Source organism: Anoplopoma fimbria, chromosome 13 (genome assembly GCF_027596085.1).
Source record: "Anoplopoma fimbria isolate UVic2021 breed Golden Eagle Sablefish chromosome 13, Afim_UVic_2022, whole genome shotgun sequence".
In the NCBI taxonomy this organism is placed as follows: Eukaryota; Metazoa; Chordata; class Actinopteri; order Perciformes; family Anoplopomatidae; genus Anoplopoma; species Anoplopoma fimbria.
The window spans coordinates 22396464-22457411 of record NC_072461.1 but is presented as its reverse complement, the minus strand read 5'-3'; the positions used below and the strand labels follow the sequence as shown (position 1 = coordinate 22457411).

At 42.0% G+C, this 60948-nt stretch overlaps 1 protein-coding gene across 1 annotated transcript; it reads right to left on the bottom strand.

Annotated features, from left to right (window-relative positions):
* Positions 1-1250: 1250 nt before the first annotated feature.
* Positions 1251-45657, bottom strand: LOC129100772 (neurogenic locus notch homolog protein 1-like). The gene is given in 35 exon segments (XM_054610240.1): positions 1251-4115; positions 4264-4361; positions 4490-4637; positions 5165-5319; positions 5322-5462; positions 6858-7023; positions 7273-7363; positions 7703-7916; positions 9753-9901; positions 10008-10442; positions 10781-11352; positions 12146-12258; positions 12956-13213; positions 14062-14194; positions 14943-15127; positions 15255-15408; positions 16040-16241; positions 16789-17017; positions 17149-17301; positions 17910-18029; positions 18759-18872; positions 18971-19116; positions 19280-19472; positions 21390-21500; positions 21598-21831; positions 21999-22112; positions 25838-25951; positions 26701-26886; positions 27192-27347; positions 28337-28570; positions 28699-28821; positions 30599-30937; positions 31698-31960; positions 44723-44804; positions 45550-45657. Coding segments are annotated over 35 exon segments (7557 nt in total). The 5' UTR covers positions 45608-45657; the 3' UTR covers positions 1251-2741.
* Positions 45658-60948: the final 15291 nt, after the last annotated feature.

Sequence of the window (60948 nt, the reverse complement as noted above, 5' to 3'; positions counted from 1 at the left end):
TTTTTATTGCTCATTTGCTTATTTATAATACTTATTTTGATCGTGTTTTTTTTGTTTTATTTTATTTACTATGTCTCTTGTTTGCACTATCCTCTATGCTGCTGTAATCCTGTAAATTTCCCCGCTGCGGGACTAATAAAGGATTATTTTACAGTACCAGTCAAAAGTGTGGACACACCTTCTCATTCAACTACTTTGAAGAATCTAAAATATAAAACATATTCTGGTTTGTTGAGCATTTGTTTGTTTACCACATAATTCCATATGTGTTCCTTCATAGTTTGGATGTCTTCAATATTAATCTACAATGTAGAAGAAAAATAAAAAAATAAAGAAAAACCATTGAGAAGGTGTGTCCAAACTTTTGACTGGTACTGTATCTTATCTTATCTTATCTTAAAACCTGCAAATGCCACAATGCTCCAGACCTCCAGGAAGCCCAGACCTCCAGGGGCCCCACAAGTTCCAGGCTCACTGTGTGGCAACGGATTTATGCAAATTTAGTTGGCAATATGCACCACAAAGGAATAATATAAACTGCCACAATAAGGACAATTATCAATTAATATGACAAGTAAATTTCCCAATAATATCTTGTTTGGTCTGAGTAACTGAGACGACGGACCCAGAGATTCTTTCTTACCTTTTTGAGGCCATATGTTGAAAAGTAGACCCCTTTATCAAAATACAATTCACACACCTTCATTATGTCAGATTTGAGCTGGGGTCAAATGCGGGGTCAGTTAGTATTCTGTCTTAGAAAAGTACAAAGCACAGAAACAATTAGGAACTGGGGATTACCTTATGCCCTGGGTCCCCCGGTAAATGAATCCAGCTAACGCAATAAGTCATGCAAAGATCGCTTTGTCTAGTTTAGATTTGACCTGTTTCCATGATAAACAGGAGCTGCAGAAACAGCTCAGCTGGACCTTTCATCTGGGTCAGTCAGTTGTGATAATTATTACCACCACTAGAGGGAGACACAGTAAGAAAAATATTTGGCACCTTCAGCAAATTTAGAAAGATAAATAAAGTGCTGCAGTTTATTAAGAGAAAGGTCACTATTATTATTTTATTTTTTTCAAAAAGCTATTAATTGCTGCCCAAAACTATCAGAGGCTCATTTTTATACTGTGGTCATTGTACTAGATATATCATTATTCAGCTCACCTCTTTTTTCAGTGTGTATAGACGATATTGATCTTTAGAGATCTTGTAAAGTAATTTATAAAAAGCATAGACAGTGTTCATAAGCTCAAGACACACAAGTGCCATTTATTATACCAAGAAACATTTTTACAGAAAAAAAAAATGAAAATGGGAAATACATTTCTTGCAGATTATAACTGTATAAGAGGAAGGAAACATATTGCAGATATTACAATTCACTACAACCTAATGTTTTTTTTAAATCATAACATTTTGCAATCTACAGGAAGTGTGTCTCACAAAGTACTAATGCGGACACAGATGAGAACTTAGCCAACAGTTTTTTTTTCCATTTAACCAAAGTGTAAAGAAAACATTTTATAATATGCACAAATGGTTGCCTCAGTTGATTTGTATGTGTTACAGAACAATGAATAAATATGATTTTATAAAACCTCAATATTTAAGTTTTTTTGCTTTTTATGAGAAAAATGTCTCCTAATAATATATCGTATCTATTTGTATATAGTTCAAATTTTATTTATGCATAAGGGACAGTAAAATATAAAATATATATTCTGTTCTGTTTGACATTTTAGAGGCTGTTGACTGGTGCGGGACCTATCAAAAATTGCATGCTTAAGACATCAGATTTCTTAAACAAAATCCTGCTTACAAGGGAAATGCATAACATATTTACAGAAGGAAGAACACAGCCATAGGCTCAAACTAATAGGAGGGAGAGGGGAAATGAAGTTTCCTTTTCCCTCTGGACAACAACATACGCTGTGGCCAACGGGCCAGTTCTCAAACACCAACAGATACTCAAGCCTGTCTTAACCGCCAATCTCCAAGATGGCTGTATACTGTACAACATATCACATCTCCACCACATCTCTACATATGAATGCAGTCAAATCTAGTGACACAACATTACGTCGTTCCGTTGATTCAAGAAATGTACACAACTGTAGAGTGTAACTAAGAATCACATGATATTTAAAAAAGGGGAAACTGTGAAAACATAAACGGCCTTTGCATGAAATACAGGACATGTGTTCTGTTAACATTCACAACTTGTTTTATCATCGAAATAACACTGAAACTTAAAATGTGCTATTTAAAATGCCCTATAATCACAAGAGTTTTTTTTATAAACAAGATTATACAACAAAAAAAAAAGTAACAAAATATAAACAAAGATTGAGAAATCATATGGAAAAAAAGGCAAAGAATAGAAAGTCCTTAAGGAAATAAATACCCAGTGTGTATGCTGCGGCTTCACTGCAGAAAAGAAATGCTAAAAGAAAAAGAGTCTCTCTAAAGGACTTTCTCCGTCCTCCGTTTGACCCAGCACCATGGATCCCCGAAATTTCTGTAAGCAGGCAATGTGTATAAATAAGGCATTAATAAATAAAAAGAATGGATGAAACGCAGATATTGCTGTTAGTATAAAAAGCATATAAAAAAATGTCCTATTTAATCTTGTTGACAGCTTTGCCCTTTTTCTTTTCTTTTTCTTTCCACAAAGAGTGCCTTTTTTTTATAAAAAAATATACAGCAGCTCGTCTGGGCGTAAACATACAAGCTTTTTATTTGAACTGTTCAGGTAGATGTGCAATCTGAGCCTGCATGCTTGTCGGCGGACTTGAAATGCCCTCTGACCAGTCGGACATGTTGGAATGAGGGGACGAACTGGACCACTGATCGGGGGAGCCGGGGGAGGGGGTCAGAAAGGGGTGGTCGGGCACTTGGACCTGATGGTTTGGGGTGTTGTCCATGGGGCCTGAATAGCTGTGCTGGGAGGGCGGGGTGAGGAACTGGGTGCTGGGCATTGACTGGCTGATGGAGGAGGACATGATCTGGGTCTCCTGCGGCAGGATGGTGTGGATGGGCATGGTGGAGTTGCCGCTGCCCTGCTGGAGCTCCGGGGAACTGAGCTCCCCGCTGATGAAGCTCTGGCTGTTGGTCGCGTTCGAGTTCTGGTGCTGCAGCTGGATGCTCTGCTGCTGCTGCTGCTGCTGCTGCTGCTGTTGGAGCTGCTGCAGGTTCTGCATCTGCTGCATCTGCTGAGCCTGCTGCTGCTGCTGCAGGATGTGGGGCTGCGGACCCAGCCTGGTGCTCTGGATCCCCTGGTAGGTCATCATCTGAGACAGGCCGGCGGCGGGGTGGCCGTTGTGGAGGGCCGTCATCATCCCGTGCTGCAGGCCTCCCTGACCACCGGGAGCTCCTCTCATGGGGTTGAACTGGCCCGGTTGGCTCATGTTGCCGTGCATCCTGGACAGCCAATCGCACTGGCCGTTGATGGCGCCCTGGCCACCGGAGCCAGACACGGGCAGATGGGTGAGACGGGGAGGCAGCGGGTCGAACTGCATCCGAGCCAGCTCCTGCTTGTTCGGCATCACCATATGGCCCACGGACAGGTGTGGATCGGACATACCCTGCAGGTGGTTCAGGGACACAGATGGCGACTGCTGGAACGGTGAGGTCATCATGGGCGGCGAGGCCACATCGGAGACGTAGCCGTGCGGGGACTCCAGCGAGTCGACTGGTGACAGCACACCGGAGCCGTCCAGGAGGCTCCCGGGCTTCCCGTCCTGCGAGTTCTTCTTCTTCACCTTCATGTCTTTGCCGTCCTTGCAGCCGATGCCCTTGGCGCTGGGCTTGCGGGCCTTTTTGCCCTGGCCATGAGGCTGGTGCTGCTTCATGCCGCCCAGGTAGCCGTTGGGCGAGCAGAGAGGAGGCGACAAGGTGGTGCCGAGCGACCCTCCATGCATGTGAGGACTCCGTACCAGGTTGTAGTCGTCCATCAGCCGCACGATGTCGTGATGCATCCTCTCCTGCGCGATGTCTCTGGGTAGCCGGTCCATGTGGTCGGTTATTTCTCTGTTGGCGTAGTGGTCCAGTAAGACCTTGGCAGTCTCGTAGCTTCCTTCCCTGGCAGCCAAGAATAGAGGGGTTTCCTCCTGAAGCAGACACACAGGAGACATCCCGTTAAGAAAATCACAGATGGTAGGAGGAATTTCTTTTTTTATCTCGGAAGGATGATTCACTGTTGTTTTAGAGAGTTAAGAGCAGGAAGAGACAGAAACATATGGCCTTTTCATTTTTTACCTTGTTGTTTTGCATGTCCTTGTTGGCGCTGTTCTTGAGAAGCACGATTACAGCCTCCACGTTATTCACTGCTGCGGCCCAATGTAGGGCTGATTTACCTTTAGAAACAAACACAGGGTTATTAGATTTCTTTTCATGCATTTGAGGGTCTCATTTGACTGCTTTCAACACTAACTTTGGATTGTTTTAAGGGTCATAAAAGTGGCATAAAACTAAGAAAACTTACCGAAATCATCGATTGCATTGACGTCAGCGTGGCAGTTTATGAGCTCCTCCACCATGCCCTCCACCGCCAGCCTGGCAGCCAAGATCAGGGGTGTGGTGCCATCATGCATGCGGGCATCCAAGTCTGTTGCGCGGTTCCTAATCAGAATCTATAGAGACATAAGACATGTTTTAGAGCTAAATATGAAACCATTAATCAAAATGTTATACTTCAAATATTCTAATAAAATGTACAATTTAGCCTGTGAGTAATTCTAAGTTATTTGAACCACTCGTACGACTGGTCTACATCAGTAAAATTATGATTTAACAGCTTTATTTTTTAGGGCTGAAACTATTGAATGGGTGTGAACTGACCAATTTATCAGTTAGTCCAGAAAATGTCAGAAAATAGTTCAATCATAATTTCCCTAGAGCCCAGGACGAAATCTTCAAATTGCTTGTTTTGTCTGACTTCCAAATATATTTAATTAACAGAAATATAAAACAAATCAAGCAAATCCTCACATTTGGAACCTCAAAACATCTAACAATTGTCACACTTTTGCTTGATAAATGACTTAAACATTACGAATGACCGATAAATGGATTCATTTATTTTTATTTTTATTAATAATATGTTAATTCTACCACCTAGAAAGTCATTAGGAAACTAATTTGGCATATGAGAGCTCACCTGGAACACCCCCTGTGCATCAGCAGCCACAGCAGCATGCAGCGGCGTCCTGCCCATGTTGTCCTGGACGTTGGCATCGGCGCTGGCCTCCAGCAGGCGCTTGGCGGCGTCGGAGCGAGCGTAGCGGGCGGCCAGGTGGAGGGCGGTCTCCCCGTGCGGTCGGTCTGGTTGTGCAGGTTAGCGCCCTGGTAGATGAAGTCGTTGATCACGTTGGCAGAGGCGTCCTCCTCCTCCTCGCTGTTGCCCGTTTCTAAACCTCCCCCGCTGCAGGACGCGATCATCAGAGGTGTGAATCCATCTGGACAGAGAGAGGGAGGAGGCAGAGGGGGGGGGGGGATGTTAGAAGAAGAGACTTGTGGGTAACAGACTGCACGGTCAGCACAGCACAGCACAGCACAGCACAGCACAGCACCGGTAACTGCTGCAGGAGCCGCGTACTTCAAAGCAGCAGGCAGATCAAAACAAGGCAACAAAACAAATCGAATGTGGATTTGACACTTTTGCCTGAGTTGAATCATCACAGCTCCCCGCTTTCGATAACGGATTCTGATCAAGGCCCCGGCACAGGAGGGGCTTCAGAAGGAAAGCGAAGCTGGGGGGATAGAGGCCGGGGCTCGCTAAAGCTGGGCTGCTGCAGAAAACGAAGCATTAATATCTAAGTGTGAGAGGCAGCTCAGTCAGTCGACTTGAATAGGTTTTCTCCTCTTCAAAAGGAGAGCGAGCCCCAGATCTGGCAGATTTGGTCGATTCAAGTGCATCGAACCACGACGGGGCAAGAAAAAGTGTGCTCTCAAGTTGTTAACCCTGTTACTTTGATTTTTTTCTACAGGGAATTTGGCACTTATTACAAAATTGGGCTTTTGCATTTGAATCCTTTATTGTTTTTTGTAATTTAGAATAGAAAAAAAAACAGAGGCCCATAACTGGTCAAATGATTAATCTGATCAGGAATCAGTGTTTTCCCCCAGGCTCCTGGCTTCCAGCCGGCTGCTTTGAAGAAGATCCTGTACCCTGAGGATACGGGGCTTTAGCTACTCCTACATGCGCGATTACACACACACACACACACACACACACACAAAAATGCACACACTAGAAATGTCGATCAATCCAGACACACACACACACACACACACACACACACACACACACACACACACACACACACACACACACACACACACACACACACACACACACACACACCACTAGAAATGTTCATTCAAAAAGTTATGAATCTTTCCTGACAAATCCTTTTTTAAGCTCGTGGCCCTTTAAAACAACGCAATCTAACCGTTCCTTGGCCATAAGTTGACAGCTGTTCTATCAACGTATAGTTTTTCTTTTTCAAATGGTTTAATTTTAAATATTTTTAGAGGTCTGAACACCACAAAAGAAAAAAGGTCAGAAATAATAGAACAAGTTTTGTGTAACAGAAATCAATTATTTTTAATTCTTATACCTTTAAAAACTGATTCCATTCATATTTTCCCTCACCATTTAAGCTATGCTGACATGCTAACTGATAAGATTTGATCTTTAATAAAATCATGGAATATGAAACGAGTCATCCAAAATGAAAATGAACCAAAATCAGGTCCAGATCCACTGATTCTGTCCACATGCGTTGGAACACAGAACTCTCTACGATTTCCTTATTAGTAAGTGAATCAGTGAGTGCTCAGTCACCCACCTGGTCCCCGGACATTGACATCCATGCAGTCATTCTCAATCTCGCCCTGAGGCGGTGTGGGAGCAATGGAGGGGATGCGCAGGTCAGCGGCGTCCAGGTGCTGCTGCGTCCACTGGCGGTGGTCCGTCTGGTCGCCCACCTCCAGGATAGCCTGCTCGTCAAACTGCTAAAACGGGCACATCAAGAGGTTAGGCAACAGAAATTAAACATGTTTAAATGATAAAATCACAAAAAAGAAACATTTAAACTTAATTTTAATTCAGAAGAAAAAAGTATTTAAAAGCAATCACAATTAAATTAGTTTTAATTTAGTTTGAACTAAATTAATATTTGTAAGAAATTGTTTCTAAAGTTATAAACATATAAAAAAAATCCTTCAAAGCTCAGTTGGTGTGTAATATTTCCGTTTCCTTACCCTGAAGCGTTTTGCATCCGAGGGCTCGTCCTCTCCCCATTCATTCTGGGCGTCATCCATGAGTGAAATGTCTGAGGTGTTTTTCAGTGGCCTGTGATGAAGCAGAAAACCCAGTAAAAATCCACGTACTCTGCTGCTTCCATCTCATCCGAGACACTCACCATTAATGGTGCAGCAATGCCGAAAAAACAAAAGCATTGATTAAACCCATACCCCACCCCTCTGCCCTTACAAGTCAATTAATGCGCACCTTAACCTGCTATATCATTATCATTAATGATCCAATGCAAAATCCCCCTTTCCCAAAATTTGTCTGATGACCAGTTAGATCCATTCTGACCATCAGAACCAGCCCTTCACCTGACCCGCAAAAAGAAACCGGTTCCCCCGATGACGGAGAGCGCCATTGGTGAATAAAACGGAAACTTACTTTAATCCCACGGAATCCTCTCCGACAGGCTCACGTCTCTTCTTCTTGCTGGTCTCTGTGGTCTTGAAGCCCTCGGGGAGCCAGAGGCGCCCGTGCTCATGGCGGCGCTTTCGGGCAGCCACCATCCCCACTCCGAGGAAGGCCAGCATCCCTATGCCGCCCAGCACCAAGTAGATCGGGTAGAGCTCCTGTGAATTCTGGGGTTCCACTCCGCCTGGTGGGAAAGGGTACAGCATGGTCAAGACGGGCCGAGGAAAAACGGACGTGGACCAGGATCCGCCTCGAGTGTTTTTCGAGCAGAGGCTGGTCCGGCTCTTCTTCGCCCCCGCGGTTCCCAGTCCAGAACACACGGCAACCAGCAGCAAGCGCCGGAAAGTGACTGACGATCCTCACCGTTTGTAAAGCTAGCTTCTACTATCTATTCAGTAATAATCAGAATTGCTAACCACTTTTCATCAAAAAAAAAAAGGATGGGGCGTGATAAAAGAAAGGAAAAAAAGGAAAAAAAAGGGAAAAAAACGAACACCACCACCTCCTCTCTCCCTTTTCAACCCAGGGTACCAAGAGACAACTTTACCATTTCTTCTTTAAGAGAAAAAAAGGAGGGGGATTAATGAACTTCAAATTACTGCACGCGCTTTAAGCTGTAAAGACGAAGGATTTATTAGGATTTTCGAGATAACAAAGACTCCCAACTTCTAGCACACTCCCGATCAATTTTTCCCCTTCTCTTTTTTTTTTCCACTAACGATTTTGAAATGATAAACTCCCCCAACCTAAACCCTTGGAGATGCATTAAGTCCTGGTATTACATTCAGCGAGGTGAAGGTTGCAGCAGCCCCTCACACTGCGGGGATGAAGTGTGTGTGTGTGTGTGTGTGTGTGTGTGTGTGTGTGTGTGTGTGTGTGTGTGTGTGTGTGTGTGTGTGTGTGTGTGTGTGTGTACGTGCATGTGAGAGTGTGTGTTATCCGTGGACGTATATGTGTACATGTCTGTGAAGGGAAGTGAGACAGACAGAGTGTTATATTGTGTGAGTAGGGGGTTGGATGAGTTGATTTGCAGCAATTAACCATTTTGGAGCCTGAAGCCAGCGGATTTACACACAGAGAGGAGGATTGATTGTTTAGTCCATGAGATTCACAATTGCATTTGTTCACCGCTGCATAACAAATACACAATCAAAGAGCGGTAGGGTTAGGACCCGACCAGAGGGCGCGGCGGATACTTTGGTTTTGAGTGTGCGTGGAAGAGCACGTGTCTTATCCGCTCGTGCAGGAGCATGTATGTGTGTGGACATTAGAGGAAGATAAGATAAGATAAGATAATCCTTTATTAGTCCCGCAGCGGGGAAATTTGCAGGAATACCTTACCAGTGGATTAAGTTTATCTTTTCGTTACAAATAAGCATAATTATGTGAACCTTTTAGTTGTGTTTAACATTTGTGGCTGTATTTGTCCTAACATCTCTAGCAACTTTAGGTTTCCACTGATATGAAATCAATTACCAGTTTATACCAGAACTTATTTGAGTTTTTCAGCTGTCCAGGTGAGAAAATCTAATTTGTATCAAAGTTACATTATTGTTGTGTCGTAATGAGGCGGGTGATATTCAATACTTATTTTGTTGTCCACAAAACCAACAATAATAGTCCATCTCTCAATAGTAATCCATCAAAACACAGAAGTAAATATCTGTAAAAATTGTCTTTATCTGGGACTAGTTTCAGGGGTGGATTAATACACATTTGGTGCTCTTGTGATGTGAACTTGACTCAAAATGAACGGTGCCCAGGCTCATCATGATGAAGGATCATGTGGCTCATTGATGTGTTTTTAACATTGATTAGCAGATTACCACATAATGACTTGATGTCCACTATAATGCAACTCGAGCGATTTTCACAAAGCTGCTAATGGCTTTTAATACCGAAAGAAACGAAAAGGATCCTTCGTTTTTCGAGGTAAAACATGCAAACACGCCGGTACGGTCCACTAACTCCGGTTAAATGTGTATATTTAAATGTGCAGACTTGTATGCGATGTACTTACTAAAAACTGCTTCAATGGTGTAGGGGACGTCCAGTTTGCCGCTGGAGGCCAGAGCCCCGAGGAAAGCTGCAGCATCATTGGTGCTCTGGAAACACTCAGTGGACTGCTGGAAGCACTGGCGGTTGTCCACCTCCAAGTGGACGACGGAACTGTAGAGAGAAGAGACGGCACATACAGAGGTCAACTATCAAACCTATTTCTTTCACTAAATCAGAAAAAGTTAATAAATAAATCAAATTAAATATTATTGCCCACCCTTTGATCTGCAAGTGATCCAGTTCCCTCTTCACTTTCCTGCTGCCGCCTGCCACATCATACAGGCTCCTCTTCACCACATCCACAACCTTCCCGGGAACCTCGGACCACGAATCCACCGAGCGCTTGACGTTGTACTTCTTCAGCTCGTGTTCGTTCCCGTAGTACGGGTACACCATCATCTTGCCCATGGTGTTCTTCCTGAATACCACGTTGGTACGGAGGACGCGGCTCAGCTCGCGCAGGAAGCCGAAGGAGTTGTTGAGGAGCTGCTCCGGGGTGATGTGGACCACCAGGACCAGCTGGCCCAGGGCGAGCTTCTCGGGCATGTTGTTGGCACAGTCCAAGCCGTCCCACTCGCACTCGGCATTGTTGCAGCCCTGGTCGCAGTGGCCGTCGGCGTAGTGGTCCTTGCAGTACTGGTCATACAGAGGACTGAAGGAAAAAGGTTAAGTTAGAGGTTTGGTAATGTCATTTGATTAGATTAATTAAACATTTTAACTTAATCTAGTTCTAAAAAAGTTAAAATAGTTAAAATATTTTTTTTTTCTGTCTGTAAATATAATATTTCAGTTATTGTTGTTTTTTCTACTGTTTTTTTTATTGCTTATTTATAATACTTTTATTTATTTTTTATCTTGTCTTCTTCTACTATGTCTCTTGTGTGCACTTTACTCTACGCTGCTGTAAGCCTGCAAATTTCCCCGCTGTGGGACTAATAAAGGATTATCTTATCTTATCTCTTATCTTAATTTAGAGGTACAAACACTCACTTGCACTGTCCCTCCAGATTCTGGCAGTCAAACCCATCGTAGAGACATCCGGCGTTGTCACACTGCGAGTCGCACTTGCCGTCGTTGAAGTACCGCCAGCACTGCAGCGAGGCCGAGCAGTTCTTCCACGGGTCGTCGAAGTTGAGCGAGCAGTCCCCGTTGTCCCAGCCGCACGCGTGGTTGTTACAGAGCACGTCGCAGTACTTGTTGTGCTTCGCCTCCTCGCACAGCGGGATTTTGCAGGTGACGTCCACCTCGGACGGCGGCGGGATGTTGTGGCCGAAGCCTCCCTGGAAGCTGTAGTCCAGGATTTGGCAGCGGAGGCCGTTGAAGTTGATCGGGCAGACGCAGTGGTAGAACGGCGCCTCGGACGTGTATTCGCAGGTGCCGCCGTTGTAGCAGGGGTTGGAGTTACAGGGGCTGTCGGTGGGATACTGGCACTCGGGCCCGGTGAACGACGGGGTGCACACACACTTGGGACTCTTGTTGCCGGAGATGCAGGTGCCTCCGTTGCGGCAGTGGAGGCTGCCGCAGGCCTGGGCGTCATATTCACACGTGGAGCCAGTGAAGCCCTGTACAAGAAAAAAAGAAACATTTGAATAAGGATTAACAATTTTATTTGAGCAAATACCTCATTTTCATCCATATAAAATCTTGGAATTTATCTGCGTTCCTTCTGACTATTTAAAACATTAATTAATGGAGGTAGGACAAGAAAGTGTGTGTCAGTGTTTACTTTTATTGATCAGGGGACATAAATTACATTACATTACATTACATTACAGTCATTTAGCAGAATAAATCTATTCACATGCTTGCATTGAGGGGACAAAAATCAGGTCTCGACAAAATGAACCTCTTCTTATAGGATACATTCTCTTAGAGTAAGAGAGGGTCAGACTACAGTAGCATTGTAGTTTGTGGTGCAGAGGCAGAAGTATAACAATATTAATAAATGATAAAAAATAATATAAAACAGCTCTAAAGATAAAACATCTTAAAATAAAAATGTAATATAATAATAAAATATCTAAAAGATGGAAGTAAGGCCTTATGGAATAAAGAAAGATTATAGCCTCTCATCCTTCTTATATTTAAAGGATAAGGTTAGATTAAAAGAGAAGAGGTCTACATAGTTAGATTTAGATATGTAGCAGTTACAGTTCAGCTTTGAATAGTCCCTCCGAGGAATGATTTAATACAATGTTCTTACAAGTGACAAAGCTCTGTGTGTGTGTGCAGGAGTGTGTGTGTGTGTGTGTGTGTGTGTGTGTGTGTGTGTGTGTGTGTGTGTGTGTGTGTGTGTGTGTGTGTGTGTGTGTGTGTGTGTGTGTGTGTGCAGGAGTGTGTACTGTAGTTACTCACAGGAGGACATTTGCAGATGAAGCCATGTGGCGTGTTACTTGCTACAGCACAGGTTCCTCCATTGCGACACGGTTTCCCCTTACATCCATCAAACACTGTGTCACAGCGTTGACCTGAGGAGGAGTCAGAGACAGAGAATGTTAAATATATAGTAAAAAATATAGTAATATTATCTTTAAAAAATATCCTGACATTTGATTTCCACTCTCATTTCAGTTTAGGGCAGCAATTTATGTTCTTTTTTTTGTTAATTATCAATGATTTTATTGAATATTTTCTTAGTAAATCACTTAAATGTGAGAAAATGGTAAAATTTTTCCAAAAGTTGATTTGTCCAGTTCAAAACCAAAATAATTAGTCACATTAGTCAAAAACAAACAAAAAAAACAGCCAAATTTTCATATTTCCCTAGTGTATGTTAATATTTTTGGTTTGAAAAATGACTCGATGTAAGCAATAAGTTGATTATTAAAAAAATGTTGCAGTCATTCCTAATAGTTTCAGCTTTATTTAAGTTCAAGTTAAGTTCATCTTCATAAACCCATAAATTCAACCTCTGCAGACTGAAGAAAAAGCTACATTTTATGTTTTTTAATGGACAAAAGCTCATTTCAAAGATAACTCCCTCAAACAAAAAAGTAATCAAAAACTGATATTAATCCCACCATAACAATTTAAGTAAGTCTAACTCTAATGTAGGGAATAAAACACAAGAACTCTGGGTATCTAAACAAAAACATCTCATATTGTCAAATTTCTCCCTCATTCTTTAAACGACTGACGAGTTACCCCCCCTGACCGGCTGTCTACCTGTGTATCCGGTGCGACAGTCGCAGCGGTAGTTGTTGGTGAGCTGGATGCAGCTGTGCGTGCCCCGCGGGTCACATGGGTTGGAGAGACACTCGTTGATGTCGCCCTCGCAGCGCTCCCCTACGTATCCTGCAGAGCAGATGCAGTGGTAGCCTCCCACTCGATCCACACACTTCCCTTTGTTGAAGCACTTGGGCTCTTTGGTGACCGGGTCGGTGAACGGGTTGCAGTCGTCGATGTTGATCTCACAGTGCACACCTGAGGAGGGGTACGGCAGGGGAAGAGGGACAAGTAATGTCAGCTTATAGTAGTTTAGTTAAAAGGGAAATTGTACTCCTCGATGTTATTTTCATATTAAATAAACATGAAAAGAGAACTTTTAAGATTAAGCAGAGGGATCTATACATAACTGATCCATAGCCACAGAAACAGTGTGGGAAAAACTGCTTCATAATGCCCTAAAAAATGCTAAATGTCTCATGGCTGCAATGAATTATGGCTTTATGGAGGGTAAAGGAAAGTAAAATTCATATAGAAATGAATGTAAAAAATATGTAAAAGAACAAAATAAAAAGTTTGGTTATTTTAGTGTCCAGAAAGGAAACAGAAAAAAATAAACTGAATTTCAATGGTGTCTCACTTGCGTAATATAACATGCTTTAATCAGAAGCAGGAAGTGGCATTCATTATTATTTATTTTAAATATTGATTGAAAAATATCTATATATATTTTTTTATAAATGAATTAATCTGAAAAATATCTATTTTAAGGTGACTTTTCCCCTTAACTTTGTGTCAATTTATTTTATTTCTTCCTCTGTCTCCAACAACGTGTCGGCTTTTTTCGGGGCTACACCCAACTCCGCTGGCACTTTGGCCTGACCTACAACACACCCTCCCCTTCATGTGTGAGAGAAAAAAAAATCAATGCCGTATTTGACAAGTAGAGGGAAGGGTGGAGGCAGGACGGGAGGAGGAGTTTTGCAGACAAGCCCCGGCTGCTGTTAAGCCCTAATTAATGAAGCGTGGAGACGAGGAGGGAGAGGAGGGAGAGGATGGAGAGGCGGAGCGGTGTGGAGGAGTGTGTGTGCGTGGGGTCCGCTGACCTTGGCTTCCCCTGGGACAGGAGCATTTGTAGGTATTGATCAGGTCAATGCAGGTGCCCCCGTTCTGGCACGGTTGGGAGAAACATTCATTGATCTCGTCCGAGCAGTTGGTCCCAACGTATCCTGGCATGCACTGAGAGAGAAGAAGAAGAAGAAGAAGAAGAAGAAGAAGAAGAAGAAGAAGAAGAAGAAGAAGAAGAAGAAGAAGAAGAAGAAGAAGAAGAAGAAGAAGAAACCGAGGAGGAGGAAGAAGAGGAAATCAGAGGGAGAAGAGAGGAGAAAGTTTAATCAATGTCCGACATGAAATAGATGTTTTTTTGTTTACCTGGCTGTTTTTCTGGCCTCCATCCTGCCAAGGCCAGCAGATCCTTTATTCCAGAGGAGATTAACATAACCAAGCTGATTGTCTGCTATTTATAACCTGGCCTCTTCATTAGGACTGCCTAGTGTTATGTTCAGATGAAAGGATTCCTGCTGTACACCCGGGCATTTTAACAAATTCATGATAGAAAATCGAGGTTTGAGATTTAGACTGAAAAGTAAACAAGATGTGCAAATTTAAGTTTAATAAGTTATTGATGAGACTTTTGAAATGCCATGTGGAGTGACATTTAAGATGCAATTTGCAATTCAAATCAACACTAAATGAAAAGACACTGCATGAAAAAATGTGGAAACACAAAATAATGTTTAATTAACTCTCTGTAAGTTACTATAGAAAGGTAAAAGAATATATTTTGAAGTTCTATTTAGACCTGATGCATTCTATTAAGAATAACATTAAAAAAAAAGATTGCAATGACATGATTTCTGAATTCATACTTCAGTAGCATTATACATTAAAATTGAACTAGATGCATAGCTTTCTTTAGTGCTGTTACCTTGCAGGTGTATCCGCCTAAAAAGTCCGTACAGGTGGCTCCGTTTTGACAGGGGTTCGGGGTGCACTCGTCCACCTGCTCCTCACAGTAACTTCCGGTATATCCGACCTGGCAGTGGCAGTAGTGAACGTTTCCTGCGTCCAGACACTGACCCGAGTTACGACACAGATGGGCGACGTCGACTCCTAACGCAGAGAGGACGGACGAGACGGTGGGCTTTTCATTTTCACCATCAAACCAATCCACACTGTATTTATGATGATGATTTTTAATAAAACACCTTTGGCCAAACCCTGGTAGCTCTTATCTTACCTCTCTGTTTGGCCGCCACCTCACAGGAGACACTCGGGACGTCGCAGTAGAGTCCCGTCCAGCCAGTCTCACACTCGCAGCTGTAGGTGGTTCCCCGCTGCCAGCAGGTCCCCCGGTTCTTACAGGGTGACGAGTCGCACCAGCGGACCAGGTTCTGAAAGGTGCAAAAAAAAACAGTCTCTAATCAGTAATTTACTTTCACAAATTTACATATGCCAAAAAGTGATTTGGAGGTCAAAAGAAGGGTAAAAGTCTAGGATTATACAGTATGCTAGTGTAAAGCTACAGAAAGGTAAAAACTGCTGTGCGTTAAGTACAAAAGAAATCTAAATAACATTCACTTTTAAACCTAATTTTTCCCAGTTTTTTAACTTGACATCTTTTGACCTGCAAATCGCAAAATCTAACTTTACTGGAATACTTTATAAAACTTGTTAAGAGAAGTGGCTGAAGTAAAACATTGACGGACAGTTCACACCAATATCAAAAGTACAAATTCTTCCTCTTACTTCAAGTTCTATTTATCAATCTAGATTTAGTCATTGGTAGAACTATAATATGGTTCAAATACATTTTTTTGTGCTTTGAGAACCACAATACAAGTGCCATGTAGTTCCCGCTGTATTTGAGAGAAGGCAGACTTCTCTATGGCCTATATTTCGAAAACTAGGCAACTCACACCAAAACCATCTCGACTGATAAACAGCCCTCCAGGTTAGACTAAAAATATGTATTAGATGTTAGGGGGGGATCTCTCCCTTTAAAGCGCGTCTCCTTCCTCCTACCTGACAGTTGAGGCCGCTGTATCCGTGTGGGCAGGTGCACTTGTAGGTGCCGTAGCTGTCCTGGCAGGTGCCGCCGTTCAGGCAGGGTTTGGAGTCACACTCGTTGATGTCATGCTGGCAGTAGCTGCCGGTGAAGCCCGGCGGACATAAACACGTGAAGGTGTTGATGCCGTCCATACAGGAGCCGCCATTGAAGCAGGAGCTGCAGAAAAACAAAGATTAAGAATGTTGTAAATAAGTTAAGTTGTCTGCAGCTTTTCAGGAGGAAGAGAGAAACTCAATACAGCTCTGATTAACTGAAACTGCAGGCTTTTTCACATCAGATTTGTCTTCAGAAACTTGACTAAGCACATATGTGTTTTTTCCAGATACTTCATATCAAATCTCCCAACTAGGTTGATGATGCTGAGGAAAACCAGTCTTGGCATTCTAACAAACAGCCCTACAGTTACAAGCTCATTAAAGTGCAGTCTACTTATCCTCCTGTTTATGGGACAGCTGCAACATAAGAGATACTGAAGCCAGCTGGTCTGCGTCAATACTCCACCAGAGGGGGCAGTAGTGGACAGTGAAATGGGGTTTACATTAAAGAGTGGATGAAAGCGAACCTGTTGATCTGAGCAGATGCCCTTACTCACCAATCTGTGTAAGTGCACACAATCTTACTCTGAATATAAAATCTGTGGGGTTAGAACACGATACTCTGTGATACTTTGTGGTACTTATATGACACTCTGTGAGCCGTGTACCTCTCAGTGCAGTCGGGGGTGTTATTTTCACAGTGGATCCCGCTGAAGCCGGCCGGGCAGGTACAGGTGTAGCTGTTGACGCAGTCGGTGCAGTTGGCTCCGTTCTTGCACGGGTTGCTCTCGCACTCGTTGATGTCCTCCTCGCACTTTGTGCCCCGAAAGCCGGCCAGGCAGGTGCACAGGAAGCCGTTCACCTCGTCCTTGCAGAGGCCTCCATTGCTGCAGGGGTCTGTGGGAGGAAGGGGGTGAGGGAAATGCTCAGTGAAAGTGTTTTTTTAGGTCATTGCTTTTGGTTTACAATGAGGTTCAAGTGTATCAATTAAGCAACAGAAGTAAAAGGAGAGAGATTGGAGTACGCACTGGGCTTGCAGTCGTCGATGTTGCTTTCACAGTTGCGTCCACTGAAGCCCGGTTTGCAGGCACAGCGGTAGCTGCCCAAAGTGTTCTGGCAGGCTGCTCCATTGCGACAGGGATTCTTCACACACTCTTTGATGTCCACCTCACATGTTTGTCCTTGGAGGGGTGGGAAAGAGGAAGACAAAGCAAATGTCACCTTTTCTTTGAATGGTGGCACAAACCAAGTGGGTCAAAAAGGATCAGATAAGACAACAATAGGTTGATTGCAAGGAGGGAGAATAAGTATGTTTGAATATATATATTAATCATTCATTTATTATTCTATATTTTTTAGTTTTTTTAATAAAGTATTTTATTCTACAGTATACTTTTAGGTTTTTTATTTGTTAGTTTACTTTTCTGGAGCTAGGAATAAACAAATTTCACTTCATCTTGTACTGTGTATTTTTTGATTTGATATAAATACGCAAGAGAAAAGTACAAATCCTCTGTACAGCAGTTTCATTTACACAGGTGCTGGACAATCCCAGACAAATTGTGAAAGTATACAAAAAGAGAAAAGGGTGTGTCAGGCACACCAAAACACACTGAAAATGTTATTCATATGATTTGGCATTTTTTCAGGCCAAGAAAAAAATGAAAGAGAGAGAGTTGAGCTTTGTACTCTAAATTGGGCTTTTTCTCTGTTGGGATAATGTAGTAGGACTGTAATATCTACAGTACAGTTCCTGTAGCACACACAGATATGCAGAAATAATGTTTACCTTGCCATCCTTCAGGACAGACGCAGGAGAAGCTCTGATAGTCCTCCGACTCCTGACACACTCCCCCATGCTTGCAGGGTTTGGAGCTGCAGGGAGCCATCAAGGTTTCACAGTTCTCTCCTGTAACACACAAAGAAAAAGAACACACATACACACCTTTAACTAAAATGAATTACATTTAAAATGTGTTCAACATTAACTCTCACTGTGTGATATCACGTAGGAGTCATGAACTTGGAAATAACCCAACCCAAATGGACACAGAATCATCTTTCAATCAGTGCTATCACTAGATTTTAGCCAGGTTCTGTCAGTGCTAGAGGCCTACAGAGACATTTCCCTATCTGTTTCCATAACACATGGCTCGTACAGGAAGCCGGCTCCAGTTTCCGGCAATTGTGAAGCCATTTGCTGTTCTGTGAGACAGGAAGCAGGCAAACAGGAAATGTGTCAAGCGCCCCGTTCCCACCCCGGCACAAGCAAAGGCCTTTTATTATTCAAAGACCTGTGGATTTTTCCAAAAAGACGACTCAACAAGTACAAGAAATATTTGCCCTCGGCCCTTCCATCATTATCTGTTTTGTCAAATAATAAGACACTTGACATAAAAATATTTTCCAGCGCTCTTATCAGGGATGCTTGGATTTGAGCCAGAGGTTTCGGTGTCTTTGAGCCATGAGGAAGTCTTGCTGTTGAACTTTACTCAACAGTTATTTCATCCAATGCACATTTCTTCCTCTCTGCCCCAATAACTTACAGTAAACCGGCTGTGGAAACTGTCCCCGCCACCCGAAGGAAGGAAATACCAGAAGACCAACACATGAAATATTTTCAATAATATTTTCATACCCGTGTAAGGCAGGACGCAGTTGCACTTGTAGCCCGCGACGTCGTCAATGCACGTCCCCTGGTTGAGGCAGGGGTTGGAGGCACACTCGTTGATGTTGGTCTGGCAGTTTGGTCCTGGGGTTAGAGCGGAAAATGTATTACACACAATTCAGTTTAACAACGACAAACACGCACTATGAATGCCAAAACATCTCATCCACACCAGTACTGACCAGTGAAGCCCATTCGACAGGTGCAGACGTATCCGCTGGTCATGTCCTTGCAGGTGCCTCCGTTCATACATGGGTTGGACTCACACTCGTTGTTGTTGATGTCACAGTTTTTACCGCTCCAGCCCGAATCACACAGACAGTTATAGCTGAAATGGAGAAAATGAAGTGGGAAAATCTTAGTGATGAATCTCCAAATGTAGATACATTCAGAGCAAATGTGATGTGCCTGGTAGTTCCATACTTGAAAGAAGTTTTTTTTAAAGTGCTTTTCGTTTTGTTTTTGCAGTGGTTTTTCCATGTTTGTCTCACCCGTTGATCTTGTCCTCGCAGTGACCGTGGACGCAGGGGTTGCTGAGGCACTCGTTGACCTGGGAGAAGCAGGTGGGGTCCTGGTAGCCGTCTGGACACATGCAGGTGAAGCCGTTGATGCCGTCGATACAGGTGCCGCCATTGTGGCAAGGGTTGATGGCGCACTCGTCGATGTTTATGTTACACATGGTGCCTAAAAAAAGAAGAGGATACCTTTTTGATATTTTCTTTTCTGGAGGAATCGAACAGCAACAGTTCTCCATTTTGGTGAAGTGCACTTAAAAAAGCTTTCTTGCTGAGAGTTGGATAAGAAGATTGATACGGCTCTGATGTCTGTACGCTAAATACGTACCTCGAGCCGGCGGTCGATTAGCTTAGCTTAGCATAATGACTGAAAACAGGGGGAAACAGTTGGCCTCGCTCTGTCCAAAGGTTAAAAAAAACACCTACCAACACTCTTAAAGCTCCCCAAGCAACATCTTTTTTTGTTTAATTCTTACAAAGACAAAAGTGTTAAAACAACAAGATACTGCTTTTACAGAAGGACATGTTTGGGGAATATTTCTTGGCCGGGTGCAGTAGGGAAGTCATTGGTACTGGCCAACAAATAGTCCCACACAAAACCCTCCATGAACGAAACAGTTTAATTTTTTTATCAAGTCAAGCTTCCTGTTTCACCCTGTTTCTAGTCTTTATGCTAAGCTAAGCTGAGCTAACTGTCTCCTGGCCGTAGCATCATATTTAATAGACATATATGACAGTAGTATTCAGGGCTCTAGATTGGGATGAGTGTGTACGTAGCAGCGGAGAACTTCATGAATCAATCCATTAAGCTAAGTTAAGCTGTTCCAAAAATGAAGTGGTCTAAAGCTGATTATTTTGAAAGTCAAAAAGAGGAGAGAGAGGAGGAAGGTCGGTGTGCTGGGAGAGAATACGAGAGGTTCTGGCTCAAATCATGTGGTGGTGCGACCAACTAAGAAAAACTAGTTAGACAAGTTCTCACAGTGCTGGGAATTGTTCCGCTCATACAACTTTTGGCAAGAAAGCCAACAAAGGTTAACCACAAAACGTCCAACTATTTCCCTTAAATCATCATAAATGACGTAACCTCATTACATAATGTGTTTATTGGTTTCAACAGCTTCATTTTGCACTTTATGTGGAGTATTATTTTAAATACACAACGCTTACTCACATATCATCATAAAAAGCCGCTTCACAATGAAGTCTATATCTCAGCGCTGCGAATGTATCAACTTCCAGAAACATGAGGGGGTTTTAAGTCCCCCTTTGTCGGCCACTTGAAGCGTTGACGCCATTCAGCCTGGTGCCACGCATAACATAAAGGCAGCCCATTTAGCTTTAAAGCAGGGACCGGCTTCCAAGCTTTTAAAAGCTCAACTTTCAGGAATCTTTCAGGGAATCTTTTCTCCTGCTCAAATCCCAGGTGACTGTGTGTGTGTGTGTGTGTGTGTGTGTGTGTGTGTGTGTGTGTGTGTGTGTGTGTGTGTGTGTGTGTGTGTGTGTGTGTGTGTGTGTGTGTGTGTGTGTGTGTGTCCTCCTCTTTGTATGTGAGGGCAGCTTGCAGTGTCCTAACAGCAGCCGGTTGGGGACAGGGTGTAGCTGGAAAGTGACACCGGCCGAGTGAGAGTGCTCGCCATCTGTCACCCTCCCCGTCAAGACCCCTCACTCCTCCGTCCATACGTTCCACGTTTCAGCACCTTGAACACTCATTTTGTCTCCCTGTCACCTGAGACAGCTGCCACGTTTAACCTGTCTTAAGTAAACTTCACTGTCGCAGAGAGCCACTCAGAAAATTGAAGTTTTGCAATGATGCAATAGGTAGAAAGAGAGTCACCTGCACCTCACTAACAATAAACTTGTACATCTTATAAGAATAAGCAGTAAAATAGCTAACTTGGCTCCCAAATGTGCATAATTTTTCAATTTCCAACCTACCACTCCCTTTTTAGGGAGGCAATAAATGTTCCCACTCTTTAATTTGGGCTTTTTTAGAGAGGAGGTTGAGCTGAATCCTCTGCCATATAGCAGCCACATGTTTCAAGACTGAGCAATAACATGACCAACTCTCTGAAAAACTGTTTCTTACCCGTGTAGCCGGGTTCGCAGGCGCACTCGTAGCCATTGATCTTGTCGATGCAGGTCCCATAGTCGCAGGGGTTGCTCTTGCAGTCGTCGATGTTGATTTCGCAGTTGATTCCTGTCAGAATCAAAAAAAAAATTAGCTCTCAGTCTCCTCAAAATTGAAAAAAGGAAAGTACTGTTTGTGTCTCTGTTTGTATGTGAGTGGCGGGTACCGGTGGTTCCCTTCGGGCAGCTGCAGGTGTAGGCGTTCTCCCGGTCCTGGCAGGTGCCTCCGTTCCTGCACGGCTGGCTCAGACACTCGTTGATGTTGGTTTCACACAGCCGGCCGGTGTATCCGGGGTTGCAGTGGCAGCTGAAGGAGGCCAGGCCATCGATGCAGGTGCCGTAGTGGCACGGGTTGGAGTAACACTCGTCGATGTCCGTCTCACAGTGCCTCCCAGAGTAACCTGGAAAAAATACATTCTTTTCAGCTTTTGTCATGTTGTTGTTTTTTTAACAGGGTGTTTTTTACTGGTTTGCTCTATTTCTACAACTTCAAAATTTCCATTCCCTTTTTTGAGGGCCGTATAAGTTTCTACTGCTCTAATTTCAGCTTTTGTTAGAACTTGTATACCTTCAGTGCACTCGCAGGTGTACTTGTTGGGTCCGTCTGTGCACTTGGCGCCATTTTTGCACGGCGTGCTTGCACACTCATCGATGTCTATCTGGCAAAGGTTCCCAGAAAAGCCTGGAAAAACAACAAGATGATGTTACTGTGTGCACGTGGGCATTAGGGAGAGTGTGTGTATGTGTGTGTGTGTGTGTGTGTGTGTGTGTGTGTGTGTGTGTGTGTGTGTGTGTGTGCTTTCAGACATTGCTACTGTGTTCTCACCACTCACAAAACCGGTCCCACTCATAATCCTGAGCCCATGCTATAAGAGCTCTCAACGAATCAGACATCTGCATGTTAATTAACAACTGCGCAACACTACAAACTCTCTATTTTCCCCTTTCACTTCTTTTCAGCGCGACTCCAAGAAGGGGGACGGGAGGACGGGAGAACGGGGGAACCGATTTGTTCAAAGCCTGGGGGGAGGGAGGGAGGGAGGGAAAGAAATGAGGGAAGAATGAAAGTTGCGAGGCCTCCTGACCGAGGGGTTTGAGAGACAAAGGAGGGCCTGTCTGCTCAACGCAACGCCAAACTGAGCCCGTTGCCTCTTTTGTCCCCCCAAAAACTTTTCCATCACAATGTGCATTCTCCTGTCTTGCTTTCGCCCCCTTCTCCTCCCCCAACACTCCCTGCGCCTCTAAAAAAGAACCAGCTTGACCTTTGACCCGCCACTATTCAAACTCCTTCTCATTCAAAATCAACCAGCAGGCTTTTTTTTTTTATCCCTTTTCTTTTTCCTGGAGTTATTCTCATCACAGATATTTTCTTCTTCCAAGTCTCCCCTCCGTCACATGATGGTACAGTCCGAGGAAGAGTAGGATGTTGTCTGATGAAGAGATAAAGTTTGAACCCCCCCTCCTCCTCCGCCCCACCATGGCGGGAACACACAGGTGGTTAGAGAAAAAAAAAAAAAAAAAAAGACAGACTCAGTTGCGGTTAATCCGGTGAGGAAATATTTGTGTGGCTGGCGGCGAGCTGATTTCTCCCAGAGGACCTGGCTGGAACCATTCAGTGAGGTCGGCAGCGTAGACACAGTGGAGACGTGCTCACATGTGTGTTTTGAGTTACAAATATATGAAAATTGTCATCTGCTCAGAAAATGAATAAGCTGCTAAAAAAACAATACAAATGTTGCACTAATGGGTTTATTAATGGATACAATTTTTTTTTTCTTATTCTAATGCTTTTTAGATCACTTTTAAGTTATTAATAACAGTAACTTTTGGGTTGCCAGGTTGTGGAAAAACTATTAATAATTACCAACATTTATAGCAGCAGAGAAGATGAACACCAGCCACAATCTAATTAAGCTTTAAAGGGTTTATAAGTTACTACTAATTAATAGTAAATAAATAATTCACTCATGCTTTATTGAGGTCCAAACCATCAAATAAGACAAACAACCCCACAACCCTAATGGCTTAAAACTAATCTATGAAGCGTTGGTAGAACATGTGTTGAACACTATTCAAGACATTACAACGCATAAGCTTTTTTTTTTATTTCACAAGAATTTGTCAAATCTTTCACTTCCTCTGAGACCCGTTTATTTTCTACCCAAAGTGTTTGGGAGTACGTGTTAATATGTATATCTATAAGCAGGTGTTAAATTGGGCCAGGGCTGTTGTTAAGTTGTGAAAGAAGTTCTGCTTATACTCGATACTACTTATTACTAACAACTAATATTTTTAACAATATCATTATAAAAATATTAAAAAATGTCAATGATTATTACATTTTGTTTGAATGTAAAGACGGGCCAGAGTGTGTAAAAAAGCATCAGAATAGAGCTTGTTCATCAAACTTTTCTTCCCCTAACAAACACCTCACCCCTGTTAATAAGCGTTCAGTTACTTTTCATAATGGGCGACTGTACTCTTGTAAGTTCTACCAATCATTTATCTGTCAGTATTTATTTTTTCATTTGCTGGTATTTATCTGTGGCATTCAGTAGATCTCACTATGAAGTCGAGACATAAATAAGATTGTTGGCGCTACACAGCCCTAGAAATGAAATGCTAGCCACACAAACACTACTCATTCAACAGTAACCAAAACAGCCAATATCATAAAGAAGAAGCTTCAATAAAAAAAAAGTGAACTGTTCAGCTGTTTGCAGGCCGAGAGGAGAAAAACAACACCAGTCTCTTCTGTGAAGCGATGCTGCCAGTAAACCAGCAGCAGTGTTACAAATTGAGGGATTTTAATGCCAAGGTGTGATGCAAAAGTTACGTTTCTTCACAGTTCAGTTACAGTCCCCTGTGAAAGAATTTCTTCAGATGCACACATATGCGTCCACACACAAAGGCTAGAGCAGGAATGTAAGCATGCACACACACACACACACACACACACACACACACACACACACACACACACACACACACACACACACACACACACACACACACACACACACACACACACACACACACACACACACACACACACACACACACACACACACACACACACACACACACACACACACACACCATGCACCTCAGCAGCCAAAGAGGGTTTTATCCCCAGACTGCTGGAATCAGACATTTCAATGGCTCTCAGCGGGGTTTCCATGGCTATTCCATGTACAGAAATAATAAGAGGGGACCCTCGCCTCAGGCCTGGCCTCGCAACGGGGACAAATTTACATCTCAAGCAGGGCGGTTAAGACCCCTTCCCCTTCTCTACCCCTCCCTTCCTGCTTCAGCATAACGGTCTGTGCCTCTCAGCCCCCCCCCCTCCTCCTACCTCCTCCATCTACCCTCCCAAAACAACGATTTCACCGCCACCACTTTATGCTGCTTCCTCACATAACCCTCGCTCACTGTCACACACACAGTTTTCTTCGGCGTTAAGCTCCTGTGTTCACTCTTGTACCCCCTCTATCAATTCTAAAGCTTCCCTTGTTGGGGTGTCTCTCTTTCTTCCTTTCTTTTTCCTCTCAACAGGAGGAATCCCGCCTCACTCCACCCAGGCCGCCTTTGATCCACCCGACTCAGAGCTTTTCTCTATTTTCCTTCCAGAAAAACAACGAATTGAAAAAGAAAAAGAAAAAAAATCACTTCCACCTCAATGATCCCAATGAAAGAATGCAAAACAAAAAAAAACAGGAGTTTGAATTTGAGGATCATTCCTCTGCTTTCTTCTCGCCTCTCGATCCGAGATTCAATGGTTGCATTCCTTCACCCATGAACAAAACATCAATACCTCCTCTTCCAAATAGTGTAACTCCAATGGCATTTCTGGTACAAAAAAAAAAAAAGAGCCTAAGCAACACAACTAGCTGCCCTCAAAATAGACCAAACGACTACCTCATTCGCCATCACAACAGTGAAAATGTCAATTTATAGTACCAGCTCTGCCTGCTATTATTAGCTCTCAATGTTTTCTCAAGTCACAATCCAAAGCTTGTTTAGAGGCACAAGTTTCTCCTCACTCATCAGACTTTGTGAAAAGGGATAAAAAACTTGTTTTAAAAAGTTCAAACTTCCTTAAAGCCTTTCCCTATAGATCCCCCCCCTGCCCCCTTTTTTTCTTCTTCTTCTCCTCGACTGCTGCGTTCGTTCTGGGCTACCCGGGTCTGCGAAAGCCTGCCTCAGGGCTGGGATTAGTGCCCGTCCAGAAAGGTGTTTGTGTGTGTGTGTGTGTGTGTGTGTGTGTGTGTGTGTGTGTGTGTGTGTGTGTGAGTGAAGTGAAAGAGAGAGACAGAGTAACGTAGAGAGAGAGAGAGAGAGAGATCGACCTCTGTGCCCCCTGGCCCCATGGACCCCCCCCCCCGTGCAGCAGCGCGGCAGCCTCACCTGTGGGGCATTGGCAGAGGAAGGCGTTGGTCTTGTCGATACAGTTGCCGTTGTTCAGGCAGGGGCTGTGGGCGCACTCGTCCGTATCGATCTCGCAGAACTCCCCCTTGTAACCTGGCCAATTAGCAAGGGAGGACCAGGAGGGAGATGGATCGGTTAGACACAGAGAGGCATTTTCACACTGCTGTTATATATAGATATATATGTATCTATATATATACTGCTGTAACAGCTTTAAATCAAACAGTAGGACTGCAATTCTTTTCTCAATTAATCATAGTCAAAAATGTATGTTAAGTTTTAAGTGATGTCATGGAATTGTTTGTTTTGGCCGACCCAGAGTCCAACACCTAAAGACCCAAAGTCTCCCAAAAGACAAAGAAAAGCAGCTTATTCCTCATCGACTGTGAAAATAGTTGCCGTTTATTAACTAATCAATTAATCAACTAATTGTTTCAGCTATTTATCCAAGATAAATTTATCAATCATTTAGTTGATATGGTGTCAGAAAATTGTAAGAGCCCAAAGTGACACCTTCAAATGGTTCATTTATTTGACCAACAGTTCAAAAACCCCAAATATTTTCAATAATAATTGATATAAAACAGAAAAAAATCCACTTTTCTCTTTATGAATGGACTAAACGATTGTGAGACTTGTTTGTAAGCTTTGATTTACTGCAACTAGTCAACATGAATCCTAACAAATAGTTTAAGGAAGTCAAAACGTAACACTATATTACAAATTCTAGTCAAAATCAAGTGATCATGCCTCAGGACAACGTGAAGGGCTTTAAAATGTGTTAATGTCATTTGAAGAGCCAGTCCAGTACCTGAGCATCAGTATTTTCTGTGATAACTTACCTGGCATGCAGATGCAGTGGAAGTCTCCTATCTGGTCCAGGCAGGTGGCCTCATTCATACACGGGTTGGACATGCACTCGTTGATGTCCAGCTCGCAGCGCGGCCCCACGTAACCCCGCTGGCACTTACACTGGAACGAACCCTTGGTGTTTATGCACTTCCCTGCGTGCTCACACGGGTTGGAACCTGTTGGAAAATAATGAATACTTTTTAGCTTAACTGGAACATGCCGTCATCATGTATGTACATGACCGACGAGGAGCAATTTGACTGTAAAGACACGACAGTGAGATGATTTAGGAGGTTTAGTGTTGTTTGACGAAGCCAAACCAAAGCCACGACTGTGTGTGGAAAGAACGAGCTCGTACTGTTTTTTTGACAGTAGTTTAGTTGACCAGCTACCTGAGATAGCAACAGTTGAAAGTAAGTATTTCTAGGCCGAAACTAGACAACAGACATAGAGTTTGAAGGTCAGGTAGTGTGACATTTACCCAGCGAGCACTCGTCAACATCCTGATCGCAGGAGGCTCCGACGTATCCTGATGGGCAGGTACAGAAGTGATTCCCGCTGACGGGGTTGGTGTCACAGTTGGAGCCTTTCTGACAAGGGTTGCTGATGCAGGCGTCGTCCAGCTGGCAGAGCAGTCCTGGTGCACAACACAGAAGATGGACTTAACATCCTCAAGTACAGTAATAAGTATTCAAATGATGTACTACTATAAGTACACATGGCAAAAGGTATTTACTCTGAAACAGCACATCATTTAAGTCAATATTCAATTTCTTTTGGCAAAGAAAAAGGATGTTAAAAAGACATCCCTCCAGTAAAACATTAAAAACTTCAAATAGCAAGTTAACTGAACACCAAAATGAAGAAATGATATAACGTTTCATCTGTTAGCTGCAGAAAAAAACCCTCATGTGTACTAACAGGAGCAGTTTAGGATGTCAAAACCACAAGAAAAACCAAACATCAGCATCTTTGAATGTGACTTTCTCTAGACAGAGCACTGGAGTCGACTTTCCAGCCCTTTGTTTTAACTTGTTCCTTCCCGTATCGTTCACAATGCCCAAGAAAGACAGCTAAACTAAAGGACTTCAAATCGAGATGACTGAAAAAGGCCTTTTTAACCTTTTGAAATCAAATCCCCAGTCATATTGTGCACCTATTTTACCAAATATGCTGAAAAATTACAAAAAAAGATTTTCTTTGTATTTTTACATCAAAATTCAATCATCTTTTCGTACTGTGTCTGCTTACGTGAGCTAGAACCACCCATTTCAACCAATAATATCATGACATCCCTCTCTCAATCAATCTGTGACTTTAAGTGTAGGAAGGTGTGTGTGGATCGAGCCACTGTAGCTCCGTATCGTGCTACATTCTAAACCCGCCCACTTTTTAGCAGTCCAATCAGCTGAGAAGGATTTGATTTAAATCCCATTTGTAACTGTTCACCATTCAGACATCAGGTTTCAATGGGAAATATGTCACAGTACAGAAGCTAAAAAGAGGCTCTCACTTCTGTTTCACTCGGACTTTAAGCTTATAAGACTGTTGCATTTTCATATAAAACCACTTCCTGTTGAGCATTAAGAGACAGTTTCCTATGATTCAAAATAAACGAGTAGTTACCTGTGCGTCCGTGGGGGCATTCGCAGTAGAAAGAAGCCACGCGGTCGTGACAGGTGGAGCCTTGGTGGCACGCAGCACTGGCACAATCATCAATGTTCTCGCTGCAGTCGTCGCCGGTCCAGCCGTTCACGCACACGCACTGGTAGCTGCCGAAGGTGTTGTGGCACGTGCCGCCATTTTGGCAGGCGTTGGGCATCAGCTGGCACTCGTCAACGTCCTCTGTGCAGAGCTGACCTGCGGGAGGAGCAGCGGTCGGAGGATTAAAGGAGGTTTGCTACCCTAAATCACTCTTCTTCTGCGCCTACCGGCTTGATTAAAGTGATTTGACTTAAGTTTCTGCACTGGATCATCGCTTTACAAACCTGTAAACTCTGGTTTACACTGGCAGTTATAAGTGTTGACTCCATCTACACATGTCCCTCCATTGTGGCACTCGTGACCTGGGCAATCATCGATGTTGCTTTGGCAGTTTTTTCCTGTAAAACCTGAAATACAAAGAGTGAAATGTGAGTAAAAGACTCATACTGTCTTCAGATTTTTCAATTTCTAATGTTTCCTCAATCTCCCATCTACAACAGGGAGTGAAACTAACTCTACAGTTAAATGTGGTCAACTGCCTTTTTCCTCCCAAAGGGAGAAGACAGATGTATCCTCTTGAGGTCTGTGGTAACCTCGCTGTGTAATAACATCTATACTGCTATACAGTTACACAAGAGGCAACCGCTGGACTGAACATGTGGCATGGTGGACAAAATAAATCAAAACCAGTACAAGTCATCACTTCCACTGCCAGAAGTCTTTATAAAAAGCTTCACAATGTTTCCTAAACAATTAACGGGCTACTTCTGAATCAAACCGCTAATAAATTATTATCTGAAAATGTATTTAAAAGTTGTGCATCATTTGATTAGAAAACTGATATTTCAGAGAAATAAAATCAGTGCTTGTTGCTTTCAGCTACAGTACCTTGAATATGTTCAAGAGGACGTGACAAGATTTAATAATTCCTTCATGTAACTCCATAACATCATTCGTTGCTGCTACACACTGAAGATGGCATTAGTGTTTGTTTGAATGAATAAAATGAAAATGGGTTCTGTCAGCCTTTGTCGCGTTATTATTTCGTAAAATAAGGAAAAACAATAAATGGGAGCGGGATGGGATGGGAATCATCAACAACAATAGGTCAGTTTTTATAAATAAATATGCTGTTATTTTATGAATAAACACGACAACAGGTTTTGGTTTTTTTCTTGTGGGAGTGGGATGGAACAGGAGTAAAAATCCATTCCCTTGTCACCCTCCAATGGGAGTCTTCATTTGCATGCACAAGATAAAACGAGGACATACTCAGAAAAATATGTCTCCATGATGCTGGTTGTGTACTACTCCAAAGTTCACCTTTAAGGAGGATGTTGAGTTTATATTATGTTGTTTTAAAGGGTAAGAAAATAATAGAAAAGGATTTCTAAGAAGGATGTTTCAAGGAACAGCTTTTTATGGACTCAGTGGTCAACGGACAAAAACAAGGCGACTTTAGAGATGGAGGGCACGACTAAAGTCCAAGCGAGCTTTGCTCCACTCTGCTACGTAAAGAGGATGTTGTCCTTTGACCATTTCCTTATGATAAGCCCCCAGGTCTTCCTGCTCTGCCTTGTTCACACACTGGACACACCAAAGCACAAACACACACATATGTATGAAAACACACACACACACACACACAACCAGGAACAGCCCTTCCTTCTATGACATCATCCATGATAGCAGCAACTAGCAGGCAGTAAGATTTCAATTCAACTCAAGAGGATCACGTCATCTTACAAATGACGAATCTGATCGATATTCCAACCTCAAGACTTTTCTTCTTCATAACAATAAACCACGTAAAGGCCAGGAAACACCTGAAGGTGGAACTGAGGAAGTCATCCACCTATCTCGACCAAATATTTGGGTCTAAAAGCTTGATGACGTAGCAACAACTTGCAGGGCTAGTTGGCCAACGACTGTGGCAGATGAGCTAACTGCTAACACGCTACACACATGCTGTACCTTTTAATTAATGTTAAATATTTTTTAAGCATTTTATACTCTGACAGAGGAGGTTAAATCAAAGTGGATGGTACAATGGTGCTGGGAACATCAGCATTTAATTAATAAAGATTTAAATAGTGGTGTGACCAGGCCTTAAAGTGATGAAACCAGATCATCACATCAATAAGCACCACCTACTTATCCATGAATGAAGTGCCCCCCCCTTACCTGGCACACAGGAGCACTCATAGCTGGTCTCTCCCTTCTGGATGCAGGTGCCTCCGTTATGGCAGGGCGACGGGATGCAGGGCAGGTAGCGGCTCTCGCATTGCTTGCCCGTGTACTCCTGCGGGCACTGGCACCGGTAGCCGCCGACCTCGTTGATGCACGCCCCGCCATTCTTGCAAGGGGACTGGCTCACTTCGCACTCGTTGACGTCCTGCTTGCAGGTCTTTCCGGAGAAGAAGGGCGTGCAGGAGCAGATGAAGTTGGACTCAATGGCGGAGCACTGGCCGCCGTTGGCGCACGGGTTTGAGGCACAGGGGTCGGCTTGTTGGCACAGTTTACCTGAGGGCACAGAGAAAGGATGTTCGAGGGCCTTTTTTTTCTCAGGGTTTCTTCCGATTTAGGAGGAGACGCCTCAGGTAAAAACACAATGTGTCATGCCAAATTACATTTTTTTGTGCAACATTGCTTCTGAAACTTCTTCTTCTTCTTCTTCTTCTTCTTCGACTACTGAAAAGAAAACTTCTAAACTTTGTTTTTGAAGAGGGGTTGGTTCATGTATCATTCATAGCCTGATTTATGTAATATTTTATTCCTAATAAATGGGGAAAATCGATACAAAGAGATATCCAAAATCCCCTCTCTAAAAACCTTTAAGTCTAATAAGTCAACAAAATGAAACAAGAATTTTGAACCAGGTTTAATCCACTGTTCAGATTTTTTGTTCTGGAGATTTGTGTATATTTGCATATATTTGATGATATAATGCCTGATTTGCATATTGAAACATGCATTTTCAGCAAGCTTGCAATACAAAAAATGATTGCAAATGTAAGTAAACAACTGGGGAGGTTTCATGCCGATATCTATTAGTTGGGGTGTCTTACTTTCAAAAGAATGAAGTTCCACAAATGACTGATATTCCCAATGATATAATAATTCATATGAAAAAAACAAGACAAGAGACAAATCTGTAGGTTTATCTGTTTTTTTTCTATTTTCCTATCCTGCTTATCATCTTGCAACCCCTCAGATATAGCTTACGATCAACTCCCAAGTTTAAAACCCACTGCATCACTGTCATAGTATCGTTGCGTGTTACCTGACCATCCAGGTGGGCAGCGGCACTTGTACGTCCTGAGGCTCTCCAGCTCGCAGGTGCCTCCGTTGCGACACGGCGAGCTGATGCAGGCATTGTTGACGGGCGTCAGGCAGCGGCGGTCGGTGAAGCCCAGTCTGCAGGTGCAGTTGAAGTCCACCGTGTTCCCCTTGGGCACGGCGCGACACGTGCCGCCGTTCATGCATGGCGTGTTGGTGCAGGGGTCATGGAACTGGCAACTGCTCCCTGTGTATCCGTCCCGGCAACTGAGAAAACACAGATAGAGAGGTCAGAAACATTGTTTGTGCAGCCTTTGACAGGTGAGGAGTGAGAAAGATGCATCTATTAAGGAGATACATGACTTCTGCAGACTGTGACATGCATCTTTATCTCATTTATGACCCTTTTTACAGATTTTCTTTTCTTAGATGTGAGATTTGAAGAATTTTCCGTTTCTTTTAGGAGTTTTTCCTTTACAAAACGAAAAATTTCTAATAACCAAACATACTTTGCAGCTATTTGATCCAACAAAAAAACTGGGATAAAATAAGCTCAGCTCGCCATTTAAAACACCTTCAAACTTTTCACAAAGACAACACAAAAGCATCTATGAATGACATTTCCTTTCTTATTTTGGTGAAATTAATTAAATTATGGCTGATTCAAAATTCTGACCATTGGGCCCCATTTAAGTCATTATTTATCAAACAAAAGATCATAAAGAACCACCATTATATAATGAATACAAACCATTTCTTAATTATCTAATAAAAACCTCTGTCTCTGCAAGATATATTGGTGTACTAATAAATGTCCATTCCTTCTTCATTTAAAATTTGCATTACAAAGAGTGGAATTAGTCAAAGGGAATTCCCAAACACTATTTTCATCCATCCAATCTTTGGATCTCAGCACGGATGGAAGAGTTCACAGGGGTAAGACAACACTAGCAGGGGTCAGCCCTTCTTCTTTGCTACAGTGCTTATAAATCAGCTGCTCGGGTAACAAACAGGACCAACAATCCATTCCTCTTAAACGACGGTGCTGTCCATGCTGTTTTTACAACACGGCAACACGGCCATGAGAAGCTACCCTTTAAACGGGACATTCGTCTTTCTGCTGTCGCCCCCCCGCCAACAATGTGTTTCAGGCTGTAAAACGGAGAGGTCTGAACCGAGGGGGGGGCCTCCTGTGATGTTTCTCACAGGTCGAGTCATAAACGCAGCTTGGACCCCAGTGGACAAGTTCCAGAGAGAGAGAGAGAGAGAGAGAGAGAGAGAGAGAGAGAGAGAGAGAGAGACCCTGCAGATCACTGGGATCACTGGGATTCACACATTAACAATTACAATGAGAGGAGCTGAAGGGAGTCCCCTGAGGATATGCACGGCTCAACAAAGAGGGGGCCACACACACAGAGCATGCACACACTCATACCTACACAGTGTGCATACTTGTACACACACACACACACACACACACACACACACACACACACACACACACACACACACACACACACACACACACACACACACACACACACACACCTCCTACATTCCCAAATGCATGCATGAAATGATCCTGCAAACAATTATAATATCTGATTAATCTCTTTGTTTCATTTATTGTGTGAAAATGCCAAACATTTCCTTGTTCCAGCTCCTTTATATGAAGATATCCTCTCTTGTTTTATTAATCACTGAAGCCAGGTTTCTGTTAAAGGCAAGGTTGGTAATCGTAAAAACATTTGGGATATTTTTGTTGGAAATCATTACATCCTGAGATTAATGAATGAATCCAAAGCTCTGTTAAAAAGGGACAAAGATATTTTATCTGTGGCTGTTGTAGCGCTGTAATAAGCCTGTCCAATAATTTAATTCGATACCTGTCAGTCCACCTGCCTGACCATACAGCTGTGAGTACTAACAATAGCCAAGTTCGTTGTTTCCGTTCATTATGATATGTTAATGTTCATGTTTTTTTTTTGTTGGTTAATTTTTTTAATCTAGTACGCTTTCTAGTTTCTCAAGATTACCTACCCTAGCTTTAATATTAAATGTTTCCCTAGCACAGGCAGTCCTACAATGACTTTGCCTCAATTCAATCAGCAATACCACTGTGGGTTTTAAATCTGTGAATACCTGATAAACAGAAAAGTTCAACATTTTGCGAAAAACGATTAATCCCTCTGTGAGAGATTTCTCATGTCTACAATAAATATGAAGCTACTGGCAGCAGCCAGTTAGCTTAGCTTATGAGGTTCAATACCCGGCTCTTTTTGCAGCTCTTTTTGACTCCAAAAACAACCACATTAGACCCTACCTACTGCCACAGCCCCATTTTCATCAACTTCAGGGATTCAATACTGTTGTCAACAACACTGGGTGGCCAGGGAGGCTCGGTCATTACAAAACTAAAGCGTCTACTCAATAGCACCGACGACGAGAACAAAAAAACAAAAAAATCTGCAGTTGGAATTCTTGCTTCTAATCTGTCCGCTCCGAAAATCAGGAGACAAGAAAATCAGCCATCGTGGCACCATTCAGCAGCTCTCGGGGCTGAAATGTGCTCGCTTTGACCCTTTTGTCAGCACTCATTCATCCTGAGGACAAGGCGGCATCTATGCCACGGTGTTTGAGCTGCTAGCCAACATTACGGACACTTCAAAGCACCTTGCCCCCACCTCAACGCTCGATATTCTTCCCTCCCCAGAGAGAATTTGCTTCAGCATGAGACAAGAGGTTGGGAAGAGGATGAAAAGGAGGAGACAGTGGCGCTACCTGAGAGATTTGTGGAATATAAATTCCTGCACAGAGGAAAAAAAATAAATCACACAGGGAATGTCTAGAAATCTCGACAAACAACTGGTCACTTTCAATACGTTGTGTTTTATTCCCACGCATAAAACATCCTGCCGACATGAAAGCGGCCTTCCCACAACGGCAAAACCCGCCATCACTCTCAAATACCTGAACAGAGACAGCCAGTCTGTTAGCCCCGAGGGGCTGGCAGGACCACGTCCCCAAACATTCCCAGGGGGTCCAGTATGTATGTATGTGTATGTGTGTGTGTGTGTGTGTGTGTGTGTGTGTGTGTGTGTGTGTGTGTGTGTGTGTGTGTGTGTGTGTGCCGTGGGTTTGGGGACAGGGTTTGCAGGGACGGGCCTGTGTTTAGACAGGGTCTCCCTCTGGGGGGATTAGACAGCCTTAGGACTGTGGTAAGGAAAAGAAAACATCACATGCTAGGCTGCCCGCTGCACAAACAGCAGTAGTGAGTGGTGGCATGTCTGCGCGTAGAGAGCGGAGAGTCGTACCTTAGCTCAGTGTCATTTGGACTGTGATCACTCTAACGTTAAGGTTTAAGCTCTGGCGTCAGAAGCTGAAAGTTGAATCTGTTGCATGCTCATAATAAAGAAATTGTAAATTATTAAGTCATTGGTTGAGTCATTATATAGCCTCTAGTATTGGACCCTTAATGCAGAAAAGGTTCCCCAAAAACACTTTAACAGCAGTATAAAGATCCAGTAAGTCTCTGAAAGAAAAAGAAGACGTACTCTTGATCTGATTAATTATTGTAATTTACATAATTAATCAATCATTTACAAATCTTTATTACGCTTCCTGTGTTTTCCCTTTATTACCCCCATAGGTATGCACTTTACTACTTTTTGCACTTCTGTTTAGCTGCTAAACTGCATTCTGTTGTCTCATAACTTGTACTCTGTGCAATAACAATACGTTTTATTCTAATCGACTCTGGTTGGTTGTTTTGAATTGCCTTTCAGAGCTGCGATTGTTTAAGACATTTGGCTCAAAGCTGTCACATATTGTCTTTTACAAACAATCAATCCTGATTAAATGAGATGTCTATTTTAAAACGCAAAAGCTTTTGACTTATTACTGTAGTTGCAGTAATAGTGAAACCGTTCTATTGTTCTTACGAATTTAAACTTCAACAACAGAAACTAGAGTTACTGTAACTCTGGATACTCTGTTTCACTTTCTGATTTAATCTGTTGAGACAGACGTATCTGTACATGAAAAATAAAAATTCCTCTACATAATTTCTGAGCGTCCGTATCGAGGACAGTAGGAGTGTGTGTGTGTGTGTGTGTGTGTGTGTGTGTGTGTGTGTGTGTGTGTGTGTGTGTGTGTGTGTGTGTGTGTGTGTGTGTGGAGGAGGGGGGTCAGTGGCGAGAAGCAGCAGATCTGGCTGCTAGAGGGCCAGTCCAGTTCAGTCCCAGCGGTGGCGGGTGCTGAGGTCGTGAGGCGCCACACGAGCTCGCTGGAGAAAGGCCGCAGGGAGCAGGTGCGCATGTTAATGAGGAGACGGCAGCTGCTGCTCCCGGGCCATTCACCCCCACCCCCACCCTTCCTCCTCCTTCTCCCCCTACACCTCCCATATCCCACCGCTCTGCCTCCTTCCTCTGCATGGCACCCCATCCTACTACTGTCTTCAAGCCCAGACGGACCCAGGGGCCACGCAGTGCAAAGAAATGAGCTTATCAACTTAAGAATTAGTCTAAAATACTCACTATGAGGTTTGTTTTTTTAATACTATTGAATTAGTGTGTGGTTTCCATTTCAAAACGAATCCAAATGATATAAAAGCAAACATATGTCGGGTTGGACATTTTTTACAGTGTTGGAATCTGAATGGCCCCCCCCTCCCCTTTTCTCCCCTCACTACTTAGCAGAGAAATAAAGAGCGACCGAGGAAGAGAGGATAGAGGGAGAAAGAGAGAGAGAGAGAGAGCGAAGGATGAGTGGGCCCATTGTTTTTCCTCCCCATTCAGAGTTGACCACAGGCCGGGTTTATTCAGCTACACCTCCTCTTTCCTCTCCTTTCCCTCCTCTCTGTCTCCAAAAAAAAAAAAAAAAAAAAAAAAAAAAAAATCTTTCTCTTAATCGTCTTTCATTATAAATGGCTCATCCCTGCATTTTTTTCTCATTACTGGTTTCACTTCCTCTGTTCAAAGTCGTACGGTCGCTGGCATCCGCTCGCTCCCCTCTGTGCACCCCCCTCCTTTTTCTTTGCATTTGTAAGTAACCACATTAGGATTTATAAGTCTCAACTGACTGCTCACTCACCCCCCCCTTCAAACTTGCATCCAAGTTCACCCCCGATCTACTCTGCAACGTTTTAGCGGTCTGCGATGTTTTGAGGCCAAGCGTAAGGCAAAAGAAAAGCTTTAAAAATCCAAAACACACACACAAGCAGCAGGACAAACAAAAGGAGTCTGAGAGAAAGGAAGCTGGAACTGGTTTGGTTGGGTTTTCCAGAGGAGGAGAAAAGCATAAAGGGGGTTGCTAGTTCAGAAGGAATTGTGGTGTTTACTCTAAAGAGTCTCCTGTGCTGATTCTTAACCCCGAGGCTCGCTGGCAGTCTCACTTTCTGTGGCTCCTTGCAACAAAAACAAAAAACTTGAAATCTGGCATCTTCCCCTTTTTGCAAAACAGCCAGGCGTCTCACACCGAGGCCCGAAAGACAAACAGATCGAGACGCAAGGAGCCTTAAACTGGTTGCACGTGGACGCACTGTGCAAACACACTCCGGCTGAGGTGATAGGCATAAGTCAACTGTAGCACACGCTAGGCGAAGAATGCTAACAGTTTGCTCTTTAACTTGGCATGAGCCCGTCAAATACACGCTCGGCACAAAACAGCGAGCCTAACTGTCTCAATGAGAGCACACACTTAGAAATAGGTGGAGGCTGGGGAGGGGGGGGGGGGGGGAGTAAAAGAAAAGATATCCAACGACTCTTTTATGGAGTCTTGGCTGTATTCAAAACAAACAGAGAAAAGCAGCTGCTCCAACAAGAGAAATCTGCCGCCCTGGTGAGCGGGATAATCTCAACAGCAGCAGGTAAACTGGGCTGCTGGAAAGGTAAATAAAGAAGACATGAAAAGAGGGGCACAAATCAGAAGCTGAGCAAATATCAGGTGCTGGGGAGGTATCGTATAACTGCAGGACAGCAGTGGAATTATCTCAGGGGTAAGGCCGATACTGTTATTATCTTTTCTGTCATCCCCGCCCGGTAGCCCTCATTGTTCTCCTCCGCTCTCACTTCTTTGGGGGGCCGTCTCTTCTTCTGTTGCCGCCGCAGTAGCCCGTGGCAACAGGTCGGCGACACTGATGGGATGCATAATAACAGGGGCCGGGCGGCGGCTCGAGCCTGCAGCAGATGTTGTGGTGACATCTGACCCTTGGCCAGGCGTCACTCTGAAGGGGGCTTTTCCCTCTCCGCCGGGCCAATCTGCCATCTGCCATCTTTCCGAGGTCACACACAGACGAGGACGGAGGCTTTGAACGCGTCATATGCGGGGCTACACACATGTGCACTGTAAACAAATAAAAACCTGGAGAGAGCGGGGCAGATTTTGGCAGCTGTACAGACCCCAAATCTGTATCCATTTTAAGAAGCTTAGTGAATTAGGTTGTGCATTTATACATTTATTGTGCCTTGTAAAGCTCTGTGGGAGACCGAACCAGGGTCAGGTTCCATTTCTGTAAATGACATAATTAAGAGTATTTTAGGATTATTCTTTGTTCAGCCTGTTCATTTAGATATTTGGTAACAGTAAATAACGCATGATCAGGATGTTAGATAAAGAAAGAAATCTGGTTTATTACAACTGGGATAATATTTAAAGGTTATGGAAATCATTTCTATCGTTGCTGATAACAGTGTACTCGCCAAAATAAGTGTTAAGTGATATATTGACAACAAAGTCTGATATGGCAACAAACACGCAAGCGAACAGATTACTTAAACTTCTTTACGTGAAAAAATAACTGAAAGTGAAACAGCCGAAATGTCGGAAAAACCTTCAATGCAGTGGAAAACTTTGTTCACCCACAGCTACTGTAAACCAGGGAGGTCAAAGGTGAAGTAGGAACTAATCAATTAGTCGATTAAACACATATTAATTGGTAATGATTTAAAGGACAGGTCTTTTTATTCTGGTAAGAATGCCAAACTCTCATTGGTATAGCTTCGTTTTCAGGTATCTGTGTGAGGACATGCTAATATTTTTGTGTTTATATATATATATATATTAATAATATTAAAATATACTTTTTATATTTGGTCTGATAAAAAAAAAGTTGCATCAGTGGCAGCCCTACCTAAAGATGTAAATAACTGTAATGATAATAACATCTCTCTCTCTCTCTCTCTCTCTCTCTCTCTCTCAGGTGTCTCCTTCAGCGCCAGGAGTCAAACTGTGTAAGTGGAACATGTTTGTACCTCCGACCCTCCCTCCTCCACTCCTCCCTCCTGTCTCCCCACCACCCGTTCTCATTTCCTGGCTGTTTGGTTCTGTGTCTGGTTTAAGTCCCCTTTAGTCTTGTCTGATCTGTTTTTAAAGCGTTGCCCCAAGGGGAGAGAGAAGGGGAGGGGGGGTGTCTCTCCTCCTCTCCTCTACACTCCCCTCTCTCTTTTTGCCCTCTCCCAGCAGCGTTTCGTGGCTCACCACTGTGACAACTCTGCCACCACTGGTGGCGAAAATCAACATTGAAATGCAGGCTTCAAAATTCAATTTCAATCACACAAATCCAAGTCTGCCGAAATGAAAATAGCTCTTCCACTAAAACCAAAGCTGGCACAAAAAAAAAGGCAGGGTTGCTTTTTGTTATGCAGCTGAAACCAAAGTGAACCACCAAATCCCCACTGGCTAGAGAAATTACAGGGGAAACGCTGCCCCTCTTTGCCTCTCCTTACATCCATCCTTCTTTTTCCTTCCTCTCTAATCGTACAGGAGAGCTGACCTGGCCAGCCCACATCTGGAAGCCTTCATTAGAGACCCTGTATATTTGGGAGCGTCCTGGACACAGCTCATGGGAAAAAGTCAGCTCCCTCAGGGACCAACCACTCTGTGTGTGTGTGTGTGTGTGTGTGTGTGTGTGTGTGTGTGTGTGTGTGTGTGTGTGTGTGTGTGTGTGTGTGTGTGTGTGTGTGTGTGTGTGTGTGTGTGTGGGTGAATGTCTTGAGAGTCTTAGCAGCTCTAATGACTTCTGCCACTGCCGACTTAACAAGTCTGGGAACCACTTGAGTGCTTTACGGGAGTCTGAAGGTGTAGCTGACAACCTGCAACCGGACACTCAGGTGGATGCTGTACACGCCAAAATGTCAAAACCACTGCATCCTACCAGTCCCCCTTAAATCAAGACCAGGATTCTACTGCCAGATTGTATACACTGTACAGTTTATTCATTTATTTTGTGAGTTTGCCAAACAACAGAATTACCTGTTGGCTGTTAAACGGTAACTTGCAAGCCAGTGTCTGCTCGCTCCGCAAATTATGGTTAAAAGGGGTGAAATGCCACCTTGTATTGTTTTGATATGTAAGTCAGTGGGATTTTGTGTTTTAGCTGCTTAAACATATCAGACAACAAACCATCGGGTGTTATTTGTCCATTTTTCTTAAAGCTATAGTTGTTTACATTTTAGCAAAATTTACGCCATTAAAATTATGCCGAATAAGGTATTATCAGTTTCTTTTTTGCAATGTACCAATGGCTGTGCAGGCAGCTATCACTGGATAACTGTAATACTGAAGACAACTTGATGATTCTCAGGCAAGTTCTGGAGGTGTAGGGAGAGTCTTTTTCTGCTATTTTTAAGGAGATTTAGGGAAAGATGATGACATCCTTGGGAGGTGTAAGTCACTATCTAATCTGAAAATATGCGTGTCATGTCTACGTGTTAGGATTTGACTGAGTTATGTCTTCGAGAAGTAATCTTGGCTTAAACACTGTGTTGTAATTTACGAGCCTTGAGGATACTTTTTTTTCTCCGTGTAACGGAAACCATGATCGTTATCAGTCTTACAATCTGCATTACTGCTTAACTGAACCACAAAGCCATCACGCTCCATCCTCCTAAATATCCTGTGAGTAAGTGTGTATCAGCAGCGACTGAAAAGCGAAACGCACACCTGGGCCAACAAAGTCAATCTGTTCCTGTGTGGAGCTGAATTGGGCTAAAAACCACAAGTAATCATGGGTATTATGGAGCATGCTGCTGTGCTCCCTCTTAGTTGTTATCCAGTAACCCACAGACAGGTGGTCTGGCTGAAAGAAAAATAAAGAAATGAGGAAGTGTGGTTTGGAGTATGCCCAGTGTCTTTGTCTCTCACACACACACACACACACACGCTGTCAGTCTGCGATCAAAGTTTATGTGATTTGTCTTGGCATATGCCAACGAGGGAGGCTCAAATATCACTAATCCTCTGCGATGAAGTTCCCCCACCACCGAGTCACTTCATTCAGCCAGAGCACTCCTGACGATCAGCCCTCTCACCAGCCGGACTCTTGCCAACGGGAACCCGACACCGGCGGCCATATAAAAGCCTCGCGCTCTGTGTTTCTCGTTGTGTGATGATATGATCAGATACGGCACCTTTTCTTCCCTCGGGCCACTCTGAGGCTGTTTCCTGACTCTGAATGGATGCTTGGGGGGTGGGGGTGTGTGTTGAGATAGACTCATCTGACCGGGGCGAACAGAGGTGCCATTAAGGAATCCCCAGAACAAGGGCTCACTTTCATTGAAGTGGTTTCATACTGTAGTAGTCGCCGCACATACCAGCGAGGAATTAAAGACTTTGTTTTTGTTATCTTTTGCAAACACAGAAAAATCTGAAACTCCCCCTCACCCCAAAAAAACTAAAAAATCTCAAAAAATAAACGTGACAAAAACAACCGGCTACACAAAAATACGAACGAACCATCTGCAGAAAGAGTCAGAGGTGATGGAGAGTTGGTGAGCACAAGTATTTTTGCTATGTGTCATATGTATTTGTAGCATTAAGTATTGAAAGCTGTCATATTTCAAAATAGCGATGAATGCATGCGCAGATTCTCAGTGTTGTTTACATATCTATTTGTATGTATTCAGATACGAATAAGAAAATCACAAAATGTGACTTATTTTGACCTGTGTAGCTGCAGTTGAAACTGATGTATCGATAAGTTTTGGTTGTTTTGTTAAAAGAAAACGTGATTGGAAGAGAACATATTTTTATTTCTCAAACTATAATGGAGCTCATGGATCCCAAATGCACTTATAAAGGTTTTACGTCTACCAGTTTTGGAGAGCATCTTCAAAACTGTTTTAATGGTGGAAAACTAATAATTTGAAAAAGTATTTGTCTCTGTGATAAGCTTGCTTCCTTCCAGTCCAGCCATATGCATACAAACTCTATGCCTTCATTTATTAGCAGAACCTAAACAACCATGTGACTCCCTGTGATCAACAGGCTGTCAGTTGTATTTTTTCATCACACCGACTAACCGGTGATTAAAGTTTGTGATCTCTCAGCAGCGTCCTTCTTCGCTGGACATCTCTCATCTCTCCGGGCAGACAGAAGCGCTGCCGCCAGCCGCTTTCATTCTGGCCATTGTGCCACTGGAATTTTTGGGAGTTATTTTCTCCTGGTCTGGATCGGCTCGGCTCTGTCACTGCTCGCTCCTGCTGCCAAAGCCTCTGCAGTAAATGAGAGGCCTCCTCCTCCGAGCTCTTTGGAGATAATACTTCAGTCGGGATCTGGCAAGGCCGGGTGAGCCAGATACGAAGCGGGAGGTGGTATTCATGGTATGGCATGTCAAGTAGGCATCTCTGTCAGACTAAATAAAACTGAAGCATCCAATTCCACTTGGTTGACCTCGACACAACACTTGAGTTCAAGAGGCGACGGCTTTTTCAATGAGGAGAAACTAACTCGTAATCCGGTCAGGAATGAGGAACAAAAATTCCCTGGCCGAGCAGGATATCACAAGCTGATTAAAAATATATAAATTAAGTCTTTATCATTAACCAAATTAACCCTAAGAAGGAATGTTAGTAAACCTGGGTTACTGGTCGAGCCCTAGTAAAGGATTCAGTCTTTGAAAACATTACAGTATAATGTTTTTGTTGGATCTGACAACACCAGGGATGTCATTAGGGTTATCTTAGTCAGGATTTGAGATTGAATAACTTTAATAACAAACTTGTTGCGTTGAGTTTGAAAGACTTCGGCCTTTACCAGGGAGGGTCCAAGGAAAGATGCTACTGTTTTCATTTTGATGGATCCTAACCAGGAATATTTTTGACCATGACTAATGGCACTGAAAGTCTGGATACAAAAAGCTCGGCTGCATTTCACTTGTGGAGGTGTAATGCTTAATCGCTGGATTTCCCCTTCAGTCGTGTAACAGTAAGCACTAAGCACTAAGCTTCCTCTGACGATGTAAGAATTCACATGCTGACCTGACAGAAAAAAATCTTCAATGTCTAAAAAGATTTTGTCGACAATATTAGTCTCAAATGTAGAACAAAAAGTCCCCTCCACACATGTTGAATCACACAACAGCAGCAACTTGAAACCTCACTGACAACCTGTTTTACTGCTTTACAGTAACTCCAGCAGGGCAAAATACACAAGCAAGCATAATATCATTAAAATGATCTAAAATGTCACCAAATTGTGAAAAAAACACCGGAGCCTAAAGGGACAACTTCAAATGTCTTCTTTTAGTTCAACCAAAAGTTGCAAACCCAAAAAAAATTCAGTTGACAACAATATGTGACGAAGAATAGCAGCAAATCTTTACATTCTCACATCTTGAACTATACCATATATATTTTCTACTTTTGCTTTAATAAATACATTTATGATTAATCAAATTTCAAATTTATTTCTTGCGATCAATGTATGGATTAACAGACTAACTGCTTCAGCTCCAAGTTTCTGCTGTGAATACTTTGCTTCCTGAACTTCCTAAACTTTTGCTCCCGGCCCTCTGGTGGCCCAGTGACGACCAACGCAGCAACGTTTTAACCACACTCTCACACATTGCTGCGCGCTCAAACCCTTTTGAAAACTTGCGAGGATGTTCATCTCCGTGTTTAATTGGCGAAGTCTGAGGAGGAGGAGGAGGAGGAGGACAGCGCAGCGGCACAATGATGGCTTTGTGGCCCAATGAGGAGGCTGGGGAGGGGAGGGTGGGGGCTGATTGAGGGGTGAATAACACAACCAGACCAAATTAAGATGTGGCGCGGGGCCAAGATGTCCTACAGTTTCGGAGCAGTGACCCGGCCGGCCCCATCATTCGCCTCTGCAACAGTAAGGTGACACTGGCTGGTGTTGCTCATGCCAGGATGGAAATAGAGCCAAGCGCAAAGTAGACTATTGTTGTAAAAAAAATAATAATAGAGAGTTCTGGGCAAAGCTGGAGCTTATCGGTTTACATGTTGACTGACAACATCTACGAATACAAAAAAAAAAGAACAACATGTATAGAATTTGTTTCCATTTTTTTTTTAAGCAGGTTAAAAAACATCCACCCAATGCCATCTGTCCAGGGGAGTGAGAGAGAGAGAGAGAGAGATAGAGGGAGACAGAGAGAGAGAGAGAGAGAGCACTGAGGGCCATTGAGGAAGGGACACAATCCCAGGAGAGAGGAGGGGTTGTGTGAGGGAGGTGAGGGGGGGGAGGTAGGAGGACAGGGTCTGAGGGTCTCTCTGGGAAGCCTCACCCAGATTAGTCACACAGAATTAATCGCGGCGGAGAACAATGGTCGCTGAGCTTCTGGCAACCCCAGCTGTCGCTCCGTGAAAGAAAAGAAAAAAGCAAGATTTAGGGGCTGCGAGAGTCTGGCTGCAGACGGGAGAGTGTGGTGGCAGTCACACACACACACACACACACACACACACACACACACACACACACACACACACACACACACACACACACACACATAAACACACTCTCTCTCTCTCAGTGACCCCTGTCCTCATCAATGTCCACTCATTTCTGTCTCAGCTCTCTGACCATTTGCCTCCCAGAAATAGCAACAGTGGTGTGAGCACTCACCCCCCTCTCCTCACCCACCCTCTCCTCTTTTTACAGACCTCACATGTCAAAACCCAAAGAAAATCTGAGTCATGTCAAATTCCACATTCATACACATTTTCTCTCTGCAGGTATTCCTCGCCATTTACAGGGTAAGAAGGAGAGGAATGACAGATGTTGAAAACTTACTTGCACTCTCCGTTGCCATCTAGAGATGCCTCACACCTCCCCTGGTTCAAACACAACTCCGTGGGCATGGAGCATCTTAGACCTGCGAAAGGAAAGTTTTAATACACCTGCTGAAAACTTTTTTTTTTATAGCAGTCCATCTGATTCAGTAAATGTTTGTTTTCCTCAGGGGAATTACAAATAGCACATGTAATGGTCCATAAATGTGAAGTCTAGGTGTGACTCTTGCCACCTCAGAAGAGCTGGTTTTTGTGTGGTGAACAGGAGGACTTGACACTGGTTTGGCAGTTGCATGCTCCTCTCTGCAGCTGTCCCACAGAGAATGTGCCATTTTTTGGGGGGGAGTAACACAGCTTTGCAATAATACATAAAAAAACCAAAAAAACACACACACACACACACACACATATATACTGGTCTGAATCCAAAGTGCAAAGGCATGCGTTTACATGCTAGTGGGAAATAAAGTTAAGTGTTTGCTGGACAAGCGCGCAACAGCTGCCCGGGGGAAAGTACAAAAGGATGGATTGATCCAGGAGAGCAGAAAATACGCGTTGAATGTGATGCCAACAGGTGCATGTAGTCATTTAAGTAATGTTAATTAATGTTAAATAACAGTAAACTGAAGAAACCTGCAGGATGAGTAAAAAAAAAAAAGTTGCTATACTTCAGTTCATCTAGTTTTCAAAGCAGTGAATGCAACAAGTTCAAATGAAACTTAACTCTGAGCTTTAAGGAGTAAATAACCATAAAAATATTTATTATATATATCATTACTGATGAATAAAACAGTGAGATTTCATCCACCACCACCGCGCGCAACTTACCTCGTGTAAGTGCTATCAGCGACAACAAGAAAGTTAGTTTCACAAAGAAAATATGCATTCCTTCTGGTTTAAAATGGTTGTACTAATCCACGTGGGTTTTTTCATAGATCCGATAGTGTGTTCTCCCTCTCAGTTAGATAAAAAAAAAAAAAAAAAAAAAAAAAAGGAAACAGGTTCAGTTCATCCTCGAGTAGATTCCACAGAGAGAAAGTGAAGCGGTGCAAGATGTTGTCACTTCAGATCCAGGGCTGGAAATGACTTGAGGGGACGCGCTTCTCCATCCGCAGCACCGAGGGGCGTTATTCTCTTATACACACACACACACACACACACACACACACACACACACACACACACACACACACACACACAGAAACACACACACACACAGAGAAAGAGACACACAACACACACACACACACACACACACACACACACACACACACACACACACACAGATAGAGAAACACACACACACACAGAGAAACACACACACACACACACACACACACACACACACACACACACACACAAACACACAGAAACACACACACACACACACACACACACAGAAATACACGCACACACACACACACACACACACACACACACAGAACACACACACACACACACACAGAAACACACACACACACACACACACACACACAGAAACACACGCACACACTTGTTCCCAGACAGGCAGCAGCCTTACAACTTAGATGAAAAAGATAAAGTTTAAAGTTTTTTTTTTTTTATATATATATATATATATATATATATATATATATATATATATATATATATATTTCCAGGGCGTTTTTCCTCTGTTGTGATTGGTTAATTAACACGTGTGAATCATTAGTACAGCAATTAGTCTGTGTCAGCAGTTGTTTTTTTATCACATATGTATCATGTAGCCTAATGTAAAGTTATCTAGCATTAGTGAGAACAGTAAAAAAAAAAAAAAAAAAGAGTCTTTAAATAAGTAGATTGAACCTGGAAGTTAAAACACGTTATTTACACAGTAAATTGAACTTGAACTGAAGATGCTCTTTACCTTGAAATGTGGTTGCATTATATTGTATGCTTATCTGACATAAAGCTAAATGTGGCTTATAATGCTTATCAAGTGTCTGCAGCATCCCAACTACACTTCCTGTAAGTCGCTTTGGATAAAAGCGTCTGCTAAATGACTGTAATGTAATGTAATGTAATGTACTGAAATGGACTTAACTTTTTAAGAAATATAGCAAATTAACTGTTAAAGTACCGTTCAAGACATCAGTTAAAATTACCATACTATACCTACACTTAAGAGTTAAGTATGTGATGTAACTAAGTGCATTTACTCAAGTACTGTACTTATTGTCAATACTGGCCTTTCCATATACCCCTAAAAAATAACTATATAAAGTTATTTAAATTGTCTTTTCTTTTACCAGCTGCAATATCTGAGGGATTTAAACATTAATGCACCAATATTTATAATCCAGTTATATATATATGATTCTGAAATGGGTCATTCTGCACAAGGGAGTGCTTTTACTTTTTGATGCCAATACTTTTGTGCTTTACACTACTATGTCTTTTGAATGTAAGACATTTACTTTCTAGTGTTTTTACACTGCAGCACATTTTCCTTAAATAAAATATTAGATTTTTTTTTTCAACCATTGGTTATGCTAATGTTATACAAAAAAAAAGCTAGATTAAAGATTTCAAGCAAAAAACATTTTAAGAATTAAACTTTTTTACCAACTTTTGTAACTCATAAAGAAGGCACATGAACAAAATGATCCAATCATCCAAGTGAGCAAAAAGGATAACGTTACAGCTCTAATGTTTCGGTACATTTATCACCTTTTGTGAGGGATCCCCACTCTGCTGCCCTGCAATAGTCACACATTATTTCTAAAACCGCCCCAATTTCATCATATTTTAACTTGCATAATTGCATTTTTAACTATCTAACAACCAATGAACATGGTCCTTTCAGTCTATACCGAGACCGGTATTTCACCACCATGTAACTCTCTCCACCAGTCGAGTTTACGAGTTAACGTCTGAAAACCTCACATTGTTTCAAAATGTCTAAAATCACTCAGATGAGCACCAAATACTTAAACATAAGTGTAGAGAACTTGAAACCTTGTTTTTGCAGCCAGCCCAGTCCTTTTTTATAATTTTTAAAGGCACAAAAAAAGATAGAGTTACAGATGACTAATACAGACAAGAGTCACAATCCACACAACAAATAGGAAAGTGAAATCGTGAAATCAAATCGTTAAAATGCAACTTTAAATCCAGATACTAAGTGATTCAGTGTTTTGGATCTCTTGTATCAGAGCATCACAACCTGCCAAAGCCTGGGAAGCAGCCAGTTAGCAGTTATGATCTTCCACACTGATAAATAAATGCTGACAGCAATTGACATAAGTTTTACTTTGAGCCAGCCTGCTGAGTCAGCGGCAACGGGAGAAGATTTCCATCAGGTGGTTGTGAACGGAGTCTGAGCAGCTTCACACAGGTAGCTGCTGTCATGCACAGGTAGAAAAGACTGACTGATAACATGTTTATTTATGTAGCTTTACATTTTCTCACTGGGGTCGAGGGTTTGAGGGTTTAGATAGAGTTCAACCGATCCTTTAGCTGATAGCAACAAGGAGATGATAAGGACAAGTGTGAAATATTTCCCTCCAAAATCCGATTTTCTAAAATGTGGTGAAATATAATACAAAAATGTATAAAATAGCAGCTTTTACACACACAATGCAGCTCAAAGTAAACAAACTGATTGGTATTAAAGATGCTCTTCACCTTAAGATCGTAGAAAATAAGCTAATGCATTATGGGAAGTGTAGGATCCAGTTTTTTTGGTGTCTAGCCGATATCACTGACTTAAAGTCATGATCTAAACTTTTACCGCTTTGATTTTGATAAAACTTATTTAAAAGTTTTCTCTCGCAACACATTCAAATACTGCAAAACTAAAATAGTGGAATAAGCCTTATAAATAATATTATTTTCTTTGCTCATCTTTGGTCATAGAAAAAACAGCCGGGCTCAACAGTTCAGCGTTGACAAAACAATCTCCTCTCAAGCTTCACCGACTAACTCTCATGTCAGCCGGTTCTCGTCAGTAGGCAAAGGATGAACAAGAAAAAAATGTAAATGTTACATTTTTTAACCTTCTGAGCACTTTTCAAGCCAATGAGAAGCCCTCAATGTGCTCAGAATAATGGAAAGTTTGAACATCTACAGAACCGAAGACATTTTATCTGCGAGGAAAGCGAAGAATCACCAAGTTAACCGACTTTGAGTGGAGGTTGATGTTTGTGTTTACTGTCATTCCTGTAGTCCACAACAATTTGGAAACTATAGGCTTTGCAGTGCTTATAAAACACAAAAAAGAGTCTTGTCAATCAACTTTTCCTGAAGTTGTTCATCGTGTTCCTCAGTCTTCATAGCGTTGCTTTTGGCACAACAGCGACTAAAAGTTGCACCAAGACAAATACAGATGTATTTATACTAAAATGAATTGAAACTTCTTGACTACACACAGTTGATCTCAGTGACCGGTCATGATTTAGATGCATCGTTTTAAAGAGTAAAATACTTTACTTTTTATACACATTTAAGGGTATTTAAAAAAAACAAAAAACTACTGTGATTGAATATTATAATACATTAAAACATGAAAAATTCCAAAGCAGGTAAAACACGTTTAAGGCCCTGTATTTGCAGGGTTACACAATGTGTTGCTACTGTTTCAGAAGATAGTAGAGGCTTGTCAGACATCATCTTTGTGTCGGATAACTGACACACAAATTAAACATTTTAGATATTCAGGATTGTTAACTGTATAGGAGGTAACTGTCTCTTTCAACACTGAGAGGCCCTCATATTTTATGTTTTTCAAATTAACCACAGAGCAATACTTAGACACACTCTGCCAGAACGTTACAGGTAAAACAGCTGCCAGAGAGCAAAGACAAAAATACGTTAAGCAGACGTTTAAAGCCCGAGGGCAGACAGAGCATAGGAGGGCTGGAACAAAAATGTAAAGCAAAGAGGTGGAGGTCACAATGAAGAGATGTGTGTAACCTATAATCAGTCTGTTCACATGCACACTAATAGCATGATTAGAGTCAGATTAAGGCGATACTATAAATGTATTGTCATGTAAATGTATCAGTCTGGTCATCTCATAATCAGCTTTGACTGTTTGGCTATTAACCCACCTAGATTTCAGCTCAATCAGTCAATTCATTTAATCACCTTAAGAGGATAGCCTGATGTATTTGTTGTTTTGAATGATCACATGCAGTGGTTCTGTATAATAATCGACAGTTAAGGATAATTGTTGGCGGAAAAGTAGAGCAGCGTTAGTATTTTAAATTAAACATGGACTTTGTGGTGAGATTATTTCGACATCTGCTGTCTCTAAAGTCAAGAATTAATTTTGAAGAGGCTCAACTACTGCTACAAGGTGATCATTTTGCACCGTCACACAGTACAATCTGGTAATTAACACTGAACCAAATTACCAGTAATTTCATTATTTGCCTCCAACACAGGAATATGTGCAAAAACGATTTGTTTACACGTTCATTTTCAGGATATTTTACAGGGAATGTGTTGCTTTGTCTAATAACAGTTTCGCTTCTCTGATAAGAGAGAAGCGAAAGTATTTTAACAATTTGTGTGTCATGCATCGTTGGGAAATGATAAGATAACTATCTGTGGGAAGATTGGCTTGTTGAAGCAGAAAAAAAAGCCACCAGGACAGGATTACATTCTGCTTTTTTGCTATTAATAAAGTGGTTGATTAGAGGGATGTTCCAGCATTTTGTTAAATGCTGTGTATTGTGTTTTTTCACCTGTTAACAACAACTTTCTATTTGCACAGAAGCTGTGTGTGGCCCCACTTGCCATGTTAAACACTGATCTTTGACCTCAGTCTTAACACTGACCTTCATCGGGATCATTTTCTGGTATCCATTGGTACACTTTTTTTTACACCATTTCTCACTCCTGGTCATCTCCAGGTTAGTAGGGCTTGTGTGTTATAAGAAAAAAATCCCCCATATCTGTTGCAAGTATTAAGACATTTTCAAACATATGCCTACAAAAGCTGTCTTTCATTTAAACAACTCCCTATTGTGCTGTTGTTCAATGTGGGGAAAAAGGGGGGGAACTGTGTTTAATGTATCACATTGTGAGGTGAAGAGTAAACAGGATTTGTGTTGATTTCCTCCTCATTGTGTCGACCTGGGGGGTCGAGGTCGGTCCCATCGACTGGTGCAGCACAGATGGAGACCTGTTCTACTTTGTCAGCCTTGTAAAAAAAAACAGAGACAGCTGCTCAAGGTTGGATCAAATCAGACGAGTACAGTACAATCTGTTAACGCCCTGATTTTTGTCATTCTATCCATCCAACAAGGGATTTCACTAAAGCTGGACTGCAAAGTGATTGTTATTATCTGGTATCACAGAAAACCACTATTGTTCTGTATGAGGATGATGATGACTGGTTTGATACATCTGCACTTGCACAACCTACACTTTAGTCTCATGGCGGCAACTTTTAAATCCACCTCCACCCACAAATGTGTTACTTCACATGGCTGTTTGAGCTTCACTCTGTAGAATAATGTATGAGCAGCGTTTGACAAGAGAAGGCTCTTCTCACATAATGGCATCCACTGAGAATCCACTCCTCAGGGTCTGTTGAAGGTTTTGAAATTAAAACAAATTTGCATGTTTATAGCTGCTAGACTTCTTCAGGGGAGGTAAAAGTAGTTTTTTTTTAAATTTTATTGAAGTTTATTAAAGTTCTTTATTAGTCAGTCAAGTTTTTTTCACAAGTCTTAAAACATTTTTCAATCTTTTTTCATCAACAAATCCCTTAATCAGAGTAACAAATTAGTCTCAGTAACAAGTATTGTATGCTATATGTCGTTCTATGCCACATTGTTACCGTGACATAGCCAGTTACATTAAGGCAAAAAAACCACTTAGTTATATGGAAAACATCACGGTAAGGCTTGAAATAAGTGAAACGAAAAGAACGTAACATACGTATAGAAAAAAACGTCACAATTGTCACTAACGTAACTACAAAACAATGCAACAACCCTTTAGAACATAAACACTGGTCTCCCGTTTGAGAGTCCTGTGTAGGTCATCTCAGTACTGACTACATGGGGTTAAATGAAAAAAAGCAAGAATGGAATTATTATTGATCCCTAAATGGTTTACAAATTGTCATTTGATTCATACACAATTTGGTGAGACTGGACTGATAGTTTTGTTATTTCTGTATTTATTGTATTTATTGTTTTCATTAAGTTTTTTATTCTATTCTGTAATCACAAAACCTTTTTTCACTGATAACTTTCCTGTATCTTATTGCGCTTTTAGAAATACTCCTCGCTTCCTTTAACTAAGAAAATATCTTCTCAAATGAATTTAGGAAATATGTTTTTGTGAATAATTGACTGAACTTTCCTGAATAGTTCCTTTGTTTAATCAATTATCCAGGCACTTTGGTTTCCTATCATGAGTAAAATAACAGGATTATATAATTATTATATAATCATGCTTGTATCCATTATCATAACAGTTTAACTCTTCACTTTTGGCTGCTTGTGACGTTGGTGACGTAATATAAACTTGTTGAACTGCTGCACTCACTGTATTTCATGAATGAGCTTTCTGACAAGAATGCACGATGTTTCTATCACTTTGCATAAAAGATCTTCTGTTAGCGCCTTGGAGAGGGTGGGTGGGCGCCGAGCAGCCTGCAGCGGCAGATGTGGTGTGTGAGGATCAAGTCAGGACATGTTTATGTAAAGTACTGTCACGGAAAAGTACTTGGCTGATATCTGTGTATCCACTATCATAGGAGTGAAGGGACAGTTGTGGACAACTGTAATGTCAAAGTGTATTAATGCTTTGTCAAGACTGTACATGAAGTATTGCAGAATATACAAAGAAATGTTTAATATTTTTGTGTTAGTGAATTTTTGACGGGAACAAGTGACCACTTTAGATAGCTGCTAACTGTTTAGAATAGTATCTTATGAGGTTAAATGAATTATTTCGTTACAAAGTATTTACATTTTCCAGAACACCTGTTGAGGCTCTTCAGAGAAAATACATGAACCGGCCACATGCAGTGGTTTGACCTGTATAATGAGAGCTTTGGCAGCAGTTTTTGGACCATGGAGCTCTATGGCAGAGAGGAATACATTATAGCAGACTTTGCTGCACAGACGATATTTCTTAGCAGACTTGTTAGGCTTTTAATGGGATTTTCTGACAATAAGTAAAGTAGAAAATATCGTCAGCCTCATCTCTGTAGTTAGTTGTTCTCAAAGTTCAGTCCAGGACCCTCCCAGGGGTCACAAGATAAATTTGAGGGGTCGCAAGATGATTGAAGGTCTCACATATGTGATATATATGTTACCTTCACTTCTTTTGCAGTTTAAAATGTGTAATGTATCAGAGAAAAAAACATTTGACCTTCTTTGACACCTAAACCATTGTGAATGAATAAAAAAATGATTATATTTTTATCAATGAAAACATTTTGATATGGCATTTTGACAATAAATTCAACTTAAAACCCCCCAGTAAATCTCTGTAAACTGTTTTTAAAGGTGATTTTTTTTTCACAGATTGGAATTATATCAGCCTCTAGAAGTGTCCATTTCTGTCTCTTAAGGATTATCCAGATATATTTGTGATTTAAAAGTGACTCAGGCAGATTATTTACACATTAGCAGCAGTGTGAACAACGGTCACACATTGCAAGATGTGTTTATTGTCTATACACTTCATCTTGAAAGTGCTTGACAATTTTCCCGCCGACACTTGACCCCTGAAAAACTTAGCTGCCTCAATCCCTCGATCGGTCAACAGACCAGCTTCCAGCTGATTCCTTCAGCACAAATGTTGTCCGTCAACATATGTTCACTGAGCATCTCGAAGGGCCCCGAAGGACCCAAACAACTCGTTTGTAACCTCTTCAGAGCCCCGTGGTCTTGTTTTGTTTCCAGAGAATTACTAAAGCCAAGCCATTTCTAATTATACAGTCTTGTCTACTACTGACAAATTCACAGGCCTATAACAAGCTTCATGGAAGAGGAAAGAATTGACCCTGGTACCCTTACATCTCCCTGAGGGACTCTCATTAGTTGGACAACATTGCTTGGGCCCAGTTTAGCTAAAGGTCTATAAAAGAAAAGGAACAGCGTGGTCTAGTGCTGTATGCACGCAAAATGTCCCTTTAATTTAAATATATTCATTTTATGTTTCTAACAAATGTTTTTTGTGTTTCGCTGCATTTATTGTTCATTCAGCCAACAAAAGTAACGCTTTATTTGGTCCATAATTTCGGAATAAATCCCAATAACTTCCTAAGAGTTTCCTGGAAAGATCTGTGCAATTTAGAACGAATTATGAGAAAACGAGAGACACATTTTTGATACATTTCCAATAACTCAATTGCACATCATTTCTTGTAGAGTCTTTAAGTCACAGCAGGTCAGCTGAACATGCAAAAATATTGAAGTTATTACGCAAGATTAGCATTATTTCCCTTTTCCAGTAAATTAAGCACATTATTGGAAAATAATTGTGCACAAACGTTTGATCAGCTCTTTTGTCTGTATTTCCCTTTTCCCAGGGATCATAGCTTCAACGCCAAGCCTTTGATTTATTGTCAAAATCACATCCAGCTCAGAGACAATTCTTACAAGCTTGGTGTCCACGACGATACAAAGCATACCTGAGGGAAGGAAAATAGGCCATTGTATTGCTGTGGTATTATTTCCTGAGTGTTTCAACCACGGATTAATGGTATCCTGGTGTGGCTGTATTGTTTTCTTATCAGGGAGGAGGGTTTACTGACTTTTATTGTTGAATTGTAGATTGTAGGATTGTAGGATATGCAGGCGAGGGTCGGTGGCTCCTGCTTTCCTGCGGTAGCAAGGTTAAGGGAAGGAGGTGGCTGCTGGGAGTCTTTGAAGCAAATGTATTGATGGGATAGTTAGGAAAATTATGCTCCAAAGTACGGTATTTCTTTCTGGAAAACTTTTTTGTGGATACAAATTAAAACCAATAAAGCTATTCAAAGGGAATTCTTGACAAAATAACACCAGGTTCATATAATCTCACATTTTTAATCCGTGGATTAGGATGATTAGGTCGACCGATTTGGGAATTTCATTCTAGTCAATATTTAAGTCGTGTTAACAGTTGAGAAAGTTCTGCTACGACTGAATTGGCAATTAATAATACCCAAACATGGCAACTCACATCAGTCCATCGTTCAGTGTATTTAAAGCCAAATTTACTGGGTCAAATATTCAGTTATATTGTCAATACACACACAAAAAACTCTGTAATCATACAATTGTACAGGAATGGTTAGTCATAAAGATGGTCCCATTATTATTATTATTATTACTATTATTTCAGCTATTGAACATCAATGTTTTTTCTTGATATCAATGAAGCTGAGATAGAAGCATCCTCACCACAATAAGCAGGACCATCCTGCTGCAGGATGATCATAACTGAGTGTTTTATAGTGTTTGCTTCTTCTGCCACTGGCCCTTTGTCGGGCATAAATTCATAAATACATTCAAATAAGTTGGCCAGGGGGCAAATCATAATCTTTAACCACTCAAACTCAGTCAAAACTCTCTAAAAGTCTTTCCAACTAATGAGAATAAGGTCAATCTGTCAGAACTCCTGACCCAGCAAATTAAAATACCATTACGACCGTTTCCTGCGCTACTACAACCCATTAAGCTAATTGCACTAATGAAAGCTGCTGTGCTTCATGCCATTAACAACATACATTTGTCACTTTTATGTCCACAGCAGCTGCTTCCCCGTATTGTGGCGCCCTGGCTACGTAAGCACAATGTGCGGACAGCCAGACGCAACGGGTCAGTGTTTTCTCCGGCACACAGATACGCAGTGAAACAGAGTCGTGGGAGGTCCAGAGACCCCGGTTCTGTTTTTGGACATATAATCACAAACAGGAAGTCCCTGCAAGCCAGTCACACAGGGCCACTTCCTCCTTTTGTTTACAGGGGGGGGGGTTGAATTAAACTCCCAAAGAAGAAGTTGTACCAATGTTTGCTGCTCCCGCATCCATTTTGCTCCTGTTATTCCGTTTCTCAATCTGCTTTCTTTCTATCAGAGTGACTATTGTCATTTTATGGTGTTTCTTCACCCAATCATCTTGGTTCAAAGCCTCATTAAAAAGAGATGTTTCGCTAACCCCGATGTTTTTTGTTCTGACAGTAAGGGGCTTTAGGTCAGCAAATATTTGGGGTTGTTGTTACGTCACACAGAATATGTTGTCGTTTTGTTTGGAAGAATTCAGAAATACACAAAATACAATTTGCCATTCTTCTTCTACAGTGAAATTAGTGCCGTCAAAACGTTGGCTTCCTGTTGAATGCCACCGGACTCTCGTCTTGGAGGTTGACATATTTGGGGTGAAAGAGTCAGCTGATTTTTTGCAACATTGCACTTATAGTGTAAAAAATTAGGTTATCATATACCTTACATTGGATTCTAAACAGAGGTGGGATGTGACTGAGAGGCCTAAGTGGAGACAACAGTTACAAACTGACAAGCTGCTTTTACTGGTGCATTCATCGCAAAGGTTTTATTTAGTATACAATAAAATACGGCTTACTCACTCCAGAAACGTGTGAATAGCTACCACAGAGCAGATTTCGCTCTCACAGGAATGCAGCTAGCTTGTTGTGGCTTAAGACGTAGTGAGACACACCTCCGAGCCACTGTTCCCAGGCAGAGAACACCATTCTTTTGTTCCCTCAAACATTTGATAATTACAGCTGGAGAGAACTCCCACTCTCTCTGCATACCACCCTTTATGTGCTCCATCTACAATGAAAAATATTCCACTATTTGTGTTGCGTAAAGTCTCAGCAATTATGCAAAAAGAGGGCATGTAGTTTAATGGAAAACAGTAACATCAGAGGCTGTGTTATGATGAAGCAAAGGCATCTCAAGGGGATTAAATGTTATTTAAAATGTGAGCTAACTTGCCTTAGGTGCAGCCAGGAAAGAAAGGCTGTGTTTAGGAATTATGTGGCCTTTCCCTTATTAGGATTTCCCACGGGACTCTATAATTCCACTTCTACTTCGTCCATCTTTCATACTTGGTTTCCTTCTCTGGTACCTTTGTTTCTGTCCCTACCATCTTGATGTCATTCACTCTCCTCTGCCATACACCCTCTCCTCTCTTTCCTTCCGTCATTCACCATTTTCTCTTAATAGTTCAGCTGCCAGTCAGTATTTCAGTATGTCACTCCCACCCATGTGTCAGAGATCCAGGCTTGTTTAAATCCCAGGGGCGATTTTAGCAACTCTAATCCACGGTTTTCCCCCCAGTTTTAAATTGAAACAAGAAACTTCCAGTGAAACATAAAAATAGACTTCATTCACATGCCCGTTATGTTCCCAGTCAAGAGCAGTGATGTGCTCTCAATTACAGACTCAATCATAAGTCTAAATAATGATCAATGTTGTTGGAGTTTTGATCATTTGCCTTGAATTCATCTACATCTGCCACACAAAAACTCATTCAGCAAGGCCAAATTTTGCACCATGATGTCACTGAAAGGCACCAACAACGTTCTCCAACATTGAATCACTTCCTGCAGAATAAGGGCCACCACCTAACATTATAGTTAGGTGCGTCACCTTTTCCCAGTCACAGTCCATTTTGCTCAAATTTTGGCATTCCCACTTTTCTTTTTATGTAGTTACCAAACGCAAACTCCTCCTTTGCACACAATTTCCGAAAAACTGTGGATGGAGACAGGAAATGGAGTGAAAAGAGGTGAGAGTAAAACATGAGCTGCCATTGAAACCTGTCTGGGTGTGGTGCATTACTGTAACTCGAGGACAAATCTGTTCTCAATGTGACAACCTTCCTTTAAAATCAATGTTCATTTTTGTGTTAGGGGATTTCTTTATTTGACTCGCGTACTTACAGGCATTCACAGCACTTGGTTAAGGTTGGGGAAAGATGGTGATCCTAATTAAATTAAAATTCAACTTGGACTTGATTCACAAGACAACCTGTTTTATATTTCACCAAAAGCACAACTTTCCAGTTCTTTTGTTGCCTAAACCAAACCACATATTCCACTGAATATGGACCAGGCAGCAATTATGTTCAACCACAAAACCTAATAAGTACAAATAACTTGTCAAGGACTTGGTTGTGAAATGTTATTAACAAACAGTAAAGTCTAGTGGGAATCAAGGCTAAAGTTTGCGAGTTTTGAAACTTTTTCAGAACTTTATCAACAACACAAACATAACAGTTTAGACCCACAACGGTATTGTAAAATGAAGTGAACAGATTTATAGAAAGCAGAGATGACACCTGCAAAACTCAGAAAAAGGTGGTAAAAAAATAAGTAAAACTAGAAAGATCTTCGGCAAGTTTGTCTGCAACAACCACTGCTATAATGTATGAATTCATGAATTCAACCAACAGTTGGCTAACCCCCGTGTGTAGACAGTAATTGCCTGTAAAACCTCGTAAAACACACGAGACTAAAATTCACAAACAAGCGGCAATGTATGCAGGCAATCGACTCGAAGTCGTCATATGAGACACGTAATAGAATCTTGCCAAAAACAACATGACGCGATAATAATATACGAACAAAATTAAAAGAACTAGCTTCCATTCTTTCTCCCAAATGTTGATTGTTCTGATGGGAAACGTCTTTGATTACTAATGTTAGGTAACCAATGCTCTGTGGATTTGTGATAAAAAGAAAAAAAACAACAACTATGTTTTGTTTCAACACTTAGATTATATACAGGGCTGGGATGTCTTCCAGTCAGTAGAGCATCATTGTAGCCGACATCTACCAGCAGCTCTGACCCCAAATATGTTTTAACCTCTTTTGAAAGATTAAGAAAATGTCCTCAATACTTGTAGCATCATTATACATCACTCAAATTACTTTTTTTTCCTTTTCTTGACAGTAAGACTCATCACCTGCAGTCCACGGACTGAGAGATGTCCAGTGGGATATCTGCTCTCTCCTCTGTTGGAGCTCTGATCATGGAGACATGATGTGAAAGGCCAAAGTATTGCTGCGAAGTTGGAACAGACTGGCTCCATGACCCTGTGGGATTGTGGGTAAATATCTGCAGCCCAGTCATGGGAATGAAATAGCTCCATGTCAAGTCTGTGAGTCGGGGTTAGTGATATGGATTTAACCGGCGCAAGGTCACCGCTCGGACCGAGGGGGACTTTCTGTCTTTCTCTCAGAGGGGACTTTATCGCTTTTCTCCCATTTCTTTTCCTGTCTCTGCAAATTACACAAAACCATCCCACTGTCTTTTTTCACTCACTTTCCCACTGTAATGTAAATCTTTGTAAAAAAAAAAAAATGATTGATGGAAAATAACTGTTGACCCAAGCCTTTGATGCTCTATAGTTTATTTTTCCAAGATGTAATCTCTCCTCAAGTTTGGACAATATAAGTGCAAGCACCAATAATTGGTGTGTGTGTGTGTGTGTGTGTGTGTGTGTGTGTGTGTGTGTGTGTGTGTGTGTGTGTGTGTGTGTGTGTGTGTGTGTGTGTGTGTGTGTGTGTGTGTGAGTGCTGCTTATTTGTGAGAGTAATCTCATAATTGTAGTTTGGGCGAGGGAAGGAAGGGTGAAGATTAGTGTTCCTGTGAGTGTTGCTGTGTAATGTGTGTGTGTGTGTGGGAGCTCGTGACACGGTGCCACACAAAGAGTGAGGAAACCAGGACCTCTGTGGGACAAAGAAGCACCTGAGGGGGTTTAGCTCGACGCTTGACACTACGGAGGACGTGGCGGCGAGAAAAGAAATTCACACGCATCTCGTTTATTTACTTTTTTTTTTAGCTGAGTGGGGGGGCCTTTGTAGGTGGCTTTCTGTAAAGTACATTAGTGCTCTGAGGTATGATGAGATTTGAGCTCAGGACATTTAAATGAATGTGAAGATTAAGCTGTTTATTGTAAACATTAAGACTTATCCTTCATATTAATAAATGTCTGTTTTGCCCTGCATTACCCATTCCTATAAAAGTGAGTCAAAATATATTTTCTCACCATATAGCAGGTAAGTTACTCCTGGGATACAGTGTTTTCCTTTTGATAATAAGATCTTAAATTTGTATTATTCTTTTTTTTTTGCAGGTGAAAAGTGACTCAAAAGTGATGTCAGTCAAAAAAGTGTAACTATAGGATTTTAGGAAGCAGAGGAAGCAAAAACCAAAAACTAAAGAACAAACAACAAATTCAGATTTAACTTACTTAATGGGTTTGTGCTAATTTGTTAAGAAATTTAGTTTACCAGATCTTAAGGAAAATCTTGTGTGTCGGATCCTAGTTTTACCTCTGTAGGTTTGTGCTTAAATATTCCTAAATCAATTTATATTTAATGAAATCACCACACAACAACGAATCTGGTGCCAGGTATACCAACATAGGAAAGCTGTACACTGGGGAGGGAAAGAAAAGGGGTTAAAGGAGAACTACGTCAATTTTAATTTGCCCTAAAAGTTCAAGTTTGCATCACAGAGGCAGCAGTATGAGAACCTGAATCCACAACAATGGCTCGAGTGACAAACTGGACTGGAGTACATGTTTCCTCCTCAGCGGTGCCCGGCCGACAGAGTCACCTACTGTGCTGATTTTCCCAGCGACATGTACACAGTTCAGAGGAAGTAAATGTTTTGTTTCCTGCAATTAAGCTCCTTAGCTTCTTGTGTTTTTTTTTGTTGTTGATTTTAAAGGCTCTCAGCTCCAGGTCTCACCTATAGGTCTATGGGATGAAAGATATCCCTGACTTTTGTTCAGAATTCCTCTTTCACTTCAGAAAATTCAGAAGACCTTACATTAATAATTGTTTGTGTTCTTAATCCTGCTCTTAAAAGAAAAACAGCTATTTGAGGCTCCGGCTCTCATGCGGTTCACAGGGTACTTGAATATCCCCTCTGTCTAAACACAGACGAATACAGTAGTCTGCATATATAGACCTGTTTGTCCCCGGCTGGCTCTCATGACAAGACAATCTTTCAACTGTGGGAATTTTTTTATAATGCAGCGTGGCTATATAATTGACTGGCATTAATCCCTAAATAGCAGCTGTGAGAAAGTTCTGGAGAAATAAAAGGTTTTATACACCTTTTAAACGCTAATAGCTGTGAAACGCCAAACAGGGGCTACTGAAAAACAAGACAAAGGAATAAGAACTTTCCCAACACCAAGTCACAGGTACTTTGTTGACTGGTAGATGTTCAGATTGAAAGTTCTCATCCTTCACTTTATGGTTTCTAAAGATTTTC